The 72089-nt window shown below is 33.5% G+C and overlaps 1 protein-coding gene and 1 long non-coding RNA gene across 2 annotated transcripts; one reads left to right on the forward strand and one right to left on the reverse strand.

Moving 5' to 3' along the window:
* Window positions 1-38350: 38350 nt before the first annotated feature.
* On the reverse strand, window positions 38351-45825 carry LOC145684893 (cuticle protein 19-like). The gene is made up of 3 exons (XM_081757245.1): window positions 45768-45825; window positions 40449-40532; window positions 38351-38641 (listed from the first exon to the last, which is right to left on the reverse strand). Exons 1-3 carry the CDS (start codon window positions 45780-45782, stop codon window positions 38402-38404), a joined length of 339 nt encoding a protein of 112 aa, XP_081613371.1. The 5' UTR covers window positions 45783-45825; the 3' UTR covers window positions 38351-38401.
* Window positions 45826-46222: 397 nt separating this feature from the next.
* LOC145684894 (uncharacterized) lies at window positions 46223-51571 on the forward strand. Its single transcript, XR_014131426.1, has 3 exons — window positions 46223-46264; window positions 48069-48120; window positions 51318-51571. It is a non-coding gene; the product is annotated as an uncharacterized LOC145684894 (long non-coding RNA).
* Window positions 51572-72089: the final 20518 nt, after the last annotated feature.

A 72089-nucleotide genomic window follows, 5' to 3' on the forward strand; every position in this document is an offset into this window, starting at 1 on the left:
TGAGACTTGCTCCATCTACTTTCATTTAACAAGAGTTTTCACACAATGTGCTACTTAACCCCTCTTGCCATTTGAAAAGTTTTAGTTGGACGCCACCTGGGACCCTGTGGGAGACCTGGGACAAGATGTGTTAACTTAAATCGTTGTACTTTAAAAATAATGCCGCTTCCTTTCCTGTTTTCATATTTGTTTCCATTTTGAAGAGGTGACCATAGACTTTTAATTTATTTTTTGTTTACATTTTGATCCACTGCCATTTTGCACATTGTTGTCGTAGAGAGTCGAGACTTGCTCCATTTTCTTTCATTTTACAACAGCTTTGAAACAATGTTCTACTAATCCCACTTGTCATTTGAAAATTTTGAGTTAGAACTTGCGAGGGACTCCACAAAGTTTTTCACCTAAAAAGTTTGTCCTTAGAAATGATGGGATACGTATTTGCCAAGTTTTCCATTTACCCAACTGTTTCCGAACAAATGACTCGGTTCAAACTATTCTAAAAGGTAATTTTTATGGCTTTTACATTACAAAGTATGTTGTAACTCACGATATTGCGCCCGGTGGCACGTACTTTTGGATTCGTGTAGTTATAACATATAAAATGCAAATGTAATTGTCTCAGCGGAGCCACTGCGTGAACCTCCCTTGTTAGTCTAGTTGATCTGATCAAAATCCAATCAAATTAACACTAACATATTTTTCATGGCTATAAAAATTCATGCAATATCAAAGAAAATACATTTTTTACCCTAATTTAAAATGAGGAAGACAATTAAAAGCTCAATAGTTTTTCCGTACTTCCATCCGTCAGATATAAGATCGCTATGTAAAGAAAAAGATTCAAGGTCTTTCTTTCCTCATAACTTTGTGTTTGTTTGGGATTCCGAAGAAAGCAAATTTTTAACCTTGGTGAGGATGAACCAGCTATAAAGTATTTCGATCATTTAAAACAATACATATACATATACATACATACATACATATATTAGCGACTCACCAAACACTTTACATTTTGCGAAACATGTTAAATCTGTTTCTCTGTGTAGAAAACATCAAAAAATAACACATTTGTGGACATTTTACGTTACTCCGTTTTAATGGGCGGGAGAGAAATGTAGCATATATGCTACAATAGGCTGATGTCAGAATAGCATGCCAAATAGAAAACAACTAGTTTTATAAATAGATGTACATTTTGTAAATACTCTACTGCATTTTTAAAGATTATATTCAAAGGTAAACTAAGTCTGCTATTTTCAATGATAGTTCAACATCTCATTGCATCAGATTGTTAGTGAAACATTATAATATAACTAATACATTATGTAGAAAATTGCACAACATATTAGTGAGTAGAGAAGTGAACTATATTTCTTTCTGAATAAAAGATCTTGTAACAATTTTTATTAGTAATAAAATACACATATCAAATCGGACAATATACAAACGTTAATTGCTTACAACCTTGTAACTAGCACCTTGATCCACTTCCCTGTTTAGCGTTCATCATTGTTGGTAGATGATCGACATTTAAAGTTTATAGCGGTTTTGCTGAGATTGGTTCAAGAACATGGCGTCTTTTTTTATATATGCAGATCTTCAGGCTTATTTTCATCTCCTTCACTATTGTCTAATGTGATTAGATGACACAAAATGAAATTTTCAGCAATTGAAAATTTGAAACAAAAATAATCTAAGTTTTCTTTCCTCAATCACAAATGATTCAGTTCTATATTCCAACCAGGAAGCTGCTGTAGCAAAATCAAAGAAGTGTTGCATACTTCGAATTATCTGCTTACTGATTCTGCCTCTCATTGAATATTTAGCTATTATTCGATCAAGATAATCTAACCTTCATATATTTTATTGCATTTTCGGACGAAATAGTTATGCTTGACATGGATGTATTGTTTATCTCGATTTGACACCACATTCTGCTGACGCAACGTAAATAGGACGATTTTCGAATCATTTTTAGATTATCATACAGTCGTCTTGCCTTACCACTTGGTCATGACTTCTTCGTCACTAGGTTGCAATCCAGCATCTCTCTTAAACTCTATATCTTTAGAATTTTGCTGTACATGAAGGTAACTGAAGTCAATATCAACCTACGAATTGAAAGAGCGTGCAGTAATGGAACTGATGAAAAGTATGAATCGAAGAACAATGAAGATCCATTCGGTAAAGTACCTGAAAGTTTAAGAACTACCTTTCCACCTAAATCTAGTTTCTCAGGATTTGGTACAATATTACACTAAATTGTAGTGCCTTTCCCACTATACAAAGGCAAATCGAGAGGGATACCATTAGGCAAGCACGCTATGAAGTTTTTCATTCTTGTAAGATCGGATTTTCCTTTTATATATTCCCTCGCTTCTCATTTGTGTGAAATGTCATTTGTTCATTGTCACTGACATTTTGTTCTCTCGGACTTGGAATACAAGTGTCTCATATTTCCGAATATATTAGATAATCCTAGAAATAATAATAAAAATGGGTATAATGTTCAAAGTGATGTAAAAATGTATTATCTGAAAACCACTAACCACAGCGTAGCAAGGTGAAGTACCGTAACACTAATTTATGTTGTTATGATTTTATGAGAAAACGACTGAGCATGCATAGCGATAGCCCATTTGTCTGGTATTCCCGAGGTGTCAGGTTTCATCCACGAAGGGTTATTAAATGCCAATTAAAACATATATACTAAGATTTCAGTAAGAGGCTTGATAATGCCAAAAATGCCATGCACGACTTTGGACTTTTCCAGAGAAAAAGAGATAAGGATAAACTTACCTGCACAAGAGGCTATATCATTTTACATCTCTAAAATTTGTTGGCAAATCTCCCCATGTGGGAGTCCAAGGCAGACCTTTTACCACACCAGATCAGGCCTCCTGCACGTTATTAAATGATGGAATCCCAATTCAATGTGTACAACTCCACTACAAAACTAAAAACTTCTACCAAGAGTACCTCTTGAGGGTGAATGGGAGGAGGTCGGAGCTATCCTGGGAAAAAATAATATCCTATTGAAAAAATAATCTTTTATTCCTGAAAGTATATTAAATTGTATAATGAAAAAAAATCTTCGGAGAGGATATGAACTCTACGGAGGCTCCCATTAATGCGCCAGTGTCAGAATTAAAAAAAAACATATGCTTGGCAAATCACGTGGCTAAATAACAGGACAAAAGCCCTCTGTAGCACATACGCAACAATCAAAATATCACAGTATTACATGAATGTTTTTACAACGATTCAACATTGTAATGGAGGAGAATGAGCCCATTTCTGGGAAGGTGAATAGATTGCTAAAAAGCACATTCTAATATCTCTTGCGTTTTCTGTTCTATGTAAATTATTATTGAAACCTGAAATTGAGTCACTTTTGGTTTCGGTAGACTATAGTGAATAATCATTTTACATTGAAGTTTAATCGTTGTAAAAATATTACAGGTACCTGTTACTGTTTTTGTTTTCAGATGGTAAATGTTGAAATTGGAAATGGTGAATTTGAGCAAATTCCTATTTGAATACAGTATTAATGGTGGAAATGGAACAATTCTTGGGAGTCTAAATCGATTGCAAGAAACCGCTCCTCTACATTTTTTTATCGCTTTTGCACTGATACCTGTCGATACTTGAAATACACTAATAGTTATAATGTTTAAGTTATTTTCCATTGATTTATTCAGTTTGCACTATTATTTTCTCATTATTGATGTTAATTATTATAATTAAGAAACATCCTAGATATTATAGTATTGAAACTACCATCGAGCCAAGTATAAATCAGAGCTTCTTCATGTCTAAGTGGTTAGTGTCCGCACTTTTGGCGTGGGAGACCTGGGTTCGATTCCCAGCGGGTGCTCATGTACTCGGATTCAACGTATAAAAGCAGTCATATATATCCTCGCTGCTGAAAACGCCATTAAACTCCCAGTAAACAATAACAACAAGAATGGGTCAAGAAAGCCTTACTCTGTCTGGCATAATGAAAGAAAAAAGTATCAAGCCTGAATAGATGCGGGTGAAAAACGCCTTGGCATAATACTGCTTTAAGTTTTATGGTATGTAGTTTAAAGAAGACTGTGATTATGCGAATTGATAAAATGACCGATAAACAAAGTGGGAGGAATGGTAGAATCCTGAGGAATCCATTGCACTCATGTTCATCCACTCAAAAGCTAAGCGGTCTCCTCAGTTACTAGGAGAATTCTTTAACACTGAGACAATGCGATTTAAATCACAAGCGGCAAGAAGTTTATTCGTAGTTTAAACACAATAGCAACATTTTTTATTTTTAATTTTCTAAGACAATATCATTCTGCGCTCAATAACTATGAGAAATCGACTGGCAAATCATTATAGCAGTGTAACATGATTTATTAATAGAGAATATCTCGCACAATTTAAAAATTACCAGATGAACGCCTTCCTGCTTCGGACCACATTTCTCCAGAATACCCCAATCGCATTTCTATTAAAATGTATTATTTGAGTTCATTATGAGAATAAAAAAAAATAATATCTATAATGTTCAACTATATTTTTATTTCATTGAAGTGTACAATACACATTTCACTATGTTTATGACAATTAACCCAGGTATCCATAACCTCCTACTCCAGCGTGAAGATTGCCACCAACTCTTCTCACAATTGCATTAAATCCATTGATGTCATCAGCTCCGTATGTAACAATTCTACGACTGCCATCAGGTTCAATAAGGCTGTATTGTCCTTTTACAACTGGGCCATCACGAACTTCAGTTTGTTGTTTGTTGTCTCCTGTGAGGCCATCACTCACTGCGTAACCAAATTGGTATCGTGGGTAAGCCTTAAAATGAAATAATTACAAGTATTATCATCATAAATTTCAATTATTACAACTGTGCCATCATAAATTATTACATACTGACGATAGTAAAAGTTACAATAAGAACCATCATAAGTCATTTGTCACAACTGAGAATCTATAATATTTACAAACCATTGTCTGAGTATGTAGAGAAGAATGAGTATGATCAATTAGGTTTATAGGTAAGCTGTACAAATTACCGGAAATTCTAGAGTGAGTTACAATAATATTTTAAACAATGTTTTCATCATTCCAAAAATGGAATCAATGGAGTATTGTATGCACTTAGAAAACGAGCTAATAAAATACAGCTAAACAATTCGGAAGTGATTAAACGGTTTAAGTGTAGATCCCCAGAGATGGTTTGGGTCAATGAGAACTTGGCGCATAGCCCACTGAGCTGCACTCATCATGACCAAAGACCCACCGTGACCCACTCTAACCTGCGACACATCATTCACTATGACCCACCAGAACCCATTCTCCTCAACTGTGAGTCATGATCTTTAATCTAATCTCCACCGAATAAAGAGTTTACACAAGGATGTGAAGTTATCCCTAATCGGAGTTTCAATTTCTACGTTCAATCTCTCTTTATTCAGAATCTAGAACCACTCTGTTACAAAACTGGTGGATCGGATATTTACCATGTAAAGTGGTAAAGTGTTTGTCAAGAGAAAAATTACAATGAATTTCAATTTAGTTATCATTAATAATTATTTCCTTGGTGAATTACAAATATTTTTCTTTGGAAAATAGAATGAAATATGGAAGTCTGAAATCAAGTTAAAGGAGGGCAACATAGTGAATTTCTGCCACTTCCGATTTTAGTAATGCTATAGATGGAGATGAAATGTACTTGTGAGAATCTTAATATTTTGCAGAAAACCGCTTCCCGCTATCGATTACAGTTTTGGCTCGATAGAGATAAGGATTAAAACAAGAAATGGCTAATTTCTACTGTTCCCGGTCAGTATACCAGATCCATTAACGAACCTCTCCAAGATAATTACGTATTCCAGATATCAATTGCAAAAAACAGAAGTAATGGAAACTTCATTCGTTCAAGAATTATTGTTAAGAGTAAAAGACCGACGCGTTAACGAAAAAAGATTTATATAAGTTCAACTGCATGATCTTAATAAAAATGTAGAAATAATTAATACACTGTAGTAATTTGCTAAGTATTGTATGATTTAATCTATATACGTGCCATTTATTAAGTAATACTAGAAATTCTGGTCTAAAACACGTTAATCACGCTTATTTTCTGTACGTTATCTACTGAAACTGTGCGGGTCCTTTATTAGCAAGCCCCTGAAGCACGAAATTATTGCAATTGCTTGAAATTAGTCCATCATAGAGTTTTAGCTGAACGTACCCGTTTCGTTGCGTCAGACCAACAATTGATGAAAAACGCGCCTCTGAATGTTGATAGGGACTAAATTTGAATAAATTCGAGAATATCACTATTAATATCGACGATTTTAAAAACTATGGACTGAAAAATAACTTCGGTCAAATTGAATATTTACTTCTGGCCTCTCCCTTTCAACTTTCATGCTGATGAGGGCCAAACTTGAACTTCAATTATTGTTGTGTTACCTAGTAAAATACTATTAAGATATGTATTAGATATGTAAAGATAATTAATGATAGGGAAACTAACTAATTCTCCGAAAATAATTCATTATTACCGCACGTACATTTGTCAGTGGCACATGGATTCCCTTAATGGAAGAAGGTCACGAATTTCAGATCACAGGTTAAGCTAAACTAGAATGTTTTATGTAACATTTACGCTACACTAGATGCTAAACTCCGTGCGAACCAACACACGCTGAGAAAAGTCAAGGAAACACAAACTATTGTTTTAAGAATATGATTTCATAATTGTTATTATTCGAAGAAATATCCAAAACCAAATAATGAAAAAGGTTTGAATTGAAAAGCATGAAGAAAACAATTATTCTAATTTAAACAAAATATATCGGTTTGATTAACTTCACAACAAACCATAAATTTCTTGCAAGTGAAGTTTGAATATTGAAAATAATGAACGTACGTAAATTTGTAAAGACAATAATTCATATATTGTATATTAAATATTTAAAATGTACATTTTAATTGTACTTACATAGTAATCAAGTCCTGCACCGATTCCACCAAGAACACCAACTGCATAAGCAGAGGATGCAATAGCGAAGAGAGCAAAGATAATCTTGAAAGGAAGAAAAATAATATTTTGAGTCGAAATTGAATTTAATAAAATATTTAAATTGTAAACGTATCACTTAATAATTTGGAATACTATTTTAAAATTCATTTTTGTATTCAATTAGCATAGCACATAAACACTGCGTGATTGTTAAGTATTTTTAACACCACCTTCACATATTTCTGGAAACAAATTTTCTAACAGTGCCGATTATAATTTATTTGAGCAAAGACTGTTAAAGTATGTACAGCTGTTGTTCAAATTGTTTTCAAATAATTTCGGAGCCGTATTAGAAAGTAATGACCCATAAAAGTTTTCTAGAAAATAAAGACATATTTAATTGTGAGCACCATTACATTGCGCTCATGACACTTTTGTCATGGCATATTGCACTTTTCAAATTGGTCGTCACTGGTTTCTAAGAGCTTGCACATAGTAAGAAAGAGTACGAAACAACATTATGTTGATCCAGTTGACCCTCATGTGACTGTGAAATATATCACAGGACACGATGTGTCGATCATCGACATGCATCGGAGAATAATAGTTCTTTATGGAAAGGATCCTGTAGATAGTATTACAGTAATTGGTTTGGGATGTTTCTGCACGCACTTTAAGCTCCAAAGGAGCGATAAACATCTTAGTCGACACACAAGGAAGTTCAAGAACACGCACTACAACTAATTAGGTCATTGAAGAAGTTGGTAACTCGATATAAAGATGTAAATTATGCCACAACACGGGAACTAGTACTGGAATAAAAGTAGATTGCAAAAAGTTTGTGCACGGTTAGGGCAGTAAAATCTATAAATCAGGAAAGAAAAAATGAAATGAAATTTTGGGTTTTATGTCCCATGGTTATGCCAGCTAGGCAAAAAAGACTGTGATGATAAAAAGTAAATAAAAGGCTGGAATGAATAAAGTGGGAGGAAACGAGAGAACCCCGAGGAAACTCACGCACACGGTGTCTGTCCACCATAAATTTCACCTGGCGCAAACTGGGATCAAACCAGGGACCCCATGCACCATAGGTGAACGCTCTACCACTAAGCCACCGGGGCCCAAAACAGGAAGGAATAGACATATTCAATTAGTTGCTTGAGCGCTTTATATGTGAAGATCATGAGGTTCTTCAAAAACATGGTAATTAGTAATGAAAGTTGAAAATGCCTGGAAAAATGCTTATCAATGAAGTATTATAAGGAAAGATTGCTTTCGTCAAAAATTTTAAAACTTTAATAACTACTGTAAATAAATCTTTGCCACTCGCAGATACAGTCATGCTAATAATTTATGATATTTATTGCATAATCCTTTTTCGAATCTAGCAATTTTCATCAGATCTCTTAGGCTAAAGGAGACGGTGATGATGAGAAATAACCGAAATGGTGGAATGGAGCAAGTGGGAGAAAACGGGAGAACATCTGGAAAACCCACCAACACGGTGTTTGCCCACCACAATATCCACACGGCTCGTGCTGGGGACCCCAAGCACCGGAGATGAACGCTCTACCACTTTTTTTTTTAAAAAAACTTCCTGACTTATTTTCTACTTCAACCACTTTTCAGGACTAATAGACACGACAGGGACACAAAAAGAGAAACATCGAGGACAGTTAAAATTCCACTCTTGCTACTACAGAGACACTCGAACCCCCAATGGGCTCCACCTCACGATCATCAGCCTAACGCTTCATACCGCTCGGCTATGCACAAACCGGCTACCACTGAGCCACCTCCGCTACTCTTCTAAAACAGAAATCACGAACTAGATTATTTAATCCAAACATTAACTCTAGTGTTTAGCTATCCATCCTAAGTAATGTGTCAACTCAGAATAACCTGCGCTTTAATTTTACTCTCGTACATCTGCCTCAATGCAGTACATCTGGCGTCATTAGATTATACACTTTTCCAAACCTTAAGGAGCAACAAGTGGGACTTCATTTCGATTTTGACAATGCAGTGAAACAGGAAGTCAAGCTGCTTTTCTGTTGGTACTATGAATAATTTACAATGACAGCATTACAACACAGACGACACTTTGGGAGAGGTGTGTTGATAGCGTTAATAATTTTTGAAACCATATTTATTGTGATATGTAGGATAAAAGTCTGTATTGTACATATGTTTTAAGATTTCATTTATATTTACATAAAAAGCAAAAAGCATTACTTTTGTCATATTATTAATAAATAAAGAACTTGTACGTTACATTTTTAATTAAAAATGTTACTAGCAATAAACACACCAAAAGAAAGCATACAACAAGGAATATTTTGTTCTCCTTAACACAAGATTTACAAGTATATGGTCGCGCTTGATAGATACCTTTCAGTCCCATGAGTCTGGAATAAGCATTTGTGAAGCATGAACATATAACTCGTAACCTTATCATTTTAACAGGAAGGAAGGATCGTTATGATTTCACTTTTACGGTAAGTCTGAAATATTCTTGTAAAATGTATTGGTAATCAATAAAGATTTTAATTAAGTTTCATGAATAATGAGATTTACCACTACAATACATATTTTTAATTTAGCTATTCCATCATTTTTACTATGAATCTCTGGGAAACATTTAATCATTTGAAACTAGTTTCGTAAGCCGGTACCACTTACAGCAGACTTGTATTCATCCTATAGGGGATATATGGTGTCAAATTTTATGCTAAACTTTACTATCTTACTAGTTACGGAGATGCAATTGACAACTACTCCCCATTGAAAGTAGGTGGTCACTGACCCGTGATTTTGAAAAGTAATGTGTAAAGTGGGAAAAGCTTCATTCACAATCTATCCTTCTACAATGAAAGCGAGTTATCTCGAGGTTCTGTCAACAGACATTAAAATTAATTTTTAAACATATTTCTTGTCTTCCATAAGCTAAGGTCATGCCATCGTCCATAGGTTAAAGGAGGTATCCCTTGAACGTAAGGGACATTCAAAGTGTAAACAAAGAAAAAAAGTGTCTCAAGAACCTTTAAAGTTCGAAATATTAAACTCAGTATATTAACTAATTATAAAAACAAACGGTCAGGCGTACACAATTCTTTCGAAACTTCTGGTTTTTAGGAGTCACAGTCAATTTCTACATTTATATCGTCACTCACAAAGCACGTTGTCTATTGCTTCTAGTCTAATTAATGAAAAACAGAAAACTGTTAGAAGTACTTCTGGAATATAGTTATTCATTGCTTCAAGTTGAGATTGTTTCATTTTACTTAGATTTAAAAAGGAAATTCTAACGGGAAACTGAGTGCCCAACTTTATGGTAAAATACAGCATGATATAAACTATTTTCGTTTATCTTAAATTCAATCCTGAGTAATGGAAGAGAGTTCAAATATATTCCATAAACCAATACACCAAGTCTGAAGAATAGGTATATGAGGTATTGTTGTTAAAGTTAAAATATAGCAAAAAAAATGACTTCAAATGCTTTGGCTTTCAATGCTTTTGGCTTTTAATGACTTCAAATGCTTCAATTAGAAAGAACTAAATAATTTTAATCAATTGCTAACCAAATGTAAAAAAGTATTACTTTATACATTGTTATAAATTTTTCATTTAATGGTTGCTTAATTGAGCCGTGGAATGTATTTATACCTTAACTTCATACATATGCATTCATAAATAAGTGCTAATGATCATATCACTATATGATTATTTGCGAATAACAAAATCACATAATGCTAATATTAAACAATTTCAAGATTACTTACTGTAAATGCGTTCATTTCTGTTGTTGTTCAGACGAGACTGTCTTAAACTGTAGTTGAATGAAATAATTCTGGCAGTTTTATTCAGTAATGAACGGGAAGAAAGCTATTATAAGTGTTTTTTTAAAGGAAATTACTAATTGCGATTTATTTTATTTAATGTCAAAAGTTTCCAATATTTAAAATATTTTCACCCAAGAGTAATACAACTATAGCCTTGAAGTATAGGTTTCTAATCATTTGTTACCATTTAAAATAATGTGGAAGAAAGTAGCTGAAATAATTAATTAAAGGAAACGAATCACTGCAAAATAATTCTCTTTGCCGCAATATAGGAGAAAGTATAACAGGGGAAATATTTTCTATATATTTTGTTAAATATCTTTTTTTGCAATTTCCTTAGATGCTAATATATAAAGAGAGCAATATAGTTGCTCTTTACAGTGCAGTTATAGCAACAGAAGCTATATTCAAGGAAAATTACACATTAACAAAATGGTAATGTACAGTATATTTAATCATGAGTCACTTAACATTGAAAATGGTTTTCTTTATATCGTTTCTTAATTCATTCCTTTAATTTATTTGTTGTGTACTGCAAAAGAAAGTTTGGTGTTTTATTATATTTCTAATAGATATTATGAGCTTCCTGGGTTTTCGGTAACTATGTTCATACAAATGGAGTCGGGTGTTATTATTATTATTATTTAACTGATCTTAAATGGTTTCGTATATTCATATTTAGTTATTAATTTTGTTTATATACTCCACATAAACCATATTTAGTTAAATCGTAATTAAACATATTGTAGTAAAGCTTCTACCGTTCAATTCAATTGTCGGGCGTTTGGGTTCCTCTGTCCATTCCACGATATTTTTTTAGAGAAAAGTTATCCCATTTCAATGAAAATCTACATCTCCCTTTCCTCAAGGTGAAAAAGTAGCTTACTTCTTGAAGTTGCTATTAAATAAGAATAATTGGTATAAAGTACCGAAGTCCACACCATGAACAAACTTGCAGATATACTACTTTATATGCACAAAACACGCACGTAGTGTCCACTATAAAATTTATTGTATTTGAATAAAATGAGCATCTCGGGTAGAGATAATGAAAAACTACTCTTGGTTTGGAATTTCATTTCATTTTAGAACTCACATTTTCTTGGATGCATTCCAAATACGTCCACTATTTGTGGTTAAAACATGTAGGGAATAACATTATGAGTTTTACCCCGTCTATCAGAAGCATACGATGATAATTACCTACATTTGACCTTTAAGTAATGTGGCATTTTTTTTTCTTTTGACTTTCAATAAACAGCACTCAATGGATTTATAATGTGTGAATAATATAGGAATGGATTAATTCCACCAATTGATACATATCGTCAACATATATATTCTTTTCAGTGGAATAAGACACTAACAGTGATTTAGGAAATAGGTGCCACGGTTACCTTAATAATCGAAAGCATTTTGATAGAATATGTAGAACATGGTCTGCGTTTTCTTTGAAACTTTTCGATACTCTAGGGGATAAGTAGAAGATAATGAATGGAGCCCTTTGTGGATGAAATAAATCTTTCACTGGAATTTCGTAACGTCTGTCGACTTGCAAACAATATTAGAAATATAATACATTTATTTTGTTTTTACAATCCATATTTTAATTCTTATCATTATTACCTATCATGTTCCTATTATAAACCTCGTAACTTTTAACTTGTTTCTTTCTCCAAATTCTAATTTTCAATTAAAATATTTTACCTAAGTCATTTCACCTAAGTAATAACACAAAGTAGTCTTAACATTTACAATTACTAGGTTTATAATCCGTATTAATACTTGCTAAATTTGTTAACATTCTACGATAATTTACTAATTAAGTATTTATTGATGTACGCAGAGAATGCATATAAGACATTTGCCAAGCATTTTGTCAACATTAGAATATTATAAAGATGGACCTAGAAATTCAATTATTATATTTCAATATTAATCTTATGAGCTATCAGAATATTGCAAAAGTTGCATACATAAATTGGAGATGAAAAGTTATTAATTTTTCCTTTTTACGTCTAGTTTCAACAATAAAACTTGTAATATTAATGTAGATTTAAAGAAAAATATATTTTCTTATCCACAGATGTACTCTACTCTCGTTTTGTGCCTCGCTTTGTTCTTTGGAACTTCTTATGGTAAGTATTGCATTTAACGGTTTGCTAGTACAGTACTTGGCTGTCATATATATTAGCTTCACATTCTGTAATACATTAAATGTCTACTCTTTCACTATTCATATAATCACTATCAAATAATTATAGTGTAATGTCTATTTTTACTGATGTGATCACTTGCTTTTGACTAATGCACGCAACAACTATTCTTCATTAATAAGCACTACCGGATTCACCACTAAACCACTAGGCTCGGATATAGGAAGGCGCCGTTCTTAAGGTGCATGTGGACGAAAATGAAATGACCAACACGAACAAATTGAAACAGTTGGGTAATAGGAATGAGCACTTTTCATAAAGATTTCCCAGTTTTACTTTCTTTTATGATTCGTGCCCAGTTTTATTTTCTTTTATGATGTTAATGTGAATAATAACGAAAAGTAATGTTGAAAATTATTTACTCGTATTAGTGGGTCAAAATAATTATTTATATTGGAGTAGAAACATAAATTTCAACAGGGGTTGCGGCAACACAGTGGTAGAGCGTTCACCTCTGATGCATGGCGTCATTGGTTCAATCCCAACTCGCACCAAGTGAACCTTATGGTGGAAAAACACCGTGTGTGTCTGTTCTCTCGAGGTTCTCCGGTTTCGGCCCGGGTTTCCTCCCACTTTTTTTCAATCCACAATTTAATTTATTTCTTATCATCGCCCTCTCTTTTAGCCTAGCTGGCATAACCATTAGGAGTAAAACAAAGATTTCACTCCATTTTCATAAGTTTTATCCATAAAATGAGTTGCTCTATGCATTTAGTGACAGATTTAATATTTGAATGTCCACAGTAATACCGACGAGAATCCAAAATTAATTTACCGTATTATTACATTTATTTAAGCGAATAATCCACAAAAAAAACTTACTACTAAGAATGAACAATCCCTTGTGGATTTTGCTAGAACAAGTGAGTTATTCCATATAATAAAATCGTTACAAAACTTTACTTACGAAACATAAACAAAATGATGTGAGTTGGTTTGAGAGAATCATCTGAATTCATTTACTCTACTAAGTATACTATCCGTAGTGTATTCTCAGGATCATTGACTTAACCTATGCTGTGAAACTATTAATGAAACGTTTATTTCAAAAATATAAACAAAATGTCTAATTATAATTGTCAAAATCGTCCAAAAATTTTACTCACACTCAAGAGCAAAGTAGCTCTACTTGTATTCCAAAGAGAAATAACTTAGGCCTAATATACCAAAGCATTGGGCTGCTAAGGCAATATTGATGTATGGAATATTTAAAAAAAATCGTTAGAAGCGTTTTCCATAAGGCAGCGTTTTTTTCTTTATTTCCATCCTCCAGTAAATTGCTCCTATATTTAAAAGTAGGAAAGAAATTTGAGTCCGTTCCCCTGGATAATATAATAAAAATCTTTGGCTTAAACTTTCCTGAAGACAGTCTAAAAATACGACCTTTAGACCAGTGAATGAACTTTTATCCCGAAGAACGGACGAAAACCAGACATCCAAAACTCAACTTTTCGTTATGTGGGACAATGAAATGTGTAAATATTGAATTCAATTTTTATAATTATCACCATAATTTCTTCTCTCCCATCGTTGCCCGAAAGACAAATAAAACTAATTATTCTCTGTAATTTTAACTTTGAAAGAAATGCGAACTTATAACAATTGAGCAACACAGGAAAATAATGGTAAAAAAAAAAATTAAAAAATCGAGTACACTGGACACGTAAGTTCAACATTCATAGCAAATGCATTGCAATAACACATACAAAGAATCTTAGTCTGTTATTTATAGGTATGCTTACCTTTCCAACCTTAAATCACATACATAAATTCTGCAGTCTGATCCTAGCTTATTTCACCAAATAATCCTATATCAGCGGAAATGACACTAACCATTATCTTCGCAAGAGCAACTCGTTTCAGTTTTTTAGGAGTAAATTTATAACGAATATTAATTAAAAAATGTAACAAAACAACTGAAATAAAGGTAGGCACAATATAACTCTTTATACAATATAACTCTTTATATAATATATTTTTTTTTCTATTTAGTATTATAGTTATATTTTGTATATCGGAGTGACAGATGACAAACAACTTTGGGTTTAGCATCTGTTACGTTTTGTTATTTACTTTCGAATACTAAATTAATTGCTCTCGAAGCATAAGAATGCGGAAAGTCATAATTGAATAACTACTTTACTTCAACCTATTTCGGAAGTCACAATTGAACCTTCTAAAACACAACAATTTTCTTCTATTATTAACCAGGTCTAATTAGATGTATCTTATACGTGAGACTGTTGCAACTACAGTTGAACATGATGCATGAGAGAAAAACCGACGAATATAACTCGTGATATTTATCAAGACCGAAAACTCAAAGAAAGACTATAAACAAACCTATTGAACTTTAAATCACATTCTTCTGATTTAAATATAATTAATGAAAGATAATGAACAATTTTTAAAATTTCACAATACCGAAAATTGGGGACATTTCTTTGAACATTTTTTGAAGTCTCTGTGTATGGTTTATTGAGAAAATATTTGAGTCAGAAGATCTGAAAACAAAAGACAAAATATAGTAATTTTCCATATTATTGAAGGAAAGAAATAAGTGCACTTAATAGTGATCTTTGAAGATGTAGATATATGTACCGTTTAACGTATCTTGTTAAATGCATTTTATACTGAAAATACTATATATATTACTTAATTCCCTGATAACATTCTCACGCTTATTTTTTCTGCAGCCGTTCTCCTTAGCACTGGAATCAGCAGCCAGAACAATAACCAACTCTCAATCGCCACAATCCCAGTAGTCGGTGTTTATGGTGGCTATAGACTTGGTGCTGGTTATGGTCTTGGTGGATATGGACTTGGTGTAGGATACGGTCTTGGGGGTTATGGACGTCTTGGATACGGAGCCTGGGGATATGGTGCACAAGGTCTCCGTGGAATCGGCTATCTTGGTTAAGTGTTTGAAAAGCATGTAACATTACTTTCTTTTGAATAAAATAGAAAGTCGAAGCATTTAAAATTTTGTTTTCTTTTTTTCTTTTTATTTTTGACCCTCTTTGGAAATTAACATATACATTTTAAGTAATGTTTACTAGGCTACTATTAAATTATAATTATATGTTTTTTGACGTGTTGATCAGTGATGATTCACAGGAATCCGTGTGCATAAAATGCGATTCACAGGTTTTGTATAGTTTGAAGGATTGTGATCATCTGTGCTGCAGAAGCATATAGGTACATATAGTGAAATGCATTTCTCTGTCCTCAGAAGGTTTTTTGGTATTTTTGGTTTCTTTCTCCTGCAAGTTTCTCTAAACGACTTACTGGACTAATGCTTATATTAAGTTGGACCAAAAGCAGTAGCATTAAAAATGTTCCGGCGGAGGATTTTGACGGATTTTTTGTAGTAGTTAAAGTGTTGAATATGTTAAGTATGTTTTTTTTACTTGAGCAAAGAACCATTAGGAAGCATATTAGCTTTAAAAAGGTATAGATTAACAGTACAATCATGAGTATCTTGATTTCTGATTCCATGAGGGATGTACAAGAACAAATACAAGATATGTTAATGCCGAAACTTTGCCATTTTTCTATATGCCAGCTCCATTTCAGGCTAATTAAGATTACTTGTCATCCGCTTCTACCTAGGTCATTCTGTGTAAGATAACGTTATAATGTAGAGGATCTAAATGTCAAATAATGTCATATAGGCCAGGACTGTTAGGCTAAATGCAAATAAGATGTTCTTCGTAAGCTTAGTGTTTCGTCCTTTAAGCCAAAATTAGCCATTGAAAGAAAATCTTAAACGTAGTAAGAAAAGACATGAGGAGAGAATAAAATATAGTCAAATTTCTAGAGAAAATCTTGGCTTGACTTTAAAATTGTAGTTTCTAATGATTGTAAGAAAATGGTCGCTTGTATTTTAATTTCAATCAAAGGTAATTGAAAAACTCCATATTTGTTGCGTTTAATATAAATCATTTGAAAACTAAATTTGATTTCATATAACGAACTATAAATGTATTCACCTACTAAGCATACTGCTTTATTTTAATTCTCACTCTACTTGTGAATTACAAAAATTTGTATTTATCAGATAGACATTAATTCCAACTAAATTATGTGTTTATTTTGAATGCAATGTATATTTTATTACTCTTAGCTTCCTGATTGTGTAAAGTTCTTCATTCCCCACGATATATCTGCCAGAAATGCAAGATTCAGGAAACCGTGAGATTATTTTTTTCTCTACATGGTACATGTTCGAGAACTATGATCTCATTTATTTCACTGTTATTGTTCCAGTTATTAATAGCAATTAGGTTTTTGCCTTATTTTCTTAAAATTATATAGTTAGCTACACTAATTTATCACTAATATCTCGTAGTTCATGGTTTGTAAACAAAGTTTTTTTTTTCTACTTCAGAGATTAAGATCTATGATCAACATTATTCAAGGTAAATGTAAGTCTGTCTTCTTTCAGTGTTCTGGTCATTGATCACGGTTAAAACATTCAAGATTTGAAATTCTTCACGAGAGTGTTAAATAGTTTTTATTAAATATTTTAAATTGGTAATAAAGATGATAGTTTACTTTGTACAAATGATTCCAGATTCATGGTCAATGTTCATCTCATTTATTGAGCATAGGTTTAAACCCAGCAAATAGCCCTTAACTATTCTGACGCGTTCTCGTAGACCCAAACAGTCTTGTCAACATGAGGTATTGTTGTATTAATACAAACAAAAACAACCACTGTGAATTTTTGCAATGGAATTTAAATGGGGTCTGTAGTACCCATTCATTATAAACGTTAGTATTCTTTAATTGAACGCTGTGAATTATAAACTTAGATTATTTATACTTTATAATGCTTTCAAAATGTTTTGTTTGATACATAGAATTATCCAAATAATACAACATGTTGCACTTTCACTAGATGATATTTTCTGTGGGTATATCATTTCATAAATGGCGATCAAATTATATATTATTTTATAAAATAATGACATCGGTAACTATGATGATTTGGTTTGGCTTTGAGTTTAACATCTTTCCAGCAGCGAGGCTAGAGAAGTCGTATACCTACAATTTAACGTGGGATTCTAACCACTTGATTTCTTCCGGGAAAGAAGTCCAAGTCATGCACACCAAAGGCGTATACTCTAACATCTTTGCCGCAAGAGAACTAACTCTGTGTAACTATTTTTCGAGTTTTCTTGTCAAATTAAATTTTATTTGAAAGATCTAAGAGAGAGACTAATCATGTAGGAGATTTGCTCAGAGAACGTACAGGGTGTCCGAGAAGTCCTTCCCTGATTACAGAAATTGATAACTCAGGCTAGAAATAAGATAGAAATATGAAAGTGGTGTTGAATTGTTTACGAACTATAAAAGTTTTGGTCACATCAGTACACTTCCACATGAGCACCCTTGGTAGCACGTATCACATCTAGGCGATATTCAATTTCCATCCACACATTAGCCAACATCACTGGAGGGATCGATGCAACGACTGTGAACTGCCTCTGGTGAACTCCCTGACCTCCCTGGGGGGTTCTGAACCCCAAATGCGTACATTATGGCGATTCACTACTCCACTGACAAAGAATGTCGCTTCGTTGGAAAAGGCAATTCGTCTGAGATAACCATTATCGTCCTCAATACGTGATAGCATTTCGACCGCAAAGTCATATCGACGTGTACCGTCGTCGGGCAACAAGGCCTGAACGAGTTGCACTTTGTAAGCACGAAACAATAAACGTTTGTGTAAAATGTCATGGATAGAGCTTTTTGGCATCTGCAATTCACGTGAGGCCCTGCGCACCGATTTCTTAGGATTTCTTAGAAAAGACTGCCGCACAGCCTCCACCGTGTCTGCTGAGGTTCTTGGTCGACCAGACCTCGGAAGGTCAGCAACCGACCCTGTGTTCTTGAACTTCTCATACCAGGCTTTAATGCTCTTGACATCAGGTGGAGTCCTCCCAAATGTTGTCTGGAACTGTCTCTGCACCGTGGTTGGTGATCGTGTCTCATGGTACCACAGGACACACTGTGCCTTCTCCTGGTTGGTTGGCATGGCTTCTTGGGCTTCTTACTTACGTACTACAAACCTAAAACAAAAATAAAATTGAGACTTGGTAAAACAGAACAATCCTAACACAGACAAAAACTTTTATAGTTTGTAAACAATTCAACACCAGTTTCATATTTCTATCTTATTTCTAGAATGAGTTATCAATTTCTGTAATCAGCGAAGGACTTCTCGGACACCCTGTATCTTACGGAATGATCTTGAACAGTTTGGAATAAGAAATATGATGAATGAGAGCCATATAAATGAAGATCAATTCGAAGAGAGTGATAACTTAGTTATAACAACATAATTATCTTGAGGAAATGCATGCCTTTGATGGTGTGGAATTAGAAGGTAGTGTTATATTAGTGCCGTTTTACATTGCATAGCTTGAGATAAAAATAACAAGAAACCATGAAAAACTCATTCGCTGTCTTCCTGAGAAAGAATGTCTTACTCAATGTTAATCAACGCGAAACTAGTAAGATCTCAGGAAGTCTGCGTTTAATTGTTCAATAAGTTCATATATATTTATAACTTATTAATACGCGAACTTAAGAACATTAATCTAGATGTGGTATTACAATAACACAAACAAGGTCTTCAATCTTGAAAGAAACAATTAGGGTTTGCCAGACCTTACAAAGTATAAGTGCAACTTATTTTCTCCAGACTAATTAAGGACTAAGTTAACATTTTCAGCAAACTTGTGTTAGTGAATAATGAGTTTTCATGAATACCTCGCTTCGGGTTGACCTTATGCGTTTCCTATGCTCTCTTCGTAGCCAATGCGTGTGTTGTTGTATATTCGATATCCAACAACGATAATATATTGAAGTACAAAGCTAAGTATTAATTTGTTTTTACTCCAGGCTATAGTTTTTGTCTTATATAGGCTCTTATTTTTAACACAAAATAATTTTAGTTTAACACAACATTCAGACTCAAAGAATAAATTGTTTTAAATTTTACTTACTTTGTTGCTAATGTCTTGACTTTAGTAGTGTGGTAATCGGGTTCGACCCCTATTGGAAATACTCGGCCGAAAGAATGTAACAATTTTTCACTCCAGGTATCCTGTGAAAAGTTTACTTATCTTTATTTTCTCTCTCTCAATAATGCCGGGATCATCCTAAAGTAGAAGAATAAGGTGTGTTTTCTGACAATGGAATGAAGACGTCAGTACAATTGGATCATATTTGTCTTCATTTTCCTAATTTTTACGCGAGCTGCTGAAGATCTTTAAAAAAAGCTGTCCGTCCTCCATATCTGCTTTATCATCATGGTTCCCAGTTGCTGCTTGTATCATGCATACAATAGCATATGTGAATGACTACGTATTTAATTCATGCATATAATTATTTTGCTTAATTTATGTATGAGATGTTTGTTTTTCATATGAATATTTTAGTATAGATTTAGGTAGTTAAAGAAAGGATTAGTTGTGGAACCAATAATGTAGTTTTAAGTTCATATTTATGGGTGTTATTATTAGTGTTTATATCATTTTATTTGTGTGAAGGATAGAATTTTATTAATATTTTTTTCAAGTGTCATAATTTCAATGCAAAGCCCTGAAGTGCAGCAGAGAAGAAAAGAAAAGAAAAGTTTAAAGACAAGAGTCTTTGTCTACATGAGGAGAACACACTTGAATTTGAAGCATATGGTGCATCGTTGCTAACCCTATTAATCATAGTATAGGTGTACATGGCTGGACTTCATGTATCTAAATTAATACAAAAGGCACAGTCGACAATGTTACTGCAGTCGGAGACGTTGTAGGCAGGAGACACGATGTTTAGAATAGCCATTGTCAAAACGTTTGCTGGAGTTGAGAGGTACATGTGAAAATCAGGAATACAAAGAGATGTAAGAAAATGCGAAGTTGTCCGTTTCTTACACCTATTTCCTCGAGAGCTTGGTCTGCAACGAAATTTTCCGCCAGTTCAGAGACGAATTTTGAACCTATCGGCCACTTGGAGGAGAAAAATCCAAAGAGAGAGCATTCTTTGCAGAAACCTTCTCCCCTGTTTGTAATTATGCTTCCGCAAATAATTCTTTATTGATGTAAAATTTTTCTTGAAGTTTTCGTTATCGTAGTATGTAGGATATGTTAGTCGTTTTCTTGTATCGTTTAGAAAGTAGTAAAAGAAATGTAGTAAACGTAGTAAAAGTAGTATAAGTAGTAAAAGTAGTATTTCAGTTCAGGATAGCAAGTCCAACAGTTTAAATCTGGGGATGAGACATGATAGATGGAATATCGACGAAGTTCTTGTAGAAGCAGATGACATCCTGGGGAAAAAAACTAGCACCAACCTCAAACAAAATCGTGTTATATTAAGTAATGATGAAATGACAGCATATCATATGTTTAAAGGATGTGTATTTATGCGTATAGTTACTTATTTTGATGTGTTGTATATTAATAAATAGTTCAATCACCTAAAAACATTAAATCGGGTGAATACCTCAGTTGCGACACCCCTCGTACAGGTGAGATGCCTGCGAGAAATCCCGACAGGTGGAAGCAGCACCTAAACAGAGTATGAGGATGAGGAGAACTCAAGTTCAAAGTATGTACATAGTGTTTATAGTTAATTTGTGTCTTTAGTGTTGTTATTTCCATTAGTAGTTGCATATCAAACGAAAGCCTGAACCTTGCAGCCTTCAGTGCTAGTGAGAGAATTTAAATATCGGTTACCATTTTTATGAAAAAATCAAAGTGAGAAAGAGGCAAACTGTACTAATGAGGTCAGAAAGGACAACGATCTGTGGTCGAACCTCCCTCTCGCCGAAACATCCCCGTCGAAAGGATCACAGTAGGTGGGAAGCGAGCCCAAATTTTGTCACCACAGATGGATTGTTAAAAGAGAATAGCGAGAGAGAGAGATTAGGGAATTCGTGTCTTGACTTCGTAGAAGAAATAACGCTCTTCGCGCTTTTCAAGTATAAGAAATTCTGATTTGTACGGTGAGAATGAAAGTGCTCTCGGTGCTTTGCACGTAATAGTGCTTTATGTTATAGACAAACAGACTGAACATGACATTTTTAAAACATAGAAGTCTTGGTCATGCTCTAGACTATTCGACGCTTAAAATTTAGAAGTTCGTCGTATCCAGATATGTACATTGATACAGACAAATAATAGTTTTTTTAACTTTTACAATGAGTTGTGAAGCAAAACTTTGAAAACGGAAACTACGAACAATAGTTGCTACAAGTGATTCATAAAGTCAGTGTCATCTTCCCTTTAGTATTAGGGTGATGAAAGTTAGCTAGTCGCTCAAAAGCCACATAACGCGCTTGATCGCGCTAGTTAGGCGAAACGAGCATTTACCACGCAAGCAAGCTAAATTACTTGAATCGTGAGAATGGGAAACGTCAATTTATTCACTAAAAGATTAGCTTCTTACTGCAAGAAGGACCAGTCATAGCAGTAACAACGCTACAGTCCTTTCGACAGCGGTCAGCAAGGCGAAACATCAGTGTTACAAGAAGTCTCGTTCTAATGGGAAGAGAAACGAGGCCTACGTTGGACATACGTCTCACTAAAACGGAAGATAGTGAGACCAACGTGGGAACCGTTGGTCATGGAATCCACAGAAACCACCAAGAACCAGGAACAAGAAGTGTGATGTAACGTGAACGAACTCTTATCACATTCAAAGAAAGGCCTATAACAATATAAAGAACTTTTCGGGGAAAGCAAAATCGAAATTCGCAATAGAAATTATATTTTCTGTCTTTGTAAATTAGTGTAAAGTGTCTATAACGTGGGAGCATATTACATTCATTCATCTCAATGAAACCGGAGTGCATCATTTCTTCACCAGGAGATCTATTAAGGTATGTAAAATGTGTCAATATCATGTGTCTTTTCCAGCTTTCCTGGAGTTGCGCTAGTCCAGCACGACATGGTTGAGCAGCACACTTATGTTGTTGTGTGAGTGGGAGATCGTATTGTTTCGTTACACCTGAAGTAAAACCACGTTAATGGCCCTGTGAATTAGAATCTCACGTTTTCTCAAAATTTTGAATTAATAATAAATCATTTTGTTCACACAATATATTTATCAGTTTAATTAACTTTTGCTCTACCGACTTTGCTAGAACATTTGCATATTATTCCGGTTTAAACTCATTAATTTTCAACTTAAACTCATTATCATATGTATTTTATTTTATTTACATATATTTTCATCTTACCTTGATCTCATAATTATTGCCATTTACGTGCGGAAGTTGAAAGCATGTATCGCATTATTTGCATACATCGTTGCGAGGAACATAAAAATGTAAATGATGAAATGTTTCTTTAAAAACACATTTACAGTTATCAAAAGATATTGAAAATGTCAACGTTTCAGTACATTAGGCAAAATATAGAATTTATATTTTCCTCTGGTTCGTACTAGGACGGAAGTACTTTATGTTAGTAAATGTGAAATGTGATTTATAAACATAAAGTAAGGCTAAATTATTTTTGATAAAATTTGTTGTCTTTATCATGAAGCAGATGGACACATGGAGTACATGGATACAGCCAAGATCCTCTTTCGCGTGACACCCTCTTCTAAAGATCGCAATTGACACGATAGCTAAATATACGAAGAGTGTTCTAAAACTTCGTATGGAATGTTATGTCATATATGCTAGCACGCATATATGATTCCATCCTTTTTTTAGCAACCTTTGTTTCGATAGAAGTAACTATGAATGCAGCTAGTTTGTTTCATGATCCCAAGTCATAAAATAATTTTATATATTGCTTCGCAATTCTTCCATTAACTTTGATCATACACATTTTTGCCCGAAAATAAAAATTTCACTCTCTTACCAGGATATTATATCCCTTTCCACTTTACCTATAACTTTCCTGTTCATTTCTTCTACTTTTGCTCCTATTCCTTTTGCGATTGATACTGCCTTTTCCTTACTACACTATCACTTTCAGTTCTGACTTCACCCATTTGGTTAGAATGTGATTCCGTATTTGTCTCACAGTACTCCGTAGTTTTATTACAAAGATCTACGTTATCTTTCACTAATGGTATATTCTTATTATTTCACCAGGTACCGAAACATCAACATCACTACCATCACTTAAAATCATCTTCCGAAGTTGTTCTATCTGCATTCTACAACGCATATATATTTTCACTATAAAACATAATACTTTTTCGTACTTTATTCAGAGAACATACGCATAAGATAAGAACAGTAAGGAACTCATAAAGGGACTCTTACTGTAGAATCACGTTCCGTCCTGTATATGTAAACAATTTTTCGTTGCGTACAATTTGAGATTATTCATTCTGATACGCACATTACGCACATAAAATCTAAATTATTGGCATCTTTGCAGCAATGTTATTTCCTTGACAATTGGTTCTTGTTTCAAAACTATATTATCCGTTAGAGTAAATGCTAAAAACCGAACATTACTGGGAAGAAACTGCAGACTCACCTAATGGCAATAACATTTATTACTCTATTGTAGTCTACTTTGTTCAGTTGCAAAACTCGTATGTATGATCTTAAAATACGGTATTATTTTGTTTTGACCCACTATAGTTATTCAGACAATTACACAATCGAAGCTATAGCTATTTCAATATCAGGACAGTTGGTTTACTTTACCATATGGAAACTCACACCATTACCAGTACTTTTGAATGGATACTTTAAATTTGAAAGAAAAATACTTATCCAGTAGGCCTTGCCCAAATCCAACCAAATCTAAAATAATTTCTAATGTTTAAACCTCTGGCGTGCTATACCAAAAAATAGACAAATGTTTATCTCAGTTTAAAACAAAGACTCTTTCTATACTCCTGTATGTCAGATTTAAGATAAGAATGTACAAAAATACACAGGGTCTTTAGTCGTTCCTCATATATATGTTGCGTGTGTGTGTGTTTGTTTCTTTCGGTTTCTGAAAGAACAATCTTTCAAACTCCGTGAAGGTGAATCAGCAACAACACATTTTAATCATAAGAGACAAAATATACCGCTTAACGTGGTATTTAATGCAATATTTAGGACTTTAATCCATGACCTGGTTTACCTTATCGGATCAAATACACAGTAATATGCAAGTAAAATATAAGGGTTAGCCATTCAACAATATACAGAAAAAACTAAGAAAATGAAAGGTTAATTTTCAGAATGTTGAACTAATATACCTTCAATTTTACACTATTCATTTGAAGACTATCGATAGGATAGCAAGAAAAGCACCAAGGATATGATATCGAAATCGAGACCACAATTTGCAGGTCGAGACCAATTTCGTCTCGTAGCCCTGTAGTCCCTGTTGTCCCTGTAGTACGTAGCAATTCCATCCGTAGTTAAACGAAAAGTGAGTTTTCTTTCAAAGTGTGAAGCTTTGGTAGGCTTAAAAGCTATGAAAGTTAAATACTCAAATTTGAAGTAGTATCTCCAACTACTAAGCCAATAGAATAACAAAATGAAAGATAGAAGCAGGTTTCCCTATCAGATGAATAAATATCAGGAAGTCGTTGTTTTTCTTATTGTTTTTCTCTACGGCCATAAAAATCAAAATAAAAAATCATTAGTTTTATCTACTTCCGGTGTAGATATAATGTTACAGTTTATGACAATATAAATACTCTTGAGATGCTGTATCGAAGGTAAAAACAGAAGAAAAAAACTTGTTGCAATATGTTGTCATTTATATTTTATAGGGATAAATGCTGAAACTATGAATTTGTTAGCTTAAACCACTATACTATTATACGGAAATGGTTTGAATCAAAGTGTAATGGCGGAAAAGATGATACTTCTGGGATGGTGAATGGATTGCATAAACCCGCACTCTAATATATCTTATCGTTTCTGCTCCCAGCCCCAGCCCCTGCCAAGTGAACTTTGTGGTGGACAAACACCGTGTGCGTGGGTTTTCTCAGGGTTCTCCCGTTTCCTCCCACTTTCCTCATTCCACCATTTCATTCATTACTCATCATCACCGTCTCCTTTAGCGTAACTGGCATAAGCGTGGGACGTAAAGCTCAAAAATTTCATTTCGTTATCTTTTCTGGTATTGGTAGACTATTGTAGATAGTCATTTTATATTCTCTTGAGACGTTTAATCGTTAGAAAAATATTCTCTGTATCTGTTACTCTTTTCGTTCAATAGCGGCAAACGTTGAAATCGGAAATGAACAATTTCAACAAATTCCTATTTGAATACGGCGGTATCGGTGAAAACGAAACACACTCTTAAGACTCTGAATTGCTTGTAAGAGATCGCTTCTCTATATCCTTTACTTCTTTTGTACTGATACTTGTCGATAGTTTGGTGGACGGAGAAAAACATTCTAAAAGACTTCCCATTTACGGATAGCTTAATTTGGAAGTATAGTAACTGTTGTAATGTTTAAGTTATTTCATTGATTTATCAGATTTACACTATTATTTTCTCGTTATTAATTTAATTAATGCATTTAACGAACACACTTGATATTACAGTGTTGAAACTAAGCATGGCATAAGTAAAGAAAAAAGAATCAAGCATGGATAGATATGGGTCAAAAGCGCCTTGGAAAAATACTGCTTTCAGTTTTATGGTACATAGCTTAAAGGAGACTGTGATGATGAGAATTAGTAAAATGACCGAATAAAGAAAATGGGAGGAAACGGTAGGATTCCCAAAAATTACTTGCACTTTTATTCATCCACTCGAAAGCCAAGCGGGCTGCCCACGAACTACGGGGAATGCTCTACCACTGAGGAACTACGATTCAAAGAGTGAACGGCAGGAAGCTTTATTCATAGTTTAAACACAATAGCAACACTTAGCATTTTTAATTATCATTTTAAAATTTTCGAAGACAAAATTATAGTATGGTCAAAATCTATGAGAAATCGACTGATAAATCATATTATAGAAGTGTAAGATGATTCATGCATAGAAATATACTCTCTCTAATCACAAGCTACTTGAAGGACCGTAAACAGAGAGCTGTTCTTTCAGGGGCGACTTCTAATCCCCAACCCGTGATCTCAAGGGTGCCCCATGGGAGTGTACTTGGGCCTCTGCTGTTTGTCCTCTATATGAATGATCTCTACACGCACTTATCAGCTCAACCTAGCGGCCTTCTGCTTTTTGCTGACGATTGTAAGTAATACAGAGAAATATCGTGTCTCCATGACACAATTGCTCTACAGGAAGATAGAAATTACTTTATAGGCTGGTGTGAAATGTGGCACTTGAAACTCAACAGTAAGAAATGTGACAGTATTACTATTACGTTGAAAAAGTCTCCTGTTCCCTCAATATACCATATCAACGATTCCTCTATCACACATTATGCTAGTCATAATGATCTTGATGTCATCTTTGATACAAAACACATTCTCTGACCACATCTCCTCAATACTAAAGAATTCAAGGCGCATGTTGGGACTTCTTTATCGATTCACCGAACTATTCACTGTTTCTTCATTAGAAACTTTTTATAAGAGTTTAATGGCGCCCAAGATCGAATACTGCTCTCCTATATGGGCCATGGCAGCATCTGTCCAGACTTGATTCTGTTCTCAATTTCTTCATCTCTATAGTCCGTTTTCGTGTTTCTGCACTTCGAATATTATCTAAGAAGGAACTCTTGCGACATCTTAACATTCAGACTCCTGAAGTACGGAAAAATGTATCTGACCTGAAATATCTACATAAAATAGTTAATGGAAACTTAAGAACGGAAATATTACTTCAGGAACTATTCTTACGTGTCCTTTCCCGCATCACCTATTACATCTTGCCCCTCCTAGGTTGGCTATTATACAGAGGTCTCTTTTCTATAGAATACCAAACTGTTATAATCAAGTAACAACTGATGTGGACATTTTTTCAAGCTACCCAATCTTTGAAAGGCAATTAAACGAGTTTTGACGGAATAGTTTATCTATGTTGTTGTTATTGTTGTCGTTTTTTGTCTTTCTGTTGTTAGCATACCCCTGTGTAAAATGACAAAATTATGCTGTATCTGGAAATTTGTTCAGTAAATAAGTAAATAAAAATATTATGCACATTTTACAAGTTACTAAGATGAATGCCTCCTTCCTATCTCGGACCACATTATTACAGACCGCGTCGATCACTGTTCTGTAAAAAATATTATTTGTGTTCGTTATGGAAATAAGAATATAATATCTATAATGTTCAACTATATTTTTCTTTCATTTTGTTATATTTATGACAGTTAACGCAGGTATCCATAACCTCCGACTCCAGCGTGAATATTGTCACAAACTCTTCTCACAATGGCATTAAATCAATTGATGTCATCGGCTCCATATGTAACAATTCTACGACTGCCATCAGGTTCAATAAGACTGTATTGTCCTCTTACAACTGGACCATCACGAACTTCGGTTTGCTGTTTGTTGTTTCCTGTGAGATGGTCACTCACAACGTAGCCAAACTGGTATCGTGGGTAAGCCTTAAAATGAAATAATTATAAGAAATCGTGTTATGATCTTAAATTCTCACATACTATCGACAGTAAAAGATACTGGTCTCTACTTTTATAATCATCATCATTATAGGTTTCTGTCACTATTGGCAGGTAACTTTCAGCAACTGACAAGCTATGATACAAAATATGGCCCAAAATATATAGAAGACAATGTGTATGATTTATAAGCGCTTGCACTTAGTGTATGCAAACTATCAGAAACCGTACAGTAACATACAACAAGATTTAAAGTAATATTTTCGATATTCTAAAATTGGAATCACTGACTTCACATTTGTATTAAACAGAATTTTGTATATGGATTAATTGCATTTTCAATATTGTATGCACTTAGCAAACGAGATAATAAAACACAGCTATAAGCAAATTTCGAACTTAGTAGATGGTTTAAGTTTAGATGGGGTGTATCAATGAAACTTGAACCGTGACCCACTGTTCAGCACTCATCAAGGCCCACGACTCACTGTACCCACTCTGACCCACTACACACCATTCGCCATGACCCACTTCGAGCCACCAGATCCCATCCTCATCAACTCTGACCCATGATCTACTCTCTTCTCTATACTGAATAAAGAGTATAGACAAGGGTGTGGAACCATTACTAATCGGAGTTTGAATTTCTGCGGTCAATCCATCAGGCGCCGTTCTGTAACAATACCGGTATATATGATATTGACGAAGTACAACAGCAATGTTATGTCATGGGCCAAATTACGATATATTTCAATTTAATTATCAATAATAATCATTTCCTTGCTGAATTACGGATACTTTGCAGTTGAAAAAATACGAAATTTGAAGGTCTCAAATCAAGGTAAAGTAGGCCAAAATAGTAAATGTCTTCCTTTTCCGATATTAGTAGCGCTATACAAGAATTATGAAATGTATTTTTGAGAAAGATTAATGGATTACAGAAAACCGCTTTGTGATACCTATTCGAGTTTCGGCTCTATAATGATAAGAACTAAAACCAGAAATGGTTAATTTCTACCGTTATAGGTCTGTAGATCACATCCATTAACGAACCCTTCCGAGATAATTACTCCAGCTATCGATTGCAAAAATCAGAAGTAAAAAGAATGTGACTTCGTTCAAGATTTATCGTGAAAAGTAAAGGACGGACATACCAACATTAAACTAATAATATATGTTCAATTGCGTGATCGTAATAAAAATGTAGATACAATAAACATACTGTATTAATTAACTTAGTATTGTACATTTTAATTTATGTACGTGTAATTTATAATTAAAACTTTAGTGATAAGTAATACTAGACGTTCTGGTCTAAAACTCATTAATTACACTTATTTTCTGTTAGTTAGCCACTGAAAGTGTATGGTTCCTTTAATGGCAAGTTCCCGAAACGCGAAATTATTGTATTTGTGTGAAATTTGCCCACACAATGCTTTTGTTTTCCCTTGCTAATAATATACAATATTAGCTGTATGCAACCAACAATTGATGGAAAATAGCGCCACCCCATGATGACAGGGACAAAATTTGAACACATTTGGGATAGTAACTATTCATTTCAGCGACTCCAAACACTATTAAATGGACAATAACTTTCATTAATTTTATTTCTCACACCGTCTCATACCATTGTGTAGGGAGGGTGAAAATGGTCTTGAACAGCTTTTGGATAGTCACTATTCATCTCAGCGGCTCCGAGAACCATGAATTCGATATTCATCTCTGAAAATTTGAATATTTTAATTTTCACCTCCATCTTCCAACTCCATGGGTGGCTAAAGTTGAAGTTGGATGCCTTCAAGATTGTCACTATTCACTTGTATCTTTATTGTTGTATTACCTAACAAAATACTATTAAACCATTTATAAGACGTGAAGGTAATCAGTGTGCGGAAAATCTCTCAGCCACGACAAAACAAATCATTGTTAGTGCGCCAAAATTTGTCACGGGAACATGGATTTCATCAACGAGAGAAGGTAATGTTTTTTGAATTCCAGGTTAAGCTGTAAGTGGATGCACTTGACATTTGCACCGAACTAGATGCCAAAATCCATGTGAACCAACAAACATAAAAAAGTCAGAGAACCTCAAACTAGTATTTAAAAAATGATTTCATATCTATTATTTAGAAACGTATGTAGAATCAAATAATGAAATAGTGTTGAAATAATAAAAATGTGTGTAATGTAAAATATATTCAAATTTAAACTAAATATTTCGATTTAATTTACTCAATAATTTATTCAATAAAATATTAATTTCTTATAAATGAAGTCAGAAAGTTAGAAATGACGAACTACATCAACTTGTAATGACAATAATTCACGTAATATCTAATAAATATTTTATAATGTCAATTTTCGTTGTACTTACATAAAACTCAAGACCTCCACCAATTCCTCCAAGAACACCAACTGCATAAGGAGCAGATACAAGTGCAATGAGAGCAAAAATAATCTTGAAAAGAAGAAAAAATATTTTGAATCGAAATTGAATTTAGATAACACATAAATTATTTGGATCAGGTTTTAAATATTAATCTTTGTATACAATTAACAAAGCGTATGAGCACTGCATGGTTGCTAGGCATTTTTAAGACCACGGTCTACACATTCATGAAAACATTTTCTAACAAAGCCGATTATAATTCATTATTACACAGTTTTTTTAAAGTCTATTAAAATGTCAAGAACTGTTGCTCAAATTCTTTGTACTGAAAGGCTATCACTCTTTCGACCTGACATGTTCCAGGTTTCAATCTTGTCACCACTGGTTTTCAAGAAATTCCTCGGAGGAAGAAACAGCATGCTACAACATTGTGTCCACCAGTTGAACCAATGTGGCTAATAGAATATGTCACAGTATAAGATGGTCCTATCATCGACATGCATTGGAGAATAACAGCTGTGACGAGAAGGACTGTGTAGAGCAATGCAGTAGTTGGTTGGGGTGTCTGCACGTACGCTGAATACCATTGGAAAGATCAATACGTTTTGTAATGAAGAAGGAAGTGTCATAGCACGAACTGCAACTAATGTGCCCATAGCAACCGTTGGTAAGCCTGTATGCAGAGATAAAATGTGACATTATTGGAACGAGTGCTGGAATAAGATTTTATTTGTAAAAACTTTGTGCATGGTGAGAGCCGTGAAATACATAAAATAAAAACTAATCTTACTCAAAGAGTTACTTGAGCGCAAAGAATGTGAAGAGCATTAGGTTTTTAAACAAAATTGTCACTCGTAATCGAAGTCTGAACACCACGTTGAGCCTGAGAAAGATACTCGTCCGTGAAGTATAGCTAGAAATAATGGCTTTCATCGAATATTTTAAATTTTTAATATCCTGAGGCAACAAATGTTTCGTATCCAGATACAGTCATCCTAATATATTACGGAACATTCATTGCATGATTTTCTTGGAATCTCTACGAGTTATTCTCATCAGATGAGTTACACTTATTTAAAACAAAAATAGCGAACGAGAGAAAATGAAAAGTGTCTCAAGAATTTTTTAAGTTTGAAAGATTAAACTCGGTATATAAACTCATTATAAACAAACTCATATTTTCTCTGTTTCATGTACTTGATTTTAGTGTGAATAATAAAATATGGATAACATTAGGAAAGGTTTCGAAGGGGGTGGAAATAATTATTTTATATTACGCTAGAAACATAAATTACAAAAATCAAAACAGTTTGTGCTCGTTTTAGGAATATTTTAGTCATTGAATAATCACACTGTTTCCAACGAAAATTCAAAGTGAATTACAGTTATTATTACATTTATCTGAGAAAGCACCCCTAAAATCTCACATAAGAATAAACAATACTTTTGAACTTTATGAGGACAAGTGAGTCGAGCGATTAGAAAGTCAGTAATGAAATGTTTACAAGTCACTCATGAAAGTCAGTAATGTGAGAAATGTAAACAAAATCCCCTGAGTTATTATTGAGAGAAACGTCTGGATACGCTCAACCTAAAGGGTAAACAACTCTGCGTATTTTCAGGGCAAATTAGTCAAGTAATTAATGAAACATTTATTTCAAAAATATGGAAACAATACCAGAATCATTTATGAAAAAAATTTCCGAAAAAGAACACATTATCAAGAGTAATCTAGCTTTTTCCCTCGAAGTACTATATGACGGCATTAAGGTGCTAAGGAAACATTGACGAATGAAATATAAACCAAATCGTTATAGCTGTTTTCATGAAACAGCACTTTTATTTTCTAGTATTCAGTAAACTACCTTTAGTTTTGGGTCTTAGGAAGAAAATTTGAGTGCCTCTCCACGCGGAGAAACCACAACAAACCTTCGGTTTAAAATTTCATGATGATCCGTCTAACAATACAACAATTAGGTTAGTGCCAGCTTCTGTAGACGAACAAACGGAAGAACCTAGCGGCAGGCATTCAAAACTCAATTTTTCGGGAGGTGCGACCTATTAAACTCGTAAATATTGAACTCAATTAATTTAACGATCATCGCAATTTATTTTCTCCTATCGTCAATCTAAAGTAAAAAAAATAAACAAATTACTCTTTATAACTTTATCTTGAAAAGAAATGTAAATTTTTAACAATTGAGCAACTCAGAAAATAATGTAAGAAACATTCTTTAACTTTTGAGTAAACAGAAAAGAGAATTTTACATTTCTAGGCAATGCAGTGCAATATCACAGGCGAACAAATTCCTTTTGCTATCTGTAGGTACATTTCCGAGGTTAAACTACCTAGATACTTCTCAGTTGTCCGACCACAACTCATTCCGCGTTATAACTAAATGTATGGGGATGTGGCTGTTACCAGTAACTTCGCCCAAGCCTTCCAGTTCATATATTTCCTTGCAGCAAATTCACCATGAAAATTCATTGAAATATATGAAAAGGTATTGAAATTAAAATAGGTACAGTATAAGTTTTTTTTATATATATATATTTCTTACTATGGTTATATTTGGTACTTTGGTGTGAAGGAATGCAAACACACTTAAGCCTAGTGGCTGGAAAACATTAAATCCTGCCATGTTTGTAAGTGTTTGATTCTATGTTGTATTCGGTTGTTACTTGCTTCAATATATTTCACTCGCAGTTTAGCGAGGTCCAAAATATGCTTCATTGAATAAATAATTTACTCTAACTTATGATTGGAGTAAGAAGTGAAACATATAAACAAATGAATTGTCTTTCATTAATAATAATGCCTATTTAGATGTGTCATATGTGAGCAGGTTACGAATAAGTTTGGACTACTTATTTTATGTTAACGACATAGGTGCATGCGCAAAAACCTGAAAAATGAGGCGACTAGTATCAGAATCCACCACATCCATTTCGCTTAGTTTCGAGTAATCTCGTAAAACGTGAAGCTCCATATACAAGCGTACAAAGTCCCACATTTGAACTAGTTTTTTAGCATGAAATATTGAGCTTTTAAACAAAATTCTGTTTCGATGGAATTCCTTTAGATTAAATATATAACAAGCGATATGTAACTCTATTTCGTTTAAAAAATGAATTTGGCCGCTTTTAATATTAGGCACCTCGTGATATTTTTCAAGACTGAAAATTCAAATGAAAACGATAAGCAAACATATTAGGTTTTAAATCACATTCTTTTGATTTAAATATAATCACTGGAAAATAAGAAAGGAATTTAATTTTCGCAATGGAGACATTTTTTTAAACTTTTTTTTTAAATCTTAATGGATAATGCAGAATCTTATTGACCCAGCTCTAAAAGTGTATGTGGGAGTAAGCAACAAATAATTCTACCTTTACATGCTATTAACTATAGGAAAGAGAAAAATGATTTTTCAAGCTCTTTGAACATGTCATATTTAACATCATGTTAAATATACTTAATGCAATAGTAATAATAATAATAATAAACTTTAAATATTATTTCATTTGTTGATATGATTTTCATGTTTCAATTTTTTGCAGCAGTTCTCCTCAACACTGGGATCAGCAGCCAGAATAATAACCGACTCTCCCTCGCCTCAATCCCAGTAGTCGGTGTTTATGGTGGCTACGGACTTGGTTCTGGATTTGGTCTTGGTGGATACGGACTTGGAGTAGGATACGGTCTTGGAGTTTATGGGCGTGGCGGATACGGAGCTTGGGGCTACGGTGCACAAGGTCTCCGTGGAATCGGCTATCTTGGTTAAGGGTTTGACAACCATGTAACGTATATTCGTTTTGTGAATAAAGTAGAAGGTGAAAGCATTAGAAATTGGATTTTTATATATTTTTTGTCTCTGTTTAATGTATACTATTGTGAATTTATATTACGTACTTTATATTACTATTTAGTTTACATAGTTGTGTAACTTAAGCAAAAGCGATTAACAAACATAAGCGAAATAAAGGGTATAAAATGACAGTGTAATCACAAGAATCTTAATAGCTAATTTTGTGCGGTTTGTGTAAAATTAAATGCAAGATGTGTTCACGATTAGACTGTGGCATGTTTCTATTTGTCAGCTTCATTGGCAGCTTATTAGTATTGAGTACCATTCCTTTCCAGTTCCGTGAAAAATAACATGGTGATGTAGTAAGTCTAAGTGCCAATTATAGTCATGTAGGCCTGAAATGGTAACAAAAATACAAAAGCGACTCCATTCTTTATAAGCTTCATCTTTTATCATTAATATAAAATCTTGCTACTGAAGCAATGATAAAAATCAATTTAGGAACAATATAGAAAATAAACTAAAATTTAGTTTAATTCTTAGAAAAAAATCATGGCTTTACGTCAGATTTGTATTTTTAAATAAATCTAAGAAAACGAACGATCTCTTGTATTTTAGCTTAATTCAAATTTAACTCTAATAAGTCATATTTGATACCTTAAACATAAATAATTTGAAAATTAAATTTTATATACTTTAATGAACTATGTGTACTCACCTACTTACGGAGGCGCGGTGGTTCAGTGGTAGAGCGTTCATCTCCGGTGCTTAGGATCCTTGGTTTGATAACAGCTCGCGCCGTGTTGGCCTTGTGGTGGTCAAACACCGTGCTCGTGGGTTTTCTCGGGTTTCTTCGGTTTCCTCCCACTTTCTTCATTCCACCATTTTATTCATTTCTCATAATTGCCGTCTCCTTTAGCCTAACCGGTATAACCGTGGCACGTAAAACTTGAACATTTCATTTCATTTCACCTACTTATGATTCTGCTGAATTTTGACTTTCTCTCTACTTGTAAATTACTAAAATTTCTATTTATCAGAGAGACATCAATTCTGTCTAACTAAATGATTTACATACTTTGAATGCAATGGATATTTTTTAATTTTTAATTTCCTCATTGTGTATAGCTCTTTATTCACCTACAAGGTATCTTCCAGAAAGGCAATATTTAGGAAACGGTAAGCTTTGTTCTTCTCTATCAGTAAGTTACTAGAACTCTCTAACTTATTTCATTGTTATTGTAACATGAATTAGTAGCAATTAGATTATTCTCTCTTCTTCTTAAATGATATAGTTATCTATATTCTTTTGCCACGAATATGACTATTGTACTAATTTTAACTTTTTTTCTGTTACATAAATGAGAGCACAAGGGCTTAACTAATTTGGCAGTGTTGGATACGAAAAAGACATTGAAATATTTCGATTGACTCTCGTTCCGTTGTAATAAAAAAATCATATCCAAGCGGTTCCACACGTTTTCATTTGTGTGGTAAAACTGTTGAATGTCTCGCAATGTCTCACTCCGCTATATTACAAATATTACATTCCAAAATCCATCCACCCTGATTTTCAGACACTTTGGAAACTAGACAGCGAGGAACATGAACCTAAAGGGATTTTAACGATCCGACTTTCGGAACTCGAGATATCCTAACATAAAGTGACCAGGGAAGCAAGCTGGATCCAAACTGATTTTCATATACGTTCTAACGTAGACAACGAGGAACACGAATCTGAAGGAATTTTAACGATTTGACATTTGAAACTTGAGATATCTGAACATAAACTGACCAGGGAAGCAATCTGGATCCAAACTGACTTTATATACTTTGTACATTAGACAACGAGGAACACGAATCTCAAGGAATTTTAATGATTTGACTTTCGGAACTTGAGTTATCTGAACATAAAGTGACCAGGAAAGCAAACAGGATCCAAACTTATTTTCATATATTTTGTTAATTAGACCACGAGGAATATGAATATGAAGGATTATATTATTTTCACAATTTATATTTCTAATTTATTCATAATGATATTATTATTAATATTATGGAAGCCGCGGTGGTTCAGTGGTAGAGCATTCACCTCAGTGTGTGGGATCACTAGTTCAATCCCAGGTCGGGCCAAGTTAGTTTTCTGGTGAACAAACACTTTCTGGATGGGTTTTCTCGGGGTTCTTCCGTTTTCTCCAACTTTATTCATTCCACCATTTCATTCGTTTCTCGTTATCACCGTCTCCTTTATCCCAACCGTCAAAAACGTGGGACGTAAAACTGAAAGATTTCATTTCATTTTCATTATTTAACATAATGCCTTCTGCAGCTGTGTAAGAAACATTGGTTTGAATATTTGATGGTTTGAATGAAAGAGTAATAGAGGGGAAAGCATATTTCTGGGAAGCTGAATAAATATGACCTCATTCTAATATATTTTACCATTTTATTCTATGGAAACCACTGTTGAACCCGAAAGAAGTAATAAATTTGATTCACTTCTGGTTTCGGTGGACTATTGTGGATAGTCATTTTATATTCATTTGAGATATTTAATCGTTAGATATTTTTGGGATACCTGTTACTATTTTCGTCTATAGCGTTAAACTCTGAAATCGGAAATGGCGAATTTGAACCACTTAATATTTGAATACAGGGCTAAGGTTGGGAAGGGAATGTATTCTTGGGACTCTGAATCGATTGTAAGAAATCGCTTATCAATATCTTTTACCGCTTTTGCACATACCTGTCGATCGATTAACGGATGAAAAAAAAAAAGCTACAAGACTTCCCATTTACGGACAGCTTAGTTTCGAAGTATAGTAATTGTTGTAATACTTAAGTAATTTCATTAACTTACTCAGATTTGCACTATTATTTTGCCATTATTAATGTTAATTTATGCCGTTAACGAACATCCAAGATATTATAGTGCTGACGCTACTAGCGAGCCAAATATAGATAATGAAAGACCTTACCCTGCACAGCATAAAGGAAGAAAAAGAATCAAGCATGGATACATAAGAGCAAAAAGCGCCTTGGGAAAATTGTGCTTTCTTTTTTATGGTATGTAGTCTAAAGGAAACTGTGATTATGAGAATTAATAAAATGGCCAAATAAGTGAAGTAGGAGGAAACGGAATAATCTTGAGAAATCCCTTACATTCGTGTTCATCCACACCAAAGCCAAGAAGGCTTCCGACGAAATAGGGGGCATACTCTACAGCTGAGGCATTGCAATTCAAACAATGAATGGCAAGAAGCTTATTCATAGTTTAAACATAATAGCAAGTCTCAGTATTTTCTTTTTAATTTTCGAAGGCAAAGATCATCGTGCTGTCAATAACTACGAGAAATCGACTGACAAATGATTATTGCAGTGTAATATGAATCATTAGTAAAGGTTTTCAAGCATTTTAAAAATTACCAGGATGATCGCCTCCTTCCTATTTCCAGTCACATGACTTTTCAGAGCCCGTCCATCGCAGTTCTATAAAATGTATTATATGAGTTCATTATGGTAATAAAAGTAACATTTATAATGCTCAATTATATCTTTATTTCATTCTAGTACACATTCAATTACGTTTATGATAATTATTAGCCCAGGTATCCATAACCTCCAACTCCAGCGTGAAGATTACCACCAACTCTTCTCACAATAGCATTGAATCCATTGATGTCATCGGCTCCGTATGTAACAATTCTTCGGCTGCCGTCAGGTTCAATAAGACTGTATTGTCCTTTTACAACTGGACCATCACGAACTTCAGTCTGCTGTTTGTTGTCTCCTGTGAGGTGATCACTCACTGCGTAACCAAATTGGTATCGTGGGTAAGCCTAAATGAAATAATTACAAGTAATTGTGTTATCATATTAAACTATTACATTCTGTCGAAAGTAAAAATTACAAATGTCTACTTATTATAGTTATCATCATCATCATAGGTATTTTGCCATTGTTGGCAAGTCACGTGCCGCAACTTAGAAGCTATGATACTTACTAACTGTTGCCTAACAAGGTACATTCTCGAAGTTTCCCCTCGGAATTCGAGTAAAATTGATTCAAATGCGAACTTTTCCCCGGCTCAAAGTGTATTGTACTAATTTTAGTGTCTTATATCGGTAATTTGTATATTTATGGGTTTTCATATATTCGGAATTCAATCATTTTGAAAGTCTCAAATCAAGGCCAACATAGAGAATTTCTTCCGATTTTAGTAGTTTTAAGAATAGACACGAAATATATTTTTGGGAACTTTAGCATATTGCAAATATCCATTTGCAGCTACGTGTTACAGTTTCGACTCTAAAGTAATAAGCGTTAAAACCAGGAATGATTTGTTTATGCTGTTTCCGTTCGGTGGATCACATCCACTAACAAACCCATCCGAGATAATTACTCTTGCTATCTATTGCAAGAAACAAAATTAAAAAAAAAAATGTTTCGTTCAAGAGTTATCGTGTGAAGTAAAGGGCGGGCGTACTAACATTAAAATTATAATATTCTTGTTCTAATAAAAATATTGATATAATTAATATACTGTAATAATTCACTTAGCATTTTATGACTTAATCTATATATGTGTCGTTATAACTTTACTGACATGTAATACTAAAAGGTCTGGTATAAAACAAATTAATCACATTTGTTTTATGTACGTCAGCCACTGAAATTGTATGGGTCCTTTAATAACAAGTCCCTGAATGCGTTTGCGTGGACTTAGCCCCCACCGTGATTTCTTTTTTCCCTTTTTAATAATACACAATATTGACTGAACGATTGAAAAGTCGTTTCTTCAGACCAACAATTTAGGAAAATCATGCCTCCCATACTAATCGGAAATTTGAAGAATGGTCACTATTCACCTCGGGAACTCCTAAAACTATGAACTGGACAAGAACTTCGATCATTTTGAACATTATATTTTTCACTCCCATTTTCATCATTGTGGGAGGCTAAGATTAATTTTGAACAGCTTTGGAATAGTTATTATTTGACTCCAAAAACTATGTATTTGACATTTGTCTCGCTCAATTTGAATATGTTACTTTTTACCTCTCGTTTCTAAGCCGATTGTAACTAAACCTGACTTGACTGGCTACAAGATTGTTGCTATTCCGTTGTATTCTTAATGGTTGTATTACCTACTAAAATACTATTAAAATATTTATAAAGCTAATTAATGTTGGGAAAAAGCTCAGTCACTAGAAAATAACTCATTATTACTGGAGGTACTTTTGTCAGGGAAACGTAGATTGTGTTTTTAAGATCCAAGGTTAAACTTTCAATAGATGTTTCATGTAACAGTTGAAATTGATGCCAAAGTTCATGTGAGACAATAAACATTGAGAAAAGTCAGGGAAACACAAACTACTGTTTTAAAAATATGATTTTCTCACTATTAATCAGAAAACTGCAAAATTAGATAATAGAATACGGTTAAAATAATAAAAAGTAAAATGTAAAAAATATTCTATTTAAACGAAATAAGTCTATTTAATTGACTTCGGAAGAAAAAAAAAGATAAATATTTTGTTAATGGAGTTAGAAAATTAAAAATGACGAACATACAACAATTCGTAATTACAGTAATTCACTTAATATCAAACAAATATTTATAATATAAATTTTCGTTGTACTTACATAATAATCAAGACCTCCGCCAATTCCTCCAATAACTCCAACTGCATAAGCAGAGGATGCAAGAGCAACGAGAGCAAAGATAATCTTTGAAAGAAAAAAAATTTGAGTTGAAATTGAATTTAGAAAAGTATTTAAATTATATGTGTAAGAAGTACTTTATCACTTCATAATTTAGAATTATGTTTTAAAATTAATATTTGAATGCAATTAGCAATGTACGTATTCTGCATAGTTACGAGGCATTTTTAAGTCAACAATTTACGCATTCTTCACAATCTTGAGCTTTTCTAAATGATACTTTTATGGTTCGTGACTAGACACTCTTGAGAAACCTCTTTTAAAATGTGTGGAGCTGTTGATCAAATTTCTTTCAGGTTGTTTCGAAGCCGTGTTGGAAAATAATGACCAATATATGTTTTCCATAAAATAAACACAAATTTAATTGTGAGCACCATTATATTGCGCTAATGACAGTTTTGTTCTGCAATTTACAGGTTTCAAACTGGTCATCGTTGCCTTCCCAGATATTCCACACACCAAGAAACAGTTAGCAACAACGTTATGTCGATCCAACTGAATAAGCGTATTGTTAAAGAAGTTTTTACAGGATATGATGCTTCAGTGTTCGACATACGTCGCAGAATGAAAGTTGTTTATTAGTAGGATTCGATAAATAATATTACGGTACCTCAAGGGCCATTAGGGCCATCAATAATTTGGTTAACAAATGCAAAAACACGCACTGCAACTAAAAACTCATAGAAACTGTTGACGAACCGGTATGAAGATAAAAATGAATCACTACACGGAATCAGAGTAAATGTGTGAAAAGTTTGTGCACTGTGAGCCGTGAATGTTTTTTATAAATAGGGAAGGATAATATATAAAACAGTTTCTTGGACATTGTGAACGTGAAGGTGGTGAAATTATTAGACAACGTTGTCATTGGTTATGGAAGTTTGTACACCACTTTTACCTTGGAAAAATGCTCCATGAAGTATGGTGAGAAATGATCTATTTCATTGAACACTCTAGAGTTATAATATACACAGGCAACGAAAATTTGGTATCCTTGTTCAATCGTTCGGGACATTTATTGCATGATTATCTTCGATTTCCAACGAGCAATTCTTATCAGACCTGTTACACTCTTTTAAAATACAAATGAGGAACTACATCATTTCGTTCACAAACTAATTCTCTTGTTCAGCTATCATTCATGATATGAAAACCCAAAAGAATTTGAGTTTTCATTCCACTGTCATACATCACTCACAATGCAATATGTCTAGCGCCAACAGATTTATACACTTCTCCAATATTTAAGGGACAACTGAGAGGACTTCATTTTGATCTTGATAATGCAGTGAAACAGGATCCTGGCTATGTTTCAGGTGCTATGATTTACAATGATTGTATTATAAAGGTGATAATACTTTGGGATGGGTGCCTTGAGTACCCTGAAGGTTTCCTCAAAATATAATTACTGTGATCTGTAGAATACAAATCTGTATTGAACACGCGTTTAGAAATTTCAATCATGTTTACATTAAACGTGCAGAATGCATCACTTTTGCCATGGTATGAATAGATAAAGACTTGAACGTTACACTTTTGTTCAAGAATGTTACTACAAGCTAAACGTACTACAAGAAAGTTATGTAATAATGCACATTTCCTTCTCGTTAGCACCAGGTTTATATCCTCGCGCTTGACAAATGATTGTCAGTTCTATGTCACGAGTTAAGAATAAGCAGTTGTGAATTATCAAGATGTAACTGGTACTTTTTGGGCGAAAGTAAATGAAGAATATAATAAATTCACCGTTTTGGTAAGTCTGCAATATTCTTGTAAAATGTGTTGGTAATCAATAGAAAGGTTTTAAGCTCTACGAATAAAGATATTGAGGCTTAAGGACTATATATATATATATATATATATATATATATTTCCTGCTGAAGTTAATTTACGATGCTTTAGACAATTTGTAATATTTCACGTATTAAACCTGCTCTGGAGTAGATGTTATGCATTCTGATTTTCATAGTTGGAAGCGAAAACGATGGGATGAGCATGTAAGAAATTGAAACTGATACAGTAGGCCACCTATAATCATTTCATAACCTCTTCCGTAATAAGATAGTTATTCAGTTAATTATAATTAATCTTTACAAAATGACAAGTCTTTGCATTTTAGGTTTGTTAAACTAGCCTTTGGCTAGCTGGGAGCTCCGCCCCCAAAACCCCGCGTTTGCTCGGCCTACGGCCTCGCTTCTCTTACGTATCAGCTTTTGCGTCAAGAGTGAATAATGTGCATTCGCTCTTTAATTATATTTCCTGAATTTGGCACAGCTGGGGGCTTCTCCTCTGGCATTCACGTTTACTCGGCCTAGGGCCTTGCACCTCTTAAATCCACACTTCTACCAAATTTCAAGTTTTTTTTTCTATTTCAACTATCTAAAAGATAATATTTTGTATCCCCCAAAAACGCCCGTTTAAAAAACATAGTAATTTCTTCACCTAACTTTAGACTCCTTAGAAACTAAAAATATTCACTTTTGGCAATTTTCTTCTATGTTAGTCCCGAAAGGCCACAATCATGCGAAATGTTATCATTCTAATCCTGCCGGAGGTGTCTAAATATTTTGAGGTGTAGAAGATGTCCCATACAAATAACAAGGGAAAGATTTTTACTTCCACATAAAACCACTCTAAAACTGGAAATTTTTCTTTAAAGCGATTTACTTAGTTAATGCTAACGAAAACGTATAAGCATACCGAATTTCAAGTTTTTATTTTAATTAAAAGTACCTAAAATATAAGATTATAGGTTCAAAAAGGGTCCATTTAAATAACATGAAGAATTTTTTCATCCTCCTTTTAGATCCCTGAAAATTAAAAATATTCACTTTACGCTTTTCTTCTGTCGGTTAGTCCCGAAAAACTACAATCATGTCAAATTTATTCATTGTAGCTCTACACGAAGTACCCAATAATTTTTGTTTGTAAAATATGTCCCATATAAACAACATTGGAAAGATTATTCAGTTCCTCATAAAGCCACTCTAAGATTGGAAATTTTTATTTTTACTTATTTACTTAGTTAACGCTAACGTAAACTTACAAGCATACCGAATATCAAGTTTTTATTCCAATTCCAAGTACCTAAAACATAAGACTATAGGTCCAAATAAACACCCTTTTAAATAACATGCGGAAATTTTTCATCTCTCCCTTAGACCCCCTAAAAATTAAAAATATTCACTTCTGGCAATTTTCCTGTCGGTTAGTCTCGGAAAGCTACAATCATTCCAAATTTTAATTTTCTACATCAACCGGAAGTACATCTTTAACTGATGTCAGCTAATGTAGTTTCGTATATAGTTAAGATATCACTTTTAATTTATTTTTTTTACTGTGTAGGAATGTTAAATAATATACACGGATTCCGATCGATTTATTACGAAAGAAAATTCATATAAGGCCAACTACCAGTATTGTATGACATTTGGTCATTTTCTCCCTTACAACACCATGTAATATAATGATTTCCTACTTTGGAAGTAAGAGAGGTCACCATTTTCATATATGATGCTCCGCTCAGCTAAGTATACTTTCCTGTTCTCCTGTTCCTCACATAATTCGAGATTTTCCCTAAAAGACCACTACCAACTGTGTGTCCTATCACTTGACTTGAACGTTGCTATTCAGGATATCTGACGTGTTTCTAATTCAAGTGTTTCGGTTAAGTTTATAAATACAGTATTTGCATATAGAAAATGAACTGATTTTGTGGGAGGTCGATTCATGAGAATCCTACCGAACTATTTCAAAGAAATTTCGAAACATAGTTTTTATCGATCACGAACTGGGTTTTCATTATGTCACTTCAGTTTCAAACTTAGTGCGATGGATACAACATTTTGCGATTTTAGAAATGTCTTTTTTTAGAGGGAAAGATAGTTTTTTCTATTATGTTTGACATCTTGAAATCAACATTGTCTGTTGTTTATAACTGAATCACTAAGGAGCAACTGAAAAGATCAAAATGGCTTTCTGCTCACAGCAAGCACCTATCAGAAATTCACACCCTCAATATTTTTGTCCGCAAGAGGGCCGCCCTAACTTTTGTTATTATAGATGACGTTAAAAGTGAAGGAGGATGAGAGTAAAGGGCCTCAACAATATTTCAGTGTAAGAGCGAGCGAACGTGAGTATGAGGGAGTTGATAGAGGGTAATTGTGAGTGACGTGAGGACATTAACAAGATTTGAGTTGAGGGTGAGTGAGTTTAAATGAGTATGGTTGAGACAAAGGGAGAGGGCATCAAAAATATTCGAGTGTGCGGGCGAGTGATTGTGAGTCCGAGTGTGAGTAGTTTATTGAAGGTGAATATGAGTGAGAGTCAGGGCATTAACAATATTTGATTGTGAAGGCGAGTGAGTGTGAGTGTGAGTGTGAGTGTGAGTGTGACTGACATAGAGTTAATAAACAATATTTTAATGTAAGGGAAAGTCTGTGTAATTATCAGCGAACTGATAGAGTGGGAGGACGAGTGAGTGCGAGTATAAGGGAGTCGACTGAGGGTGAGTGTGGGTGAGGCTATGAATAATATTTGAGTTTGAGGGCAGATAATTGTGAGTGTGAATGAATTGCTTGAAACTTAGTGTGAGTGAGGCTTATGAAAATACCAATGTCTGGTTCATACTTCAACTAGTTGTTTTATTTTTTTAATCACATAGCTCTGGTTAAAGGATATATTTTACGAATGATAGAGTAATTATTCTTATACTATTTTATTATTTTACAAAATAATAGGTGAAACCACTAGGTGCTCATTTTAGAACGTTGCAATTAGATATATAAATTACTCATTTTCTAAAGTGCATATCCTGAATGGGTTCAACATTTTCGTTTTCGTTTATTTTCATTTATCTGAAATTAATCCAGAGCGATGTAAAGGAACTCAAATGATTTCTATAAAGCAATCCACCAAGTCTGAAAAATGGACATATGAAGTAGTTCTTGTTAAACTTAAAATGTAGCAAAAAAGTGAATTGTGGCTTTTAATGACTTAAAATGCTTCAATTAGAAAGAACTAAATGATTTTAATTACTTGCTAACAGAAAGTAAAAAAGCATTACCTTATACATTGTTTTAAATTTTTCAATTTCTTATTTGAGCCGTTGGAATATATTTATACCTTAACTTGCTTATGCATATGCATTTATAAATAAATGTTAATATCATATCACTATATGATTATATGCGAATAACAAAATTACATAATGCCAATGTTAAACAATTTCAAGATACTTACGGTAAATGCGTTCATTTCTGTTGTTGTTAATACAAGATTGTCTTAAACTGTAGTTGAATGAAATAATTCTGGTAGTTTTATTCAGTAATGAACGGAAAGAAAGCTGTTATAAGCGTGTTTCTAAAAGGAAATTACTAATTACTTCCTGATTTATTTTATTTAATGTCGAAAGTTTCCATATTTAAAATATTTTCACCCAAAAATAATAGAAGTGTAACCTTGTAGCCTTGGATTCCAATCATTTGTTCTCATTTAAAATAATGTTGAAGAAAATAGTTTATATAATTAATTAAAGTAAACGAATCACTGCAAATATGATAACTCTCTTTGCCGCACTATAGGAGAAAATTCAACAGGGGAAATATTTTCTAAATACTTTGTTTTTCTTTGCAATTTCCGTAGATGTTGGTATATAAAGGGAGCAACATAGTTGATCTTAACAGTGTAGTTATAGCAACAGAACCTATATTCAAGGAAAAGTGTCCATTGACAAAATGGTAGTATACTGTATATATATATATATATATATATATATATATATATATATATATATATATATATATATATATATATATATATATATATATCATAAGTTACTTTACAGAGAAATGATTTTCTTTATGTCGTTTTTTAATTGATTTCATTAATTATTTGTTGTGTATTGTAAAACAAGATTTGGTGTTTTATTATAATTTCCAATGGATATTATGTGTTTAATGAGTTATCCGTAAATAACTTAATACAAAAGGAGCTGGATGATGTTTTTATTTGTTAGATCTTAAAATGGTTTTCTCGTAGTTTTGTGTCGTGTTTAGTTATTAGTTTTGTGTATATTATTTTAGTTACACTATATTTAGTTAAATCCTAATGAAACAGATTGTATCGAAACAACTTTCATTCAATTCAATTGTTAGATATATGTGTTTCTCTGTCTACTCCGCGAGAATTCTGAAAGAGGGTAATCCCATTTCAATGAAATTCTGCACCTGCTTTTCGTCAAGGTTAAAAAATAAACTATTTTTTGAAGTTGCAATGAAGTAAAAGTAAATCGGTGTAAAGTAGCAAAGTTCATACCATGATCAAACTTGCAAATGTACTATCTTATCTGCACAAAACACACTTGTAGTGCACACTGTAAAATTTATTCTATCTAATATAAAATGATAGTTCTTGTAAAGACAATGGAAAGTGGCTCTACGATTGGAATTTCATTTCATTTCAAAACTCAAATTTTCTTGGACACATTGCAAATAGGTCAACTATTTGTAGCTAAAACAAGTAGGGAATAAAATGATGACTTTATCCCGTCCAACAAAAGTATATACATTTGATCTTTGTTGGACTTGATGATAAGTTCCTACATTTGATCTTTAAGTAATGTGGCACACATTTTTTTTTACTTTCAATGAATTCGGCTCAATGCATTAAAATGTGAGAATAATATAGGAATGGATTAATCCCACCAATTGATACATATGGTCTACATATATATATTCATTTTTAGTGGAATAAGACAAACATAGTCGTAGGACATCTGAAGCTTCACAGTTACTCTGTATTTGACTGTAAGATCAGTTGAGAATTATAGAGTGAATTTCAACCCCGCCACCACCAACATTGATTTAGGAAATAGGTACCAAGGTAACCTTAGTAATCGAAAACTTTATTCCATTTTGATAAAATATATAGAACATGGTCTGCACTTTCTTTAAAACTTCGATACTCTTTGGGACTAACTAAGAGAGAATGAATGGATCTCGTTGGGAATGAAATAAATGTTCCTTTGGAATTTCGTACGTTTGTGTAGACTATTATAAATAATAATAGTAATAGAATAGACTTTTCTGTGCTTCTAAAATATATATATTTTAATTATTATCATTATTATATATCAAATTATTTATTATATACCTCACACTTTTAACTTATTTCTTTCTTCAAATTCTCATTTTAGATTAAAATATTTTATCTAAATAATTTCCACATAAGTAATAACATAAAGTGGTCCTAACATTTAAAATTTCTACGTGGATGATCCATAAGAATACTTGTTAAATGTGTTAATGTTCTAAGCTGATTCACTAATTAAGTTTGAATTAATGTACATTGGGAATGCATATAAGACATTCACCTGGCATTTTGGCAACATTACAATACTATAAAAGCGCGGTAAGAAATTCAGTTACTCTATCCTAATGCTAAATATACTTTTTCTCTATCCTTATCTGTCTAATTTTAACTTTTTAAAAAACATGCAGAGGTAATGTTGATTTAAAGAAAAATATATTTTCTCATCCACAGATGTATTCTACTCTCTTTTTGTGCCTCGCTTTGTTCTTTGGAACTTCTTATGGTATGTATTGCATTTAACAGTTAGTTAGTACAGTACTTTGCTGTCATATACATTAGCTTAGTACTCTAAATGTTCTACAGTCATACACTAGTCATATAATCACTATGAAATAAGGATAGTTTAATGTGAAGTTTTATTGATGTGAGCATTTGCTTTTGATCAATGCACGCAATAAATATACTGTACTTCATACATAAACACTGCCCAATTCACCACTAAACCACTAGGCCCGCCTCTAGGATCTCACCGTTCTTAGGGTATACTGTAGACAAAAATGTATTGACCAACATAAACAAAATTGAAACAGTTGAGTAATTATAATGAAATCATTTTCTTATACTGTTTCATAAAGAATTCATGTCCAGTTTTGTTTACTTTTATGATTTTAGTGTGAATAATAACGAAAAGTAATATTAAAAAATACTTATAAGAGAGTCAAGATAATTATTTACATTGGAATAGAAACATAAATTCCAGGAAGGGCAGCGGTGGCTCAGGGGTAAAGCGTTCACCTCTGGGGCGTCTTTGGTTCGATCCCAGCTAGCAACAAGTAAACCTTGTGGTGGACAAACACCGTGCGTGGGTTTTCTCGAGGTTGTCCGGTTTCTTCCCACATTCTTCATTCCACTATTTCATTGACTTGTTACCATCGCTGTCTCCTGTAGCCCAGTCGACATGAACATAGGAAGTAAAACTTAAATATTTCATTTCGCTTTCATAAGTTTTAACCATAAAGTCAGTTGCTCTATGCATTTTAGTGATACTTTTACTATTTGAATGTCCATAGTAATACCGTCGAAAATTCAAAATTAATTTACCTATTATTTGCACTTATTTGCGCAAATAATCCGCAAGAAACTTACTCTTAAGAATGGACAATACCTTATGGATTTTATTAGGACAAGTGAGTTATTCCATATTATAACATCATTAACAAAACGTTTACTTATGAAATATATACAAAATGATGTGAGTTGGTTTCGAGAGAACCATCTGAGTCGACTTACTTTAAAGAGTACAATGTAGTGGAGTTATTATTGAAACTTTTATTTCAATAATATGAACAAAAATGTCTAATCATATTTGACAAATCATCCAAATATTTAACTCACACTCAAGAGTTGATGATTTTGAGTTTAACGTCCCGTTCAGCAGCGAGGCTATATGAGACGTGGACCTACTGATTAACGTGGAATCCGAACCACATGAGCTCCCGCCGGGAATCAAACCCGGGTCTCCCACGCCAAAGGCGTGTACGCTAACCACGGAGGAGCTTTGCAACGGAGGAGCTCTCACACTCAAGAGTAAACCTACCCTACTCTTATTCAGAAGCAAATGACTTATTATATCAAAGCATTGGGTTACTAAGGCAATATTGATATATGATATATATATATATATATATATATATATATATATATATATATATATATATATATATATATATATATATATATATATATATATATATATATATATAACAAAATGTCAGACGTGTTTTCCATAAGACAGTGCTTTTTTATTTCCATCCTCCAATAAATTGCTCCTATATTTAGGAGTAGTAAAGAAATTGGAATCTCTCCTCCTGGAGAAAGGAATAAAAATCTTAGTCTTAAACTTTCTAACAATATGACCTTTATCCCAGTGAATTAACGTTTATCCAGAAGAACGGACGAAAGGAGAGACAGACACTCAAAGCTCAACTTTTCGGCATGTGGGACAATGAAATGTCTAAATATTGAATTTAATTGTTATAATGATCGCCTTATTACTTCTGTCCTATCGTCTAACGAAAATAAAAAATAAAGCTATTTCTTCTTTAAAATTTTATGATGAAAGAAATGCCAATCTGTAACAATTGAATAACGCAGGAAAATAATGGTAAAAAAAATCATTTGAAAAATCGAGTAAACTTGACACGAGAGTCCAACATTCCTATGAAATGCATTGTGATAACACATATGAAGAATCTTAATCTGATATTTTAGGTACTCTTCCAATCTTAAACCACGTACATAAATTCAATGGTGGGATCCCAAATTATTTCAACTAACAATTCTATGTCACTAGAAATGGCACTTACCATTATATTCGCAGGACCCACTCATTTCAATTTTTTTCTTAATAGCCAATTTATAACAAATATTGATTGAAACATGTAGAAAAGCACTAATATAAAGACTTAATATAACTCTTTTTTACTCCCCATTCTGGTTACATTTTGTACACTGCGGTGACGGATGCCAAACACCTTTGGATTTAGCGGCTGGAAAACATTAAATCCAGCCCTGATTTTAAGATTATGAGTTTATGTTATGTTCGTTGTTACTTACTTACAAATACTAAATTATTTGCTCTTAAAGTATAACAAAGGTCAAACTTATATTTGCTAGTTTACTTCAATTTATTCTGGAAGTCACAATTGAAGCTTCTAAAGGACAAGAAGTTTGGAAAATGAAAAATGAAATGAAATCTTTGAGTTTTACGTTCCACGATTATGCTGGCTAGGCAAAAGAAGATGGTGATTATAAGAAATGAATGAAATGGTAGAATGAAAAATGTGGGAGGAAACGGGAGAACCCCGAGAAAAAAACTAGCAAGGTGTTTGTCCACCACAAAGTCTACACGGAACACCAAAGGTAAACGAGCTACCACTGGACCACCGCGCCCCCTCACAACATCTTTCTTCCATCATTAAGCAGGTCTAATTAGATGCATGTTACACTTGAGCTAGTTGCAACTACATTGCATGAGCGCATGAGCGCGTGAGTGCATGATGAACATGAGTGCGTGAGAGAAAAAACGACTAATATAACTATTGATATTTGTCAAGATCGAAAGTTCAAAGGAAAACGATATGTAAGCCTATTAAATATAAAATCACATTCTTTTATTAAATATAATGAATGGAAAATCATAAATAAATTTAAAGTAGGCAATACTGAAAAATTGGAGCCATTTTTTCTGATTTTTTTTTTTAAGTTTCTGTGTATGGTTTATTGAGAGTTTGATTCAGACAGAAGATCTAAGAACAAAAGACAATGAAGAAGGAAGGAAAGAAGGAAATGCATTTAACATTGATCTTCGAAGATACGCGTATATGTCCCATTTAATATAACTTGTTACATTTAATACCAAGAGTACCGTATATAATATTTAATTCGCTGATAACATTTTCATGTTTCTATTTTCTGCAGCCGTTCTCCTCAGCACTGGAATCAGTAGCCAAAATAATAACCGGCTTTCCATCGCCACAATCCCAGTAGTAGGTGTTTATGGCGGTTATGGACTTGGCGCTGGATATGGTCTTGGTGGATACGGTCTTGGAGCTTATGGACGTCTTGGATACGGAGCCTGGGGATATGGTGCACAAGGTCTCCGTGGAATCGGCTATCTTGGTTAAGTGTTTGAAAAACATGTAACATTACTTTCTTTTGAATAAAATAGAAAGTCAAGGCATTTAAAAATTGGATTTTTTAAAATTTAGTACCCTATCTGAATATTAAAGTAATGTTTATTATTAGGATATTATATTAACATGTTGACTGTCGTCTTGATCACCGATAATTCATAGTGGCTCTACTTTCCGGAACCGCGTGCATTAAATGTGATTCACAGGCCTTATATAGTTTGAAGGATTGTAAATCATCTGTTCTCCACAAAACCCATAGGTTTATATGGTGAAATGAATTTATGTGGCTTGAGAAAGTGTTTGGTATTCTTGGTTTCAGGCTCCTAGAAGTTTCTGAAAACGCCTTACTGGACTAATGCTTAGATTAAGTTGGACCAAAAGCAGTAGCATTAAAAGTGAATCGGCGGATGATTTTAAAGAATTCGTTGTCGGAGTTAGAGAGATAAATTTCTTAAGTATGATTTTTCTTTTTAATTGAGCCAAGAACCCATTGCAAACATATTAGCGAAGAAAAGGAACAGATTATCCACGCTATCACGAATATTTTTATTCCTGACTCTGTGAGGGGTGTAGAAGAAAACGTGCAAGATGTGTTGATGCCAAGGCTATGCCATGTTTCTATATGCCAGCTCCATTTCAGGCGTATTTGCATTTTTTTGCTGTTCCTTTCCCCCTAGGTCGTTTTGTGAAAGATAATATTATAATGTAGAAAATCTTAGTGCAAACTAAGGTCATATAGGCTTTAAATGGTAGGTCTAATGCAAATAAGATATCGTTCTTCATAAGCTGAATGTTTCGTAATTAAAACCAAAATAAGCTATTTAATGAAGTTCTGAAATGCAGTAAGAAAAGACTTGAGAATGAAATAAAATATAGCCAAATTTCTAAAGAAAAATCTTAGCTTCACTTTAAAATTGTGGTTACTAATGAATGTAAGAAAATGGTCGCTTGTATTTTAACTTCAATCAAATATAATAAAAAAGCCGCACATTTGATGTGTTATAATTCATTTGGTAACTAAATTTAATTTCATATAACGAACTATAAATGTATTAACCTACGAAACATTCTTCTTTATTTTAGTTCTCACTCTACTTGTAAATTACCGAAATTTGTTTTTATCAGAGAGACATTACTTCTATCTAACAAAATTGTGTGTTTATTTTGTATTGAATGTATATTTTATTATTCTTAGCTTCCTGCTAGTCTAAAGTTCTTCATTTACCCACGAGATATCTTGTAGGAAGGCAAGATTCAGGAAACTGTGAGCTTTCTTTTCCTCTGTCAGTAACTGACTCAGAACTATGATCTCATTTATTTCACTGTTGTTGTTTCACTTATTACGAGTAATTGCAGTCCCGTTTCTTGTTCTTTCCTTTTATCAAATGATAAAGTTAGCCACATTATTTTGTCACTAATAACTCATTGTCTATGGTTTGTGAGAAAAGTTTTCTTTTCTCTCTTTCAGAGGTTGAGATATATGATGAATATTATTCAAGGTAAGAGTAGGTCTGTCTTCGTTCATCCTTCTGGTTATTGATGTATTCCTTTGTAACAGTTAAAACATTTGTTTTGAAATACTTTATGAGAATGTTAAATCCTTTTTAGTAATTATTTTAAATTGCTAAAAAGAAATGTTGGTTTACTTTGTACAAATGATTCCAGTTTCATGGTCAATGTTTTTCTTATTTATTGAGGATACCTTTAAACCCAGTAATTAGCCTTTAACTATTTTGATGCGTTCTCATATACCCAAAGAGTCGTATGTGAGTCAACGTGAGATATCATTCTATTAATAGAAACAAAAACAACCATTCTGACTTTCTGCAAGGAAATTGAACTAGAGTCTGTGATACCCATCCGATTATAAACGTTAGTATTCTTTAATTGAACGCTGTAAATTACAAACTTAGGTTATTTATACTTTTAATGTTTTTAAAATGTTTTGTTTGATACATAGATCTCTCCAAATGACACAACATGTGGCACAATCACTAGATGTTATTTTCTGTGGGTACATCATTTCATAAATTTCAACCAAATTACATATTATTTTATAAAATACATGAGATCGTTTAACTGTGATGATTTGGTTTGATTTTAGTTTAACACCCTTTCTACGTAACGATGGTAGATGAGTCGTATATCAACAATTTAACGTGAGCTAGGAACCACTTTACTTCTTCCGGGAATGAAGCCTGAATCATGTACACCAAAGGAATATACTCTAGCATCTTTGCCGATAGAGAACCCTGCGTATTTATTTTTTCGAGATTTCTAGTCAAATTACATTTTATTTGAAAATTCTACGAGAAAGACTAATCATGGAGGAGATTTGCTCAGAGGATGTAGCTTAAGCAATGGTCTTGGACAGTTTGGAATAAGACATAAGACTAATGACAGCCACTTAAATTAAAATCAATTTGAAGAGAGTGATCACTTCATTATAACAATATAATTATCTTGAGGAAATACATGCCATTGATGGTGTGGAATTAGGAGGTAGTTAAAATTTAGTGCAGTGTTACATTGCATACCTTTAGATAAAAAAAAAAGAAACCAGAAGAAAAACTCATTCGCTGTCTTCCTGAGAAACAATATCTTACGCGATGCTAATCAATGTGACACTAGTAAGATCACAGCAGGTCTGTGTTTAATTGTTCAGTAAGTTCATATATATATTTATAACTTATTAATACGAGAAACAAACTTAAGAACATGTGGAATTAAAATGACACAGAACAAAATCTTTAATCTTGAAAGAAACAATTAGGGTTTGCCAGACCTTACAAAGTATAAGTGCTACTTATTTTTTCCAGACTAGTTAAGGACTAAGTGGACTTTTCCAACAAACTTGTGTTAGTCAATAATGAATTTTCATGAATACTGCGCTTCGAGTTGATCTTAAGAGTTTCCTATGCGCGCTCATCGTAGCCAATGCGTGCGTTGTTGTATATTCGATATCCAGCAACGATAATATATTGAAGTTCAAAGCTAAGTATTAATTTGCTTTGACTCCAGGCTATAATTTTGGTCTTATATAGCCTCTCTGCTAAAATAGGAAATAACTAACACCTGTCAAAAATGTGTGATAATATTTTCAACATTAATCACCAGAACGATTATATTAAACAGATCATTCAGATATCCGTTTCATTATAAAAGCGCGTATTTCCCTAATTTATACACTGGATGCAAAAACTGGAACACTATTTTTTTTTATATGAAGTTTATATAAGTTTCAATTCAGTGGTTATAAACTTGAGCAAAATTTGTTGTAAATTTATTAATTGCAAAATAATGCAAAAAACATATGAAGTCCTAAACTGAAAAGCTTCCCAAGTATTTTTTGTGGCTTATTTAGTTGTTTTATTCGTAAGTATATATTTGAATTGCATAATATTATAACCTACAACCAAGTTCAACTCAAACTCTTATTTTTAGCACAAAATAATTTTAGCTTAATACAACATTCAAAGTCAATGGACACTGTATTTAATTTTCAACTAATTTGTTGGTAACGTCTGTAGTGGGGTACTCGCGTTCGATTACTATTGGGGATACTCGGCCGAAGAATTGTAACAATTTTTCACTCCGCGTATCCAGAATAAAGTTTCTTTGCCTTTATTTCTCTCTCTATCAACAATGCCGGGATCATTCCTAATATAGAAAAATAGGTTGTGTTTTCTGAAAGTTCAATGGAAATGTCAGTACAAGTGGATCATATTTGCCTTTTCTCTTCATTTTCCCAACCTTTACGCGAGCTGCTGAAGATATTTAAAGAATCTCTTTTTGACCGTCTTCCATATCAGTTTTATCATTATGGTTCCCAACTGCTATTGAAGTTTAAAGCATGTATCGCATTATTTGCATGCATCGGTGCGAGGAACATAAAAATGTGATTGATGAAATGTATCTTTAAAAACACGTTTACACTTGTCAAAAGAATGAAAATATCGACGTTTCAGTACATTAGGCAAAAAAAAAGCTTTTATAGTTTCCTCTGGTATGTATTAGGATGGAAGTACTTCCTGTTCGTAAATGTGAAATGTTATTTATGACGTGAAGGAAAGCTAGATTATTTTTGATAAAATATGTTTGTACTTGGAAAGCAGATTATGGAATACAGAGACACCGCAGTTGATACTACAGCTACGTACACGAAAAGTATTTTAAAATGTCATGTGGAACGTTATGTCATTTAGCACGTATATATAAGATTCCTTCCTTCCTGGAGTATCTTTTGTTTCTATAGAAGTCACTATGAATGCAGCTGGTTTGTTTCACGATACCAAGTCATAAAATAATTTTAAAATGTCCACAAAGTTTGGTTTTCTGAACTGGTTCCTGATCTGGATCCAAAAATCTGGTTCTGGAACTGATATTAAGATAAGGTCTCATACCTGGATTCAAAAATCCGGTTCCGGAACCAGATCTGAGGAACCGGTTCCAGACCTGATACTAAATATCCAAAAACCTGTAAAAGATTCACAAACTTGGCCTACAAAACACTGCGAAGAGGTTCACGAGCTTGTGCCCTCCTTGCCTGTTCGATTACGTTCACACATCCCTCCTTTGGAGACGACAACGTACAGAAATTCAGAACCGGATCTTAAAACAGGTTCCAGACAAGGATTCGAAAACCGGTTCCGGAAACGGATATTTGGAGCCGGTTCCAAAAATGGATCCGAAAACCCGGTACCTGAAACGGATATTGGGAACCGATTCCACACCTGGTTAAGAAAAACCGGTTTCGGAACCGGATCAGTTCAGAGCCGAACTCCACGGTCATTTTTTGTATTGAGTTCATTATGGAAATAATATCTATAATGTTCAACTATATTTTTATTTCATTGTAGTATACAGATGATATTATGTTAATGACAATTAACCCAGGTATCCATAACCTCCGACTCCAGCGTGAAGATTGCCACCAACTCTTCTCACAATAGCATTAAATCCATTGATATCATCGGCACCATATGTAACAATTCTTCGGCTGCCATCAGGTTCAATGAGACTGTATTGTCCCTTTACAACTGGTCCATCACGAACTTCAGTCTGTTGTTTGTTGTCTCCAGTGAGGGCGTCACTCACAGCGTAACCAAACTGGTATCGTGGGTAAGCCTTAAAAGGAAATAATTACATTTATTATCATCATAAATTACAATTATTACAAGTGTTATCATTATAAATTATTACACATTACACATTACAAATTACTGACGACAGTAAGACAGTTGTTTATTCATTTCTAAAATCGTCACCATCATAGACATTCTGTCATTGTGGACAGGTAACTTGCAGCAACTGTGAAGCTATCATACCTATTTAATAGTACGTGACTATATTCAAGAGAATGAGTATGATTAACTAGAGTTAAAGGTAAATTATTCAAACTATTGGAAATACTATAGTAAAATATAACAAGATTTAAAATAATGTTTTCGGCATTCACAAAAGAGAATCACTGACTTCATCTTTCTACTAATGAATTTTGAATGCATTAATTTCATATTCAATATTTTATGCACTTAGAAAACGAGCTACTAAAATACAACTAGAAACAATTTCGGAAGCCACTAATCGGTTTAAGTGTTTCTGGTGGGTGGATCACACCCGTTAACGGAGTTTTACGAGACAATTACTCCAGCTATCGGTTGAAAAAAAAGAAAAAAAAAGAAAGAAAAAAGAAAGATTTCATTTCGTTCAAGAGTACTCGACATTCGCACTATCATTTAAATACTTTTATAAGTTCAACTGCGTAACTATAATAAAAATCAGATGTAATAAACATAGTATGGTAATTTTCTTAGTATTGTATGATTTAATCTATATATGTGATATTTATTATTAAGAGGTCCTTCGTGGCTTAGCGGTTAGTGTAGGCGCCTTTGGTGTGAGAGACTCGGGTTCGATTCCCGGCAGGAGCTCGTGTGGTATAGATTTCAGGTTATTCAGTAGGTCATGTCTCATATAGCCTCGTTGTTGAAAGGGACGTTAAACTCAAAATCAAGTCATTTATTATTAAAACTATACTGACAAGTATATTAGAAATGCTTGTCTAAAATATAAAATCATACTTATTTTCTGAAAGTGTACGGCTCCTTTAATAGCAAGTCCCCTAAACAAGAAATTATTGCATTTGCATGAAATTTTCCACTGCAGGCAACAATTTCTCCTGCTAATAACTAACTAACTAACTAACTCTATGGCCTATGGAACCCGGAGGGTCAGTGCCGCGTTCACAAAAGCTCTCCACTGACTTCTATCCTTAGCTAATTGGATCCAGTTTCTACTTTGTATTCCTATCTCTGCGAGATCCATCTTAATATTATCCTCCCATCTGCGCCTAGGTCTTCCTAATGGTCGTTTTCCTATGGGTCTACCAGTCAAGACTTTGAAAGCGTTTCTACTTTCTTCCATTCTAGCTACATGACCTGCCCACCTAAGCCTCCTAGACTTGACGACCCTAACAATGTTGGGTAAACCGTATAAACTATGTAGTTCCTCGTTATGAAGCTTCCGCCATTCCCCATTCTCGTTCCCCTTGGGTCCGAATATTCGTCTCAGGATCCTGTTCTCAAATACTTTCAGTCTATGTTCTTCCCTCAGAGTAAGCGACCATGTTTCGCAACCATACAGAACAACAGGCATGATTATCGTTTTATATATTTTAAGCTTCAAATTCCTCGACAGAATTCGCGACGACAAGAGATTTTGAACCGAATAGTAACACGAATTCCCTGCTTTTAGTCGACATTTAATTTCTTCGTGAATATGATTTTCGTCTGTTAATATTGATCCTAAATATTTGAAAGTATCCACTTTATCAAAAGTATTATTTAATATTTTAACGCCTCCACAATTTGCCGTATTACGGTCCCGACGCACTTCCATGTATTTAGTTTTCTCTGCATTTACTTCTAAACCCATGTCCCTGCAAGCGCTTAATAAGATCTCTGCATTTATTTCTACTGTTCTCCTATCATCCCCTATTAAATTTACATCTCCTGCTAATAGTATACAGTATTGTTGAACGTACCCGTTTCATTGCTTCCAACCAACATTCATGTATAATCTTGTATCCGCATTCTGACAGGGACTAAATTTGAACAAATTCGGAAATGTCACTATTCATCTCAGCGACACAAAAAAACTATGAACTGGACAATAACCTCGATCAATTTGCACATTTTATTTTGCACAAAACCTCCTACCATTGTCAGAGGTTAAAATTGGACTTGACCAGTTTCTGGATAGTCACTATTCATCTCCGCGACTCTGAAAACTATGGATTCGCATTTATTTCGCTCAATTTGAATATTTGCTTTTCATCTCTCCTTTCTCCCTTAAATAAAGGCAGAAGCTAAATTTGAACTTGACTGAGTTCAAGCATGTCACCATTCAGTTGTAGCCATAATCTTGTATTGCTTATTAAAATAATGTTAAACAGTTTATAAGGCGTAAAACTAACTAATGTTGGGAAAATAACTCAATCGCTAGAGAATAACGCATTATTACTGCACGCAGACTTTTCAGGGGAGCGTGGATTTCATCAATGGAAAAAAAGCTCATGTGGTTCATACCCAAGGTTAAGCTTTAAATGGATGTTTATATAATCTTTGCGCTGAACTGGATGCCAAACTCCATGTGAAGAAATAAGAAAACACAAACTACTGTTTTAAAAATATGATTTCGTAACGATTAATCACAAAAATATGTAAAATTAAATAATACGAGTAAATTAGGGTCGAAATAACAAAAACATGTATAATGAAAAGATATTATAATTTAAGCTATATATATCAGTTTAATTTACTTCGCAATAAAACATTATTCCTTGTAAACGAAATTATGAACTTAAAAATGACGACCGTACACCAATTTATAATGGCAATAATTCACATAATAACTATCAAATATTTATCATGTATTTTTTGTTGTTGTTGTACTTACGTAATAATCAAGACCTCTGCCAATTCCTCCAAGAACTCCAACTGCATAAGCAGAGGATGCAAGAGCAACGAGAGCAAAGATAATCTTGAAAAGAATAAAAATAATATTTGAGTCCATATTGGATTTAGATAACATGTACAAATTATATGAGCAAAAAACACTTATTCACTTTTTCATTTGGATTGGGTTCTAATATTACTTTGTGTATAGACTTAGCATAGCGTATGAGCACTTCATGGCTGCTTGACATTTTAAAAACCATTCATGACATTCATGAAAACATTTTCTAAAAATGCCGATTATTGTTCTTTATTAGACAGTTTTGAAAATAAAAAGTGTATCAAAATGTGAAGAGCTGTTGCTCAAATTATTTCACGTAACTTCGAAGTGATACTAAAAGGCAATAAAAAATATATTTTCTAGAAAATTAAACACATATTTAATTTTGAACACCATTATATTACAGTAATGACACCTTTGTCCTGGCATGTTGCTGATTTCAAACTGGTCATCACTGGTTTTCAAGAACTTCCTCGCACCAAGAAAGAGCATGCAACAACATTATGTCGATCCAGCAGAACCAATGTGTGATTATAGAATATGCCACAGTATAAGATGTTTCTATCATCGACATGCTTTGGAGAATAACCGTTGTTACGGGACAAACCATGTAGATAGCACTACAGTAATTACTTAGGATGTTTCTGTACGTACGTTAAGCACAATAGGAGCGATCGCCAATCAATACCTTCCTTTACGAAGAAGGAAGTGCCATAGCAGCCTCTGCACTAATGTACTCATAGCAACCGTTGATGAACCGTTATGAAGGAATAACGTGTAACGTATCACGGGAACGAGCGCTGGAATAAGAGTTGATTTGTAAAAACTCAGTGCATAGTGAGAGCCGTGAAATACATAAAATAATAAAAAAAAATCATATTCAAACAGTTGCTTGAGCGTAATGAATGTGAAGATGATGAGGTTTTAAAACAACTTTCTCAGTAATAATCGAAGTCTACACAAATTAAGAGCCTGAAAAATGTTCGCCCATGAAGTATAGCTAGTAGTGATCGCTTTCATCGTATATTTTGAAGTTTTAATATTCTGAGGTAGCAAAGGTATGCTATGAAATTATGAAATTACTGTCATGCTATTTTCTTACGGGACATTCATTGCTTGGTTCTCTTCCAATCCTTACAAGCTATTCTCATCATATGAGCTACACTCGTTTAAAAGAAACAAGATCATTTTGTCTACGAATTGAGCCTCTTTTCAGCTATCTTTCATAAATGATATGAAACTGAGAAGAACATGCGTTTTCTTAACCGCCATACATCACTCAAAATGGAGTATAACTTTCGCTATCACATTTATATAGTTTTCCAACACTTCTGAGAGGACTTCATTTTGAGTTTGCTAATACAGTGAAACATTACATTAGGCTGTATTTCAGTTGCTATGATTTATAATTATTGTATTATAAAACTGACGACACCTTGGTAGAGGTTTGGTGATCACCTGGAAGATCTTTGGAACAACAATTGTGATAAGTAAGCTAAATTTCGAAAGGTCTGAACACGCGTTTTGAAATTTCAGTTTTACTTACGTAAAATGCAAAATGCATTACGTTTTGTGATGACATAAATACATGAAACCTTGTATGTTACGAATAAAGATACTACAACAAAATTATAAAATAATGAATATTTTATTTTCCTTAACACCATGTTTATTTTTGTGCTTGACAAATACCTGTTAGTTCTATATCATGACTCAAGAATAAGCATTTTTAAAGTACGAAGATATATTTCGTACCATTTTGAACGAAACTAGGTGAACATAATGAATTCAGCGGTTCAGTAATTATTAAATGAACCACTGATTGGAAAAAGGGAATAAGTACAATTTTTTGCGATTTTAACCTGAGATAGCAGATGTGTTCCTTTGAGATAGTTACATCGTTGAGTAGAAAATAGGAATGTTTGGGTAACTCTATATGACCAATGTAGAAGACAAAATATCTCGCTGATTAGAAAAAGGGAATAACTACGTTTCTTATTTCCTTCTTCCAATCACTATAGGATACCACTACAACTGTGAGACTGTATGTATGTAGGCAACCATTAGAGCTCTCTGCTGACATTACGATACTTCGCCTTGTCTTCGCATTGCACGATCTATAGAGAAATATTTGCCACAATCAGTTACAGATTTACGTGTTTTCAGTGATACAAGTGGTGATCATACAATACCAAAACTGCAATCATACAATGACATTAATGCTTTCCAGTCTGATCGTGTCATAACGCTTTACCACTGTACAGAAATATTTGCCTGTCAGAGGTCACAGTTTTTACCATGTGACCGAAATTTTGTTATAATCAAACGAGAACTCAAACGACACAATCGCATTTATTTAGCAGCATAGTATAACCACATGATTACGAATGCAAGAAATACTGATACTTCATTTCAGGTTTACGAAGTTGTCAATGAAGAAATCTTAGATTTTAAACTTTGGTGGTAACCGTTTTACAAGAAATCTTCAGGTAGCATTGTGGACAAAACAGTGAAATTCCAAATACGTAAATAAAGACACTGTTTATAAAGCAGAATCTCTAGGTTATGTGCAAGCTCATAAGTTTATCAATGAACTAAGAACTGATATTTTTCGATTACTCAAAACTAATGTCACAAACATTCCACTGCCAACGTCAAAGGCATACGATTGGCAAGTCCCGATCAATCAGAAAAAGATAAACGATTCTTCACAAATCATCAAATGCATACATGACCAATACAAAAAGTTTTATAGGATGATTTGTTCATGGAAAACCACTGATCAAGAAACTGTAGAAGACGAAGATGCAGGCGGATAGGACCCTATGTAAAGTCATTCTATTTTGACAACGTATTTTGCTACGTATTTTTTCAGCTGTCTTTATTGTATTACTTTTCTACTGTACAAATAACATGTGCTTTACACACACACACACACAAAAAAAAAAAAAACGAACGGTGACAATAACAGTGTTAGAAGCCTAGCATGCGTGATAGTTCGGATACATATATCCAAGATTAACATACAGCATTGTATTCAGCATGTATATTTTCATAGCTTTCTATCATAAACTGCACATTACATGCCCTACACACAATTACAATTTCGTCCAACTCGAATTGATTGGAAAAAGGGAATATTTTTTCCATTTTTAAGCTTATCTAACCAATTGCAGTGCTGCAATACATGATTCTTCTTCTTGTCTTAGTGTTTGTTAGTTGTTTTACTACAAGTAATCAATTATACACTTTTTGCAACAAATACAAACAACGCCTCGGGAAGGTTTTTTAGCGTTTTTGAAAACTTAGGTCTGATGCACTTATTCCCTTTTTCCAATCAGTGATTCAAATATTCTTGTAAATTTTATTGGATATCAATAAAAGATATTTAAGTTCTATGGATACAGATAATGAGGTTTTAGCAATAAAAACATTTTTTCTGCTGAAATTAGTTTCTGGCGCTTTACATAGGTTGAAAGATTTTTTTCTACTGGGTCATGATATTTTAGCTATAAATCTGCTATAAGATATAATGCATTATGATTTCTACGCTTGGAAGCAGCAACGATAGGATACGGTTGCTTAGGCTGAACATGTATGAAATGGAAACTGATAGAGTAGCCTAACTATAACCATTTTATAATCTGTACAGTAGTAATATAGTTATTCAGTTCATAATTTATATTCCTAAAGTGCAAAGTACTTTGAATTTAACTCGCTAAAAAAAATCTTTAACATGTGTAAGAATATTAAATAAAATATTCAGACCTCGATCAATTTATGAAAATGCTTAATATAATGCTACTTACCAGTATAGCATGACATTGCATCACTTTTCGCTCTTACAAGCTGTTCCATGAATCGTGTACTTGTGTTATATGTAGGTGGCAACCGGGGGGGGGGGGGCGTTGTGTTAAAATATTTATCAAATTGTTACTGTCAACACAGGGTATAAACATAATGATTGACTCTCTTCGTCTCTTGCAGCAGATTCACAAGTGGATTTTCAGTGACAAAAACGTTAAGAGCTGCGATTAAGATTTGCCTTTAAAAAACTGTTCCTCTTAGCCAATGTGGTTTGTAACGAGTTTTATATAAATCATTATATTGGACAGTGCTCACGCGATACAAACAACACATGTGCCACTTTGATCATATTTACAGCATGTAACATAATTTTCGAGCTTTGGAAGTAAAAGATGTCAGCCATTTCCCACTATGGCGGCCCGATACTTCATTGTACCTTACTGTTCTATTATCCCTAACATAATATAGAATTTGCCCTAAACACCACCCCCAACTGTCCGGCGTGTCGACCTAGCTTGAACGTTGCCACACAAGAAAGCTGACAGTTTATAACTTAAGTGTTTCTGTTAAATTTATAAGTATATGCATATAGAAAAGAAAACGATTATATGTATGTCGACTCACGGGAATCTTACTGAACCATTTCAAAGAAACTTCGAAATATAGTTATCGTACATCACGAACTAGTTTTTCATTAGATGACTTTACTGAGATGGACAAAGCATTTTGTGATTTTGGAAATTTTTCTGTTAGAGGTGAAGGTACTTCTTTCTATTGTGTTTTACATATTGAAATCAACATTGTCCGTTGCTTATGACTGAATCACACAGAAGCAACTGAACCGTTCAAAATAAATTTCTGACCAAAATTTGTACCTATTGAAGGTGGACAGCCTCAATAGTTTTGATCAAAAGAGGGCCATTCTAACTTACACTCCTTTCCATTTTTGTGTGACTTTCAGAGTAAGTAAGGGTGAGTGTAAAGATGGATGTAAGGGTATGAATAATATTTGTGTTTGACGGCGGATGAATGAAAGTGTGAATGAATTGCTTGAAACTGAGTGTGAATGAGGATTAGGAAAAATGAACCTACTTTAACTCTGGTACCAACTTTAACTAGTTGTTTTCTCTTTTTAAATAGCATCGCTCTGCTTAAAGAATATATTCTAAGAAAATGAAATCTTTGAGTTTTACGTCCCACGAATATGCCGGTTAGGCTAAAGGAGACGGTGAGGATGAGTAATGAATGAAATGGTGGAATGAAGAAAGTGGGAGGTAACGGGAGAACCCCGAGAAAACCCACGCACACGGTGTTCGTCCACCACAAAATTCACTTAGCGGGGTCTGGGCTCTAACCCGGGACCTCAAACACCAGAGGTGAACGCTCTACCACTGAGCCACCGCGGCCCTTAATATATTCTAAGAATAATATTGTTATTCTTCTTGTTCTCTTTTGTTAATTTATAAAATTAATAGATGATATCACTAGCTTGTCAGTTACGAACGTTGCAACTAGACATGCAAATTACTCATTTTCAAAAGTACATATTCTAAAAGGGTTCAACATTTTCTGGTTTTTGATCATGCGAGCAACACTGAAGAGACAACCTGATGAAAAGAAAAGAGTTCAAATATTTTCCATCAATCCATTCCTTCTACGCGAAAAATGATAACTTTAGATATAGAATCACAAGGAAACAGCTTGCTCATTCGAAACTAATGTCGTAATATTGCTATCACTTCTAGACACTTGAATGTACCCTACGTGGAGTAAATGGTGTCAACATTTTAGTGAAAATTTACTGCCTCACGGATATATTAAATTAGGGGGACGCAATTTGACATACACCCCATACTAAAAGTATGCGGTTATGTGACACATGGTTTTGAGAATTCATGTTTAAAGAGGTAAAACGACATTTTGTTTATTTTTTATTGTCAATTGAAAGATAGTTATCTGCTGTTTGTAACCGCATCGTGTAAAATAATTGATGAAATTAGAATTAATACTAAAACATATTTATTCAATTTCTTAAGCTAGGGTCATGTTTTTACACATATGAGACGGAGTATCACGTGAAAGTAAGGGCATTCGAAGTATAAACAAATAACGAAAAGTGTCTCAAGAGTATTTCAAGTTTGGAAGATTAAACCTGGCATATAAACTCATTATAAATAAGAGTTAGATTTTCCAATACTTCCGGTTATTCCGGATTTAAGGTGGCACACGCAATTTCTATATTTATTTCGTCGTTCTCAAAGGAATGCTACTTATTTCTTATGGCCACGTAAATTAAGAACGAACATACTCTTAAAAATAACTTTGGAATACAATTAGTTACTCTTTGAAGTTGATATTATGTCGATTAATTTTGATTTAAAAAGGGAATTCTAGAAGGAAACTGAGAGCCCAACTTTTTAATAAAATATAGTCTTATAAATTATTTTCGTTCATCTTGAATTAAATCCTCAGTGATGGAAGATTCGAATATTATTCATAAACCAACTCTCCCCGTTTGAAGAATGGAAATTTAGACTCATTATTTTTAAGTTACAAGATATCATATACGTAACATGAATTTTTAATTTTAATAACATAAAATTCTATAATTAGATAGAACTGAATAATGTTATTTAATTGCTGGCGAAAGTGGAAATAATGCATTACTTTACACAATGTTACATATTATAAAATTAATGCTTTGTTAATCAAGCCATGTAATATTTTTATACTGCAACCTACTTAAGCATATGAATTGATTAACAGATGTAAACGATGATCATAGTATATTAGTGGTTATTCAAGAAAAATAATTATATATAATGATAAAATAAAACAATTTCAATATACTTACAGTAAATGTGTTCATTTCTGTTGTTGTTCAGATGAGATTGTTTTAAACTGTAATAGAGTGAAATAATTCGGGCAGTTTTATTCAGTAATGAACGGAAAGAAAACTGCTATAAATGTCTTTTTTTTTAGAAGGAAGTTACTAATTGCTTTCCGATTCATTTTATTTAATGTTAAAAGTTTCCAATATTTAAGATATTTTCACTAAAAAATAATACAACTGTATCCTTGTAGATAAGTTTTCTAATCATATGATATCATTTAAAATAATGTAAAAGAAAATAGTTTAAAAAATTAATTAAAGGAAAGGAATCGCTTCAAGATACCATAATCCTATTTCATGTACTATGGGAGAAAATGCTGGAAACCATTGAAATTTTCTTTATATCTTGCGTTTAGTATAAAATAACAAGTAAGCGAGTAAAAGCACATGCCTTGTGTTCGTGAAGAACATTATCTTGCCCGGTACTAATCAACGAGATATTAGTAACTTCTCAGCAGGTCTGCGTTTAATTGTTCATTACGTTCATATATATTAATAACTTGTTATTACGAGAAACTAATTTAAGGACATTACCTTACCCGTGGGATTGAAATAACACACAACAAAGTCAATCATTCTGAAAGAAACAACTAAAGTATGTCAGACCTATAGGAATTATAAGTGTAACTTATTTTCTCCAGAGTACTTAAGGCTTAAGTTAACATATTTTCAGTAATCTTGAGCCAGTGAATAGTGTGTTTTCACTAATACTTTCTTTTCGAGTCGACATTATTTGGTTCCTATGTGATCTTAGTTGCTATTGAATATGTTGCCGTGTTTGTTATCCGATAATTAATATATTAAAGTTCAAAGTTAAGTACTAATTTAACATGACTCCAGGCCGTAGTTCTTATCCAACATAGCCTCGTTGCTAAAATAGAAATTTGCTGATATCAGTCTACAAAAGTACGCGGCGTTCCACGAATAACACTAAGGCCCGTCTCCTGAAGAAACCAAGACAGGTAGAAACATGAAACGTTTTGTAACATTCAAGGTACATAAAAGACGATATTATGCGATATGAAAAGTCCCCCCATTGTGGTGCGATCAAGGGGGTTACCTGGTTTAACTACAAAATTTTAAATAGCAACCCTCACTGTGTGGAAACTCTTTTGGAAGGCAATCACGTGTAGAGACCAATTTTGGAAACTATATGTTGCTAGTATGTCCCTATCCAATATGGCGGCCATCCGTAAAGAACAGTCGAAGTACTAATAGTTACTATCGCTCCTCTTTTAGGCCTCCCCACGTGGTGGATTTTCCTTATGAGCATAATGTTGTCTTTTATGATCCTTGAAGTTTACAAAAGGCTTCATGTTTTTATCTGCCTTAGTTTCTTCAGGAAATGGGCTTTAGTGTTATGCATGGAACGTACTTCGACCCTACTTTACGGATGGCCGCCATGTTGGATAGTGCCTCATGACGTATTCAGGTTCGATTCCTATAGGGGAAATTCGCCTAAAGTGTGTACCAATTTTTCATTTCAGCCATCCTAACACTAAAGATTTTCCCTTTATTTTTCTCTTTCCCATCAATGCCGGGATTATTTCTAATATAGAGGTCGCAGGCATCTGCCTTTCATTAATATTTATTTCGTTCTTCCTTCAATGAGTAGCGTACTCACCTAGGAATGTCATCCGTCATATATGAAGGGATTAAGGGAACAAATGACTGTAATGCTCAGAAATACGTATAAATAAAAAATCAAAATAAATGAATGTTTGATTCAGTTGAGGGAAATAAGTCGTTATTACACTCAAGTGATTCACATTGTTACGTTTGAGAACAATTATGAATTGATAAGAAAGTTATTCGATTATAAATAATTTTCATTTGACGTTAGTCGCAAACAACGAAGACCCAAATTCAGTCTATTCTCAGACACTTACTAGAACAATTATTGAACTACTTCGCCCATTCTTTGAACTTTGTATGACAATGCTTCTTTTTAGCTGTTCTATTAAATTTTTTGTATATATTTATACGTTATATTACATTAAATTTAATAATTATCCAGTAGTATTAGTAACTAACACGGTGGCATCATTTCGTGGCTTTCTGGCTGGATGCAGCAGACTTTCGATACACTGGTAAGCTGGATAACGGTAATGAATGGTAGTTCTTTAGATGTGATCGTAAATACTCGTGCATCGGAGTCTCAGCTTTATATACTCTACATGTGGTTTATCTTGATTCATGCCCAGTAGAGATGAATACTGTATGTTAATAATTTGACTACATATAATTCAGCTCACTATATAGTTTCAGGAAACATATTTTATAAAGAATTAATTTACCCTGTGTAGCACTCGCCGCGGAGTCACACTCCGCGGATATACAATATTGGTTTTCTTGATTTGATAGGCCACTGCCAGATGTAACCTGCTGTGTAGCTTGCACCTTCACAATCACGCGCACACTGACTACACTGAATTTGATCAGCAGTTTGCTGAACGTTTGCTCTGAGTAAACTCTTTCGAGTGCAGAATTTCCCTCCGCGTGCGTGCTTTATATTTTTCAAAGTTGAGGAGTTTGCCTCAGCGTGCGGTGTACACAAATATGGACGAAAAGGAACTAGAACGGATACTGCGTATACTAGAAGATAAAATAGGAGCTTCAGATGATAGTGATGTAGACGTAGTCGAAGAAAGCGATCGCAATTCTGAAAGTGAGCAATCGGCTGATGAAAATGAAGCACGCGTGCTTAATTGTAACATCACGCCACGCGCGCGGATTCTAACTCGGCAATGCGTATTTATCTTCTTTTTAATGTGTATATGTTTTGAAGCGATTTTAAATTGCTGAATATTTTCTTTAAAATCTTTTTGACAATTGCCATCGCATATTTTACAGTATAAGATCTTTTGAACATTTCTAATATTTTGTTACTCTACCTGACTTAGATATGGTTCCGTGCGCCTGGTTTGATGTTACAATTAAGCACTCGTGAGAAGGAGGGTTAAAGTGCGGTAAACCTTGATATAATTATATTGTCCGTCTTAGTTTGGATCAACTTTCAATATAGTTCACGAAAGCTTAATTGGAGGATAACCAGCCATCTAGATCATCTAAGATTGTGAGAGTTTTGAGGAAAACACACAAGAGAGTTTGAATAACAAATGTAATTTACATTTAAATACAATTAAACTGAAATTTATTAAGTAACGCCTTATGCGATTTTCTTTGAAATCAATACTGTTTTGAGTCGTACTGTACTGATTCAAATTTGTGTTTTTGAAAGACGTTATTCTGATTCCTGATATGCTTTATCCCCAATTCTGCTAGTGGCTGAGATATATATAACAAGCTGGGTCACAAGAACTTAATATGAAAAACGCTATGTTCCTCATTGAAGTATCATACACACCCCTATGCTCACTATAGTCAATTGCTAACTCTTGTATGCAAGATAATAAAAAGAAACGTGACTTGTTAAACATCATAACTAAGTGCCATACATTTTGTTTATAGACTTCTCACTAACAACATCATACTAGTAATCCATGTCAATTATTTAGGCATCAGTGTCACTAACTACGAAAAGTGATACCAATAAATGGGTAAACACATACTGTTATTAAAAACAAATTGCAGCTCAATCTAATAAAAAGAAAGTTTATTACACTGTTGTTGTCTAATTTGAGCTGCTGGAAAATTCATAAGTATGGTCTTAATAAAAAACGGTATTGTTTTGTTTTGATCTATTATTGTTTGTCAGTCAGTTACACAACCTAACTTCAGGAAACTAAATTACATCCAGCAATATCTACTTCCAGCAATACTAAAACTACTGGTCTACTTTGACACATGAAAATCCATACTATTACGAGTATTTTCCTATGAATAACTCAACTTTGTAAAAAAAAATGTATTTGATCTAGTCTGTCTGACCATCATATAATCAAATTAACAAAACTATATTTTAATGTTTAAGACTCTACCGTGCAGTATCAAACAAAATACAAATTTTTATCCTAATTTAAAACGAGGAAGAAAGTTAAAAATTCAATACTCTTTCTGTACTTCCATCTGTCAAATCTAATATCGCTAAGTACAGAAAGATCCAAAGCCCATCTCTTTTTCCAACATTTTTTTTTTGTTTCTTCTTTGGGGTTCCGAAGAAACTAGATTTGTAAGCTCGTTGAGGATGACCAAAAGTACTTCAATCATTTGAGACAAAATATAATGTACCAGCAATTTTCGAATAAGATAACTGCAGTGCAGGTATATAGGCCTACGCAATGCAGCTATATACCCTAACCAGGTATATACGCAGTGCAGCTAAATACTCTAAGTGTTCAGTGCTGAGACGTTTCCGACGAAATAGGCTATAATGCGCCTGCAATATAAGCTACAATTTTCGACAAGTCCGATTTGACGAATACTTTGAGAGACAGTGTTGAAGGCAATGAATGCAACATTAATAACAGTCATATTTGATCATTTTTAAATTTCTCCCGCCTTCCCCCTTCCCTACGTTGCATCGTCAAAGTGAATAGCGTAAAGTAATTCCTGTCTTTAAACTCATGTATGTTGAAAATTTGATTCAGATCAGTTAGATGGTTCAAGAGTGATGAAGTCACGAAGTCAGTCATTTTAAATCTTTTCACATATATCTCCAGCTCCTCCACCCATACATTGGCTCTTCAAAGTGAAACGATAAAAAACACCCAAGGCCCGATCCTCACATATGTTGAAAACTTGATCGAGATTGGTTGAGTGGTTCAAAAGTTATTACGTTATATATTTTTTACATACGTCCCTCTACCCTTTCCCTCCCCTAGGATCTACAGTTGAAATGAAATTATAAAAATGTTTACAGATCCAAACCTCATGTATCTTGAAAATTTGGTTGAGATTGATCGGATAGTTCAAGAGTTATTAAATTACAAAAATAGTCACTTTCTGTCTTATATAAATTTATTTTTATGTATCTCCCCATCCTTCTCCTCCCTACTTTGCTCCGTCAAATTTAAATCATAGAAGCAATCCCAGGCCTGAACGTCATTTACGTTGAAAATGTTATCAAGATCGGTCGAGTGGCTCAGGAATTATTAAGTTTTATTTAATTTTTTATACCCCTTCCCCAATCCTCGGTTCTACCGTCAAAGTGAATAGCCTAAGACCAGTCCAGTCTCAAAACTCATCCATGTTACAAATTTCATGGAGAGCGGTCGGGCAGTTCAGGAGATTTATAGTCACATAGTCACAAACATAGTGATTTTGAATTATATATATATATATATATATATATATATATATATATATATATATATATATATATATATATATATATTGTCGATAGTCATTTTTATCTTTTGTGAAGTTTAATCGTTGGGAAAGGATTCCCGGTACATGTAACTGTTTTCGTTCTCTGCCGGCAAATGTTCAAATTGAAATAGGCCAATTTGAATCACTTATTATTTGAATAGAGCGTTAACGGTGGGAATGGAACCTATTCTTTGGACACTGAATCGTTTTTTTTTTTTAAATGCTTCTCTATAACTTTTAGATACTGCTTTAACACTGATATCTCTCTACAGATTGGCAGACGAAGAAAAGCATTCTACAAGTTTTTTTCACTTATGGATAGCATACTTTGGAAGTATAGAAATTATAGTAATATTTAGGTTATTTTCTTAATTTATTGTGATTTACACTATTATTTCATCATTACTGATGTTAATTAATGTCATTAACCAACATCCTAGATATTATAGTGTTGAAACTACTAAGGATAAAAGTAAAGATCATAAAAGACCTTACTCTGAACGGCATAAAGAAAGAAAGTGAATCAAAAATGGATAGATAAGGGTAAAAAGCGTCTTGGAGAAATAC

The sequence above is a fragment of the Thermobia domestica genome, chromosome 5 (genome assembly GCF_964235325.1).
Source record: "Thermobia domestica chromosome 5, izTheDome1.hap1.1, whole genome shotgun sequence".
Lineage (NCBI taxonomy): Eukaryota > Metazoa > Arthropoda > Insecta > Zygentoma > Lepismatidae > Thermobia > Thermobia domestica.

Coding starts and splice junctions, on each gene's coding strand:
- LOC145684893 (XM_081757245.1), bottom strand. Junction 38,642..40,448: donor GCGGAGGTCTTGATTATTAT/GTAAGTACAACG, acceptor TATTTCATTTAG/GCTTACCCACGATACCAATT.